General features: G+C 38.9%; 4 protein-coding genes and 1 pseudogene across 8 annotated transcripts; 2 read left to right on the top strand and 3 right to left on the bottom strand.

The window, feature by feature from the left end:
- Positions 1-2247: 2247 nt before the first annotated feature.
- LOC126602911 (feruloyl CoA ortho-hydroxylase F6H1-3-like) lies at positions 2248-3788 on the top strand. Its single transcript, XM_050269731.1, has 2 exons — positions 2248-2765; positions 3186-3788. Exons 1-2 carry the CDS (start codon positions 2248-2250, stop codon positions 3757-3759), a joined length of 1092 nt encoding a protein of 363 aa, XP_050125688.1. The 3' UTR covers positions 3760-3788.
- A 2362-nt stretch (positions 3789-6150) lies between these two features.
- On the top strand, positions 6151-46331 carry LOC126603056 (uncharacterized). 2 transcript variants are annotated; one of them, XM_050269818.1, is made up of 3 exons: positions 6151-7680; positions 7899-8915; positions 45823-46331. In XM_050269818.1, exons 2-3 carry the CDS (start codon positions 8657-8659, stop codon positions 46236-46238), a joined length of 675 nt encoding a protein of 224 aa, XP_050125775.1. In that variant the 5' UTR covers positions 6151-7680; positions 7899-8656; the 3' UTR covers positions 46239-46331. The 2 variants fall into 2 exon arrangements, with proteins under 2 accessions (XP_050125775.1, XP_050125774.1); XM_050269817.1 differs by having other exon boundaries at positions 6151-8915.
- Positions 9883-12819, bottom strand: LOC126603054 (uncharacterized). 2 transcript variants are annotated; one of them, XR_007616178.1, is made up of 2 exons: positions 11468-12819; positions 9883-10119 (listed from the first exon to the last, which is right to left on the bottom strand). XR_007616178.1 is itself a non-coding variant. In XM_050269816.1 (1 exon), the coding sequence occupies exon 1, from the start codon at positions 12721-12723 to the stop codon at positions 11581-11583; it is 1143 nt and encodes a 380-aa protein (XP_050125773.1). In that variant the 5' UTR covers positions 12724-12819; the 3' UTR covers positions 11194-11580. The 2 variants fall into 2 exon arrangements, 1 of the variants encoding a protein (XP_050125773.1); XM_050269816.1 differs by lacking the exon at positions 9883-10119 and having other exon boundaries at positions 11194-12819.
- On the bottom strand, positions 13698-23432 carry LOC126603053 (GPI ethanolamine phosphate transferase 2). 3 transcript variants are annotated; one of them, XM_050269813.1, is made up of 18 exons: positions 22592-23432; positions 21729-21908; positions 21318-21411; positions 20993-21037; positions 20699-20866; positions 20527-20611; positions 20316-20422; positions 19904-19984; positions 19278-19330; positions 19090-19192; positions 18397-18540; positions 17883-17979; positions 16567-16792; positions 16382-16475; positions 15227-16243; positions 14961-15053; positions 14563-14846; positions 13698-14088 (listed from the first exon to the last, which is right to left on the bottom strand). In XM_050269813.1, exons 2-18 carry the CDS (start codon positions 21851-21853, stop codon positions 13950-13952), a joined length of 2955 nt encoding a protein of 984 aa, XP_050125770.1. In that variant the 5' UTR covers positions 21854-21908; positions 22592-23432; the 3' UTR covers positions 13698-13949. The 3 variants fall into 3 exon arrangements, with proteins under 3 accessions (XP_050125770.1, XP_050125771.1, XP_050125772.1); XM_050269814.1 differs by lacking the exons at positions 21729-21908; positions 22592-23432 and having other exon boundaries at positions 20699-20871; positions 21318-21410; XM_050269815.1 differs by lacking the exons at positions 20993-21037; positions 21318-21411; positions 21729-21908; positions 22592-23432 and having other exon boundaries at positions 20527-20619; positions 20699-20847.
- Positions 24558-49367, bottom strand: LOC126603052 (kinesin-like protein KIN-14A; annotated as a pseudogene).
- Positions 49368-60948: the final 11581 nt, after the last annotated feature.

Below are 60948 nucleotides of genomic sequence, written 5' to 3'. Positions count from 1 at the left end.
ATTGAAATATTTTTAAAATGTCATATAAGATTGTATTTGGGAGGGATCAAATGTAATTTAGCCCCATAAATATTACTAGATTTTTAAGAACCTTTTCTTTTTCTTTGGTCACATCATAGTGACGGAAAAGATTTTGACAGTTATATTGCATAAAATACTAGTCAAAACTAGCATTTCTTTCTAATATATTGCATATGACATGAGATAAAAATAATAAAGGGTTTTTATCACAAATGGTCCCTGAAATTGACCTACCCAATCAAGATGGTCCCTGAAATTGAAAATCGATCAATGTAGTCCCTGAAAATGGTTATTGCAAATCAATGTGGTCATTCCGTCACAATTCCATTAAAATTTCTGTTAAATGCTGATGTGGCACATAAATGGGTCCCACAAATTTAATTAAATATTATTATGTGAATAAAAAATATTTAAATAATAAAAAATAATTGTTATTTTTTATAATTAAAATCTTAAAAAATAAAAAATAAAAAAGAAGAAGGAGATGATTGAACATTGTTCATCATCTTCTTCCCCTCCTATTAATAGAAATATTCACATAAATGATGACATTGGAAGGAGAAATCCCAAGCTTGAAATTGGCAAGCCAAGCGAGGAAGAAAGAGGACGGGCCGCCGAGAAAAATGGTGGTCAGATTGAGAGGGAGGTAGAAGAAGAAAGCGATGGGCAGGATGGCAAGGAGAGTGGTGGTGCCCGGAGAAATGAGCTTGCAAACGGTGTGAAAGTAGGATAGTGATGCCACAACCAAAATCCACACCATGAAAAGTTTTGGGATTTCTCCTTCCAATTTCATCATTTCTGTGAATAGGAAGGGAAGAAGATGATGAACAGTGTTCAATCATCTCCTTCTTCTTTTTTCTTCTTTTTTAAAAATTTTAATTATAAAAAAATAACAATTGTTTTTTATTATTTAAATATTTTTTATTCACATAATAATATTTAATTAAATTTGTGGGACCCATTTATGTGCCACATCAACACTTAACAAAAATTTTAAAGGAATTATAATGAAATGACCACATTGATTTGTAACAGCCATTTTCAGGGACTTTGATCGATTTTCAATTTCATGGGCCATCTTGATTGGGTAGGTCAATTTCAGAGACTATTTGTGATAAAAATAAAAAAATAAAAAAAAACCCCAATAATAAATAACTAGCATTTTTTCTATTATACTGCATACAACATGAAGCACCCACGATCACCTACCCCTATACTATCCTTTAGTCTGTTAATTTTCATAATTCATGCACTTTACCTAAGAAAAGTCCTCTTAAGTGTTTGTTTTGATATAAAAGTATATTTATACTAAGAAGTGAGGAAGGAAATAATTGGTTTGAAGATAAACGCTTTTATATCACCCAAAGTGCTTTGACTAAAATTTTTGACATAAAAGATTAAAAATGTTTCTGAGTTACAAAAAACTCTTCAAGTTCTTCTTCCATGAAGCACTTGCTATAAGCTTCTTTCAAGAAGCACCTGCTATAATTTTTTTTCAAGAAGCACTTCAAGTGATTTTTCAGAAAATTACTTGTATTTTTATTAAAAGTATAATATTATTATAAGCGCTTCTAAACAAAAATATTTTTCATAAAAGCATTTCTAAAACAAATAGAAAAAGAAGTTGTAGAATTAGATTTAACCTATATATTTGGCATGGCGACTAGCTGAATGATTCATATAATGTTATTAACCAATAAGGATAAACAATTAATTGGTATTTTATTAGGCCGAAAATTTAATATTAATAAATAAATATTATGGAAGAATTGTCATTTAGTACTACGATCTAATGGTATTTTTTTTCTTCACTTATAAGTAAAATGTCTTAGGTTTGATTCTCGCTAAATGCGAATTTGAACCACATTATTGTTAACCCATTGTGAGGCTAAGCTCACCTCCCTTTCTCCTTAATATATATTATCGTTTTTTCAAAAAATATATATATATATATATATATATATATTACTGAAGAATTGGTAACACCAATTGTTTGTGTGATAGTCACCCGAACACAATTAAACTAGTGCCACACCTAAACCCAAAGCTTGAAGAAATTAAGCATGCTAATTGCTAGCTCATTTGGTGAGACATTGTTAATTAATAAAACTCAAATATAAATATACCTCTGCTGCCACTTTATAGTCAAACCAATTCTTCAAGCCAGAGACCTCTTTGAAGATTTAATTTTTGCAACCCTCATTGGACCGTTCCCAACCTACAGAAATGGATCCACCTGTGGCACAAACCATCACCGACCCTTCAAGCGTCACTGATTTTGTTATAAGCAAAAGTCATGGAGTAAAGGGTCTTTCAGAAATGGGACTAAAAGCCCTCCCCAAGCAATATATCCAACCCCTTGAAGAAAGAATTACTACTATGAATGTTGTGGCCACAACAAACCCTGGAGAGTACATTCCCATCATCGACATGTCGAACTCCGATGACCCAAAAGTTGCAGAAGCAATTTGCAATGCAGCGGAGAAGTGGGGGTTCTTTCAACTAGTGAATCATGGGGTGCCAATTGAAGAGCTTGAGAATGTGATGGAAGCAACTCATCGCTTCTTCGAGTTGCCAGCCGAGAAGAAGACTAAGTATTCGGTTGAGCATTCGGCCTCAAAAAATGTGCGGTTTGGAACGAGCTTTAGTCCTCATGCAGAGAAGGCTTTGGAGTGGAAAGATTGGCTTAGTCTATTCTATGTGTCCGAGGATGAGGCCTCTGCATTCTGGCCTCCTGCATGCAAGTAAGCACTACTAGTATCTTCTCTTTACACCACAACATTAAATCAGAACTATTTGTGTGTGTGTGTGTGTGTGTGTGTGTGTATGTTAACCATACTTTCTCTAGTATGATCAATGAATTAATGTAATACATATAATTATATTAGTTCAGTCAAGAATCATTAGTGTACGTACAATAGTCGTATCGTATCATCATGACGGTGGATCGATCTGCTCATATCAAGTCATTTGTTAAATCTTTTTCATTTCCAAATACCCGTCACGAAATGGTTATACCTGACATGCTAGCATGCATGATAAGGCGAAAGGACGATTTCACTTAAATCTCTCCTATGTATTATTCTCTTTTAACACCTTAATTATGTACTTGTACTTACAGATGTAATTATCGTATGATCTAATATATGCATGCATGCTTGTAGGGCTGAAGTGCTGGAATACATGAAGAAGACCGACATTCTTACAAAACAAATCCTAGAAATGCTAATGAAAAGACTAAACGTGGAAGAACTTGACCAAGAAAAGGAACATCTTCTAATGGGATCCAAGCGGATTAACCTTAACTACTACCCGGTGTGTCCAAACCCTGAGCTCACGGTTGGAGTCGGCCGTCACTCCGATGTCTCAACACTCACAATTCTCCTCCAAGACCACATCGGTGGACTTTACGTCCGCGGAACCGATAAGGAGAGCTGGGTTCATGTTCCGCCAGTGAAGGGGTCGTTGGTGATCAACATCGGCGATGCACTGCAAATAATGAGCAACGGACGATACAAGAGCATCGAGCATCGAGTCGCAGCCAATGGATGTAAGAACAGGATTTCGGTTCCCATTTTTGTCAACCCAAGGCCGTCGGATTTGATCGCTCCGCTGCCGGAAGTTCTTGCAAGTGGGGAGAAAGCAGTGTATAAACAAGTTCTCTACTCTGACTATGTCAGACATTTCTTCCGCAAGGCTCATGATGGGAAGGGTACAATTGACTTTGCCAAAGCATGAAGTTGTTACCATGCATTGTGGAATGCTCTGTTGGGTGGATAAGTTTAGCGATCAAGGTCTTGCTAAAGAATAAAACAATTTGTTGACTACGCGTGACATTCGTGAAACTTTATTATCTTCGTAAAAGATGTTGGGTGAATAAGTTTAGCGATCAAGGTCTTATTAAAGAATAAAACTATTTGTTAAGTATGTGTGACATTCGTGGAACTTATCTTTGTAGGAGATGTGATCGATGATGTAACATCTTTATTAAATTTGTTATTTAAGTAAATGTGATAAATTTGTAAGTCTCATTTTCTGATCATGTCAAGCACTTCCAAACGTGATATAAATAGGTTGCATACGTTTTAATTCCCTGAACAAACTCATATTATATGTATATAACCTGAGCTCAGTATACAGAACGAAAAAGAAACACCACACATGCTATAATTACACCTCAAGACCACTCCGCAACGTCATGTGGAGAAGTTAAAACGCATGGCAACATGTGATAAGTTCGAAATGCCAGTAACATCTCGGCGTGTATAGGTATAGTCATATTTCTCCTCTTCGTTCGCATCACATCTTTTAGTCGAGTTGGAATCGTAAATTCCCAACCACCAAAGCACCAACAACAAACAACAAAGTAAAAAGGTAACAAGAAAGAAGAAGATAAACATATCACAACTTCCAAGTTGTCTACTATCTTTCAAGCAGTGTCCAGTACATGGAAATCACTCATTTAGCAGAAAATCCAGAACCCAATTCCCAACAACAACAACAACAAAGCCTTTTCCCACTAAGTGGGGTCGGCTATATGAATCCTAGAACGCCATTGCGCTCGGTTTTGTGTCATGTCCTCCGTTAGATCCAAGTACTCTAAGTCTTTTCTTAGAGTCTCTTCCAAAGTTGTCCTAGGTCTTCCTCTACCCCTTCGGCCCTGAACCTCTGTCCCGTAGTCACATCTTCGAACCGGAGCGTCAGTCGGCCTTCTTTGCACATGTTCAAAATCACCGGAGCCGATTTTCTCTCATATTTCCTACAATTTCGGCTACTCCTACTTTACCTCGGATATCCTCATTCCCAATCTTATCCTTTCTCGTGTGCCCACACATCCCACGAAGCATCCTCATCTCCGCTACACCCATTTTGTGTACGTGTTGATGCTTCACCACCCAACATTCTGTGCCATACAACATCGCTAGCCTTATTGCCGTCCTATAAAATTTTCCCTTGAGCTTCAGTGGCCTACGACGGTCACACAACACGCCGGATGCACTCTTTCCATCCAGCTCGTATTCTATGGTTGAGATCTCCATCTAATTCTCCGTTCTCTTGCAAGATAGATCCTAGGTAGCGAAAACGATCGCTTTTTGTGATCTTCGCTAGATTGCTCCGGTCATTAGTGTGGATAAGTATATAAATGGATAGAGATAGGAAAGCAAACACAAGATGTACGTGGTTCACCCAGATTGGCTACGTCCACGGAATAGAAGAGTTCTCATTAATTGTGAAGGGTTTACACAAGTACATAGGTTCAAGCTCTCATTTAGTGAGTACAAGTGAATGATTTAGTACAAATGACATTAGGAAATATTGTGGGAGAATGATCTCGTAATCACGAAACTTCTAAGTATCGGAGTGTGGTGTCGTCTTGACTTGCCTTATCTGTCTCATAGGTAGATGTGGCATCTTCTCTGGAAGTACTCTTCCTCCATCCAGGGGTGGTATCTTTAACTGGTGGAGATGCACAAGGTAATGTATCAATTTCACTTGAAGCTTACTTGTAGTTTCAGGCTTGGTCAAGCGCGATACAAACCATGTAGTAGGAGTCCCCCAAGTCGCCGAGCTAGGGGGTCTGCTGAAAGAGGTGACAGACAAGGTAAGCAATCAGAGCTCCGACTGATTGTTCACCTTCTCCCCATCTTGCAGCAGCATGAAGGATAAAGAGAAGAAAAATGAGAAGAGATGATATGAGATACTTTTGCTTTTGAAGAAGTAACTTTCCACAGGCTTATTCTTGAACTGAGCTGGAGGGTTTTCTGGTTTCCTCCAGAGTATAAGGCCGACTGAAGAATTTGAGGGTCAAAACAAGTCCATCAAATCTAGAGTACGTTCCACCCTGCTGATATGGGATACTTTTGCTTTTGACAGAGTAATGAATGTATCGGCACGTGTGCTGTTACGCTTGTCTCCACATGCTTCCTTGTATCCTTCGCACTTGCCCTATCTGTTCCTCAAGCAGATGCGGAATCTTCCCTGGAAACATAAGATGTTGAAGATGAGTACTCGAGAGCAATGCCAGGTAAGTAATCAGGTAAGGGGTTCCAGGCAGTCAGTTCCTGGCTGGAAGCTTGATTCCAAGTGCTGACTGATTGCTCTCTTTCTCCTTGTCTTGCAGGTAAAAACAAGGCCAAAAGAAAAGACAGGGAAAAAGCATGATATGGGATACTCTTGCTTTTAACCCTGATGATATGAGATATTCTTGCTCTAGTATAGCTTGTTTGCAGAGGTATTATCGGGGGGAAAGAAAGCTGAATATTTCGAAAGGCTTCGTTGGGAGTGCCCTCTCAGATATGATGAAGGGTTGAGCATTTTTGCAGGTCTGCCTGTCCGTTGGGGATGGAGGTCGACATATATAGGAGTCTCCCTAACAACAAGTAGTAATGCTATTCCTTTACCCTGCTTGGTCATAGCACGGTAGTGGGAGCTGCCTGTTTCACATGTTTTAACTCTGTCAGAGCACTTTGAAAAAGTGGTCTGTGGTATCTGGCTCTCGAGATTCGGAGAACGATGCCTCTTCGATTTTTGAGAAAGCAATCATGATGGGGGTATGACTCTCGAGATTCGGAGAGCAGTGTCTCTTCGATTTTTGAGGAAGTAATCATGTTGGGAGTCTGGCTCTCGAGATTCGGAGGACGGTGCCTCTTCGATTTTGGAGCAAGCAATCTTGTTGGGAGTGTTGTCTCGAATGTGAGTAAAGGTTGGGCATGTTTGCTAGTCTACCTTGCCACGAAGCACAAAGGTTGACACACAGGGACTTTCCAATTATCCAGCAATGGTACTGTTCCTTTACCCTCTCTTCGATTTTGAGAAAGTAGTCATGTTGGGAGTCTGGCTCTCGAGATTCGGAGGACGGTGCCTCTTCGATTTTGGAGCAAGCAATCTTATTGGGAGTGTTTTCTCGAATGTGAGTAAAGGTTGGGCATGTTTGCTAGTCTACCTTGCCACGAAGCACAGAGGTTGACACACAGGGACTTTCCAATTATCCAGCAGTGGTACTGTTCCTTTACAGTTGTGGGTAATAATATGGTAGCTAGACCTTCAAAATTTATGTGTCTAAACTTTTGTTAGTGCTGTTTCTTTGCTATTCTTTTACCTTTCTTGGTCAGAGCGATGTAGTGGGAGCTGCAAGCTTCACGTGCTCAACTTTGGCAGAGAACTTTGGCAAAGTTATTTGTGGTACCCATGAGCTATTGTTGCGTGTGGGAAGTGGGTGATTGAACAGTAAGATTCATGTGCTTTCTACTTCACCAGAAGTCTTCGACAGAATGCCCATAATTTCTGCAAAGCTGAGTGTGCGTGTGACAGGTGCTGACAAGGCTAGAAAAGTAGGTGCCTCTTCGATTTCTGAGATCGGCCCTCGTGGTCTCTGAGCAGCCCAGCTTTTGAGAAAGCGAGCGCCTCTTCGATTGATTCGGAGAACGATGCCTCATCGATTTTTGAGAAAGCAATCATGCTGGGGGTCTGGCTCTCGAGATTCGGGGAGCAGTGTCTCTTCGATTTTTGAGAAAGTAATCATGTTGGGAGTCTGGCTCTCGAGATTCGGAAGGCGGTGCCTCTTCGATTTTGGAGCAAGCAATCTTGTTGGGAGTGTTTTCTCGAATGTGAGTAAAGGTTGGGCATGTTTGCTAGTCTACCTTGCCACGAAGCACAGAGGTTGACACACAGGGACTTTCCAATTATCCAGCAATGGTACTGTTCCTTTACCCTCTCTTCCATTTTTAAGAAAGTAGTCATGTTGGGAGTCTGGCTCTCGAGATTCGGAGGACGGTGCCTCTTCGATTTTGGAGCAAGCAATCTTATTGGGAGTGTTTTCTCGAATGTGAGTAAAGGTTGGGCATGTTTGCTAGTCTACCTTGCCACGAAGCACAGAGGTTGACACACAGGGACTTTCCAATTATCCAGCAGTGGTACTGTTCCTTTACCCTTGTGGGTAATAATATGGTAGCTAGACCGTCAAAATTTATGGGTCTAAACTTTGTTAGTGCTGTTTCTTTGCTATTCTTTTACCCTTCTTGGTCAGAGCGATGTAGTGGGAGCTGCAAGCTTCACGTGCTCAACTTTGGCAGAGAACTTTGGCAAAGTTATTTGTGGTACCCATGAGCTATTGTTGCGTATGGGAAGTGGGTGATTGAACAGTAAGATTCATGTGTTTTCTACTTCCCCAGAAGTCTTTGACAGAATGCCCATAATTTCCGCAAAACTGAGTGTGCGTGTGACAGGTGCTGACAAGGCTGGAAAAGGCTGGAAAAGTAGGTGCCTCTTCGATTTCTAAGATCGGCCCTCGTGGTCTCTGGGGAGCCCAGCTTTTGAGAAAGCGAGCGCCTCTTCGATTTTTGAGATCGGCCTTCGTGGTATTTGAGCAGCCCAACTTTTGAGAAAGCAAACGCCTCTTCGATTTCTGAGATCAACCCTCGTGATCTCTAAGCAGCCCAGCTTTTGAGAAAGCAAACGCCTCTTCGATTTCTGAGCAGGCGCCTCTTCGATTTCTGAAGCTTCGTCGAGTGCAGATTTTTATAGGGGCTGGCATTAAGTTCCAAAGCACACTTGAATCTCCACCAGTAGAAGCTTCATTCTTGCACTTCTAAGATCTTGATTTGTCCGACCTCTTCTCTCTTCAACACCTTTGAAAATGTCTGGCCCCTCCGACCGTCGTTTTGACTTGAACCTTGTTGAAGAGGCAGCCCCGCCTTCTCCAGACAACATATGGCGCCCATCCTTCGTCTCCCCTACTGGTCCTTTTACCGTTGGGGATTCCGTGATGAAGAATGATATGACCGCTGCGGTGGTGGCCAGGAACCTTCTCACTCCCAAAGATAACAGACTACTTTCCAAACGGTCTGATGAGTTAGCTGTTAAGGATTCGCTGGCTCTCAGTGTTCAGTGTGCAGGTTCTGTGTCTAATATGGCACAACGCCTATTTGCTCGAACCCGCCAAGTTGAATCATTGGCGGCTGAAGTGATGAGTCTCAAACAGGAGATTAGAGGGCTCAAGCATGAGAATAAACAGTTGCACCGGCTCGCACATGACTATGCTACAAACATGAAGAGGAAGCTTGACCAGATGAAGGAAACTGATGGTCAGGTTTTACTTGATCATCAGAGATTTGTGGGTTTGTTCCAAAGGCATTTATTGCCTTCGTCTTCTGGGGCTGTACCGCGTAATGAAGCTCCAAATGATCAACCTCTGATGCCTCCTCCTTCTAGGGTTCTGTCCAGTACTGAGGCTCCAAATGATCCCCCTCCGGTGCCTTCTCTTTCTGGGGCTCTACCGACTGCTGAGACTTCTCCTAAGCAACCTTTGTGAAGGCTCCCTCTTGTGTGCTTATTTTGACTCATGTATATGTACATATTTGTAGCTTATTGGGGATATCAATAAATAAGCTTTCCTTCATTTCAACGTATTGTGTTAAATACACCAAAGCCTTCTTCGCTAAGTTCTTTGAATTTTCTTTTGTTAAAGCTTGTATGTTGAAGCTTTCTGAGTGGAGCATGTAGGTTGGGGTAGTGTTCCCTTAATTTCCCGAGTGAGGAAAACTTCTCGGTTGGAGACTTGGAAAATCCAAGTCACTGAGTGGGATCGGCTATATGAATCTTAGAACGCCATTGTGCTCGATCCTGTGTCATGTCCTTCGTTAGATCCAAGTACTCTAAGTCTTTTCTTAGAGTCTCTTCCAAAGTTTTCCTAGGTCTTCCTCTACCCCTTCGGCCCTGAACCTCTGTCCCATAGTCGCATCTTCTAATCGGAACGTCAGTAGGCCTTCTTTGCACATGTCCAAACCACCGTAACCGATTTTCTCTCATCTTTCCTTCAATTTCGGCTACTCCTACTTTACCCCGGATATCCTCATTCCTAATTCCCAACCTAGAAAAACCCAAATCGAATTCTAATTCAAAGAACTTATACTCTTCAAATTTTGTCAATGCGATATACAGATTTCTGTCTAATTCATCTTGGAGATATCTTAAACTTCTTAACAGGCTAACTACATTAGTCACATCCAACAAGAATAAACACTTATCAAACTGACTTTCCAAGTCCAGTCCAGGATCGGCCGCCATTATAATTGTATTGAAACATACGATTATAGAAAGCTGCAATCATTTAAATATGCATGTCATATCAGTGACTAATATAACAGTTTGCATACACAAATCATGGGCAGTAGCAGTAGGAATGAAGACACAATGCAGTAGCCATACAGTACATTAACATTGTTAACACCATTGCTATTGTTTTTCTTGAACAACACCATCTCATACTCAATTATGTATATACGAATATAAAATAATTAACATGTACAAGAGTGCTTTATAACTTTTGAATACAATACAAAAGCTTCAAAATATGTTTCATACTGGGAGGTTAATATTAGTGGTCATGTAAGTTGCTTAACTTGCTTTCATCTAAATCAGATAGAAAAGCATTTTCCAATGTAAATAAAAACATTGATGTGGGATAAGTTACAATGTAACAACAACAAAAGTTGAACCTGCAACTAGTCATCTTTTCTCACTGACATTAAAATCTAGGTGCTTCATCACGATCGCTAAAGTCCTGAAGATTATACTTAGAAATGATGTGTCCTACAACCAAGTTGGTTCGTATGAAGCATACGCTAAAGTGAGGAAAAATAAGAGACACTCATAAGGATATACATAATATAGCTTAAACAACACAATAAGCTCAGAAGGATGATTGTAGCCTGGACACTTCTTAGACAGACCTGCCATAAAAGGATGTATGAACTGATAAGACAGACCAGCTCAATTGTGAAATAAGAAGGGATATGAAGCAAGGAAAACCTCCATCCATTTTTTTTCATTTCATCTGTTACCACAATATTAACCGTAATAGCTATACCACATTTTCTTCTAGAATGCGGAAAATAACAAGTGAAGACTTGTGAAAGTTCGATATCCTCCAATCCAGAAGGGAAAAGGAACATTGAACAGGGAGAACTTCCGTATTACTACTAAGCTGTCAACTTGTAATAACATTGGTACAATATAGATGATATCGAGCCCCTGAAAAACGGAGCGATAACCAACATTCTAAGAATCTAAGTTCAATAACTCACTGAAACATTTTGAAGTCTCAAGCAGAGCAGCATATAACTGTTCATTAACATTCACAGAAAGCATTTTTCAAAGTTTAAACAAAGCATGAACCGATAAAAGAGAGTCAATCTAGGATTTATAATAAGGTTAATTTCGGTCCACAAATTCATTAAGCCCCATCTGTTCTTCCACAAAACTAACCACAGTCAGAAAGAAGTAGAACAGGCATGCACTCTGTCAGTCACTAGCACAGATGCACTATACCGAAAGCAAAGAGATGTAGCAGAACCTCTGCTTTACTTTTCATTTTTACAAGATAAAAGTCGGTTAAATTTACCAAAATAAACTACTCATCTAATTTTCAGATTTGATATGAAATCACCTGGTTCATTGAGTCATCATCCAGTCTCCTTTCAACTGTGAAAACCCTTCCACTAGCTACCTCAACCATTCAGAAAGCTTCCTTCAACGACCCCGAAAAGCCGTGCATTCCTTTCATATGGGACTATCCCCAATTCCAACAAAGATATCATCTTCTCCTTCAAAAAACTCTATCCCTCCCGTTCCACCACTCCCACTACCCCCCTCTCCCTCACCAACTCCATTTCCCTCTTCAACCTCCATGTCCTCACATTTCAGTCTCTCAACATCCTCCAACTCAATCCTCCTACTCCTCATCCCATTCCCCATTATCTTCTTCGTATTCCTCGCCACGGACTTTGATTTCGTGCTCTTTATCCGCCCAGCCGGAATCTTCACCCTCTTCACCGGCGTCTTCCCTTCAGCTCCATGACTCCCACTCCTCACCACTTCCTCATGCATTCCCTCAAAACCCACATTACCATCACCGAAATCGTCCTCATCGGAATCATCATCGGATATCACCACCACATTCTCGTCTTTCTTGTCAACTACCTCCGATTCCATCTTCGAATTCGGGTCCATATACCCCATTTGAAAGTAGCCAAAACAGAAACTGTACTGCTCCTGTCCCTCCACTATCACATCCCCTGACGGCGGCTTTATCGCCACTCCATGGAAACCTTTCCTGCAATTCTGGCACCTCAAGCAACAATCTGCATACACCTTCTCGTACTCAAACATATAATAGCAGTACGGACACACAGTCCAGAATGTCTTTCCCCCATTATACCCTCCGCCATTTTTCCCATTACCCACAATTCCTCCCCTCTCCTCTCTCTGTTTTCCGCTTTCTTTCCCTTCCTCAGACCCGTTTTCGAAATGGGTTTTCTTCTCCGGGTCCGATAGTACGGACCAGGCTTTCTTGATGAGCCACATGGCCTCCTGAGAGAAAGCGAACCGGTTCTTGCCGGGTTCCAAGAGGGTGCTGAGTTTCTCGAACTGGGTCCGGATGAGAGTCGGGTTTGCGGGTCCGGGTCGGGGTATTTGAAGAACGGAGTACCAGTCAGGTGGGTTTTGGCGGTTGGCGGCGAGCAGAACGTCGGCAACGGCAAGGATTTGGTCGGGGGCGGAGTTGTAGGGGTCGGATTCTCGAGCTTGAAGAGCGAGCTTGCGGCAAGTAGAGAAATCTCGGCGGCTGAGGCAATGGGCAGAGCGGTTGAGAAGTGTTTGGGCCTTGGACGACCCGCTGCCGCTGCTGCATTTTGCATGTTCCATTTTTTGTTGTGTTTGGTTCTCTGATTTTTCAGGGATTTTGTGCTTTTTTTGTGGGAGAGAAGCGGAGTGGAGTGAGGAGGATATTCAGAGGGGGAGAGAGGGAATCACGTTTTAAAGAGGACGATTTTGATGGACATAAAAGGGCATGACGTTTTGAGGAAATTTGCCGGTTTTGGGCAGGAATTTGTGAGGGTATTTTGGTCATTTAGAGGAGTAATGCGTAGCATTACAGGTGGCAGGCAGGGAGAGAGACGTGGCTGTTGCTTGGGGCACAAACTTCTCGTGCTTTTTGGTGCAGTTGGTGCGGTCTGGGCTTAATCAGAAGATCAGATGGTACGGAGGCGCAGAGGGTTTCAAAATTTTCAATGGTATTGACTGTATCATCTGACCCCAGTAAGTCAGTCCAAAGTAATTGGCTAAAATTTTGACGAGTGGTTGTTGAAATGATCGAAATTAAATATGAACAACAACATATCAATTATATGCCTTTACGAATGTATTAATACATATCAATGACAAAACGATGGCATAATGATATGTTAAAAACGGATCATGTAACAGTTGTATGCTGCTCTAAAATGATAGGACAAAGCCTAAATCCATATCTTGAACATTTTAACTGTTAAATCTTAATTTTTGTGTGCTTATACAAAATATATAACGTCTAAAACGTCAGAAATATCGGATGCATTGGAGCACCTTCTCCAATAAAAGTTGGATTGGAAGCAGCATGAGAGTGGAGGGAAGCTGCCACTGATTGTATTTACTATTTGTATGGCAGAAACCTGGTGCCCTTTAAATTTAATTTATTAAGTACAACAGGTAGACAGGGCAGACAGATAACGTGTTGAAGGGGTTTCCAAGGTAGTAGAAATTGTTTGTTTCTTCCTGCTAAAAATAAAGTAAAACAAAAATAAATAAATAAAAATAAAAAAGTGAGAACCTGCGGAAGACCTAAAGAAAAAAAAGAAAAATTAAGAAACAGTTTGCTTTGTATTGGAAATGATTTTATAAAAGGTCTTACCCCTCTAAGTTTAACTTGTATCAAAATTGTTATTGCAACACAAAATTAACCCAAAAAGCAACACTTTAATCAGCCCGTATTTCTGCTGTTTCGGTAACTCTACAAAAAACTTCTGGCGGAAGATAACAAAATATAAAAGAATGATCTGTCTATGTTGTTGGTTTACCGCCAACAAAACTAGCATTACTCTCGCAGTCGAGCTCTATCTTAAATGGTGATGGCCAAGCTTAGATAGCATCTTTTTCCTCAACCCCAGCACCCAGTAAGTATATGTCACTGTTGTAGCTACTACAGATACACCCATGTAGACGCATATAGTTGTGGTACAAACATAAATGTACCTGGAAAATGGATGTGTACACAATTTAGCTATCGAAATGTCTTCGGCAGCGGATGCAAGGAAAACTAATATGTACTTTACAAGTAAACATAAGCTTAGATAGCGGTTTTATCTTAAATTAGTACGTCACATACAAATAGAATTTAGGGATTGATTTTTATTTATCTTTGGTCACCGAATATTTTTTTTTTCCGGTTACAACTCTCATTGTATGTTATCATGTGGATTGCATGGATAAGGTCTTATTGTAAGAGTTTCACACTTCTTGACAGATGACTCTTGTTTTAAGTTCTTTATTTTTCTCCAGTCATTCTTCTCTTACAGATGTTCACCGTTGCCCTATATAAATTGGTGTCATATATATTTTCCAACATCTTACCAAGGAGTTCACTAGTAGAATATATAGATGATCACAGAAATTTTTTTATAACAATCAGTTGAAACTAATACAAGCTCTTATTTCAGTGAGACTTACTTTGGGGAAAAGACGCTCCAAACAAAAAGATGGTTCCTCATTATCAGCAATACGATGGTGTATGCTGTTAGCAAAATGGAGTTCAACCCCAGCGGAACCAGACAAGGGAAGCCAAGCATCAGTTTGAGGAGTTGTGTGGAATCTGCATTCACGAGAGATGGGAGACAGCTTGTGTCCTTCACAGAGACATACATCACCATGCTAAGGATAAATAACATTGGGGATGCATAGGTGATAATGAACATTAAAATTCCAGAAAGTACTGTCGAGTGATTTGAGATTCCCTAGCAACGAGTAAACGATCAAAATTAGACCTCAAAAATACTGCAACTGTACCCCAAAAATACTTTTTTTTTTTTTCTGCATATAATATAAACCATGTCAGGGTAAAGATGTACCATAAAAGCTCCGGCAACATCAATAGTAGCTAGTGAATTGCTGTTACCCAGAGCAAAATGGCCGGCCATTCCCAAAAAGTACAATGCAGCAATCTACAAGAACAAATGTAAAATGAAGTATTAGTGCGTGAAATAAATCAAGCTTAGGGAATAAATAACTGTACAACATAATTGCATTTAGTGACTGGACCGGTCTATAATTACATTGACTTCAACACAAGACTGAAATCAGTTTTAACTCAAAACAAGAGGTTATTGAAACTGACCTCAACCCATTGCTTCTGATGCAGGCCACTATAAGAAAAATACAACATGCTGGCCAAAATTTGCACAAGTAGCAACACTATAGTCATTGAGTTAATTGTTTGTTGAAGCAGCAGCTGCAGAAGACACCAGAAAGAGATGTATTCCCACCCAACTAGATACAGAGATTCTCTTAATTTCACCAGCAGCATGATATTTTGAACTTCATTGGGAACAGAAGTTGACATGTACAAATCATGACTCAAGCCCATCTCAGATGTTGAGAAACGTACGAACCATGGTAAGGCTACAACAGTCCCAAATGTGGAAATACCCATAATTGCATAAATTATTTGTACCAATGTTGTTGTACTGCAACTCGATGACGCAAACATACCATCTTGATGTTTAACAAAATGTTGCAAAACCAGCAATCCAGACATAAGAAAGCTGAATCCAATCACCAGAACAAATTTCATGTTGAATCCAAATAGAAAAAGAACACATAAGCTTAAGCTCATTACTAGAAGGCATGAGACTAGCTGAATTGATTTTACATTATCAGTCCCAGCCTGCTCAAGCCACTTTGAAATGTCAGGAAGATTAGTCCAATTCACACCTCCTTGGTGCCAGCCTCTCAATATCCTTCCAGAAATAAGAACCACAGAGATGGAACTCAATCGACAAAAACTTATTTTGTTTTTTCCCTTGGATGAACTATGGAGATCTTGTGCTCCTGCCCCTGTAGGACATTTTATTGTTTTACGCAATAATAGCAAATTCAATGTGGAAGCCACAAAATGCCAAATATATTGCTCTTCTTCTACCATAGAACTTGATGCCATACTTACAATGAGAATCATTACTACGCCTAATACAAAAGTCTCGTCTAAATACCAGGTCTGCTTGATGCTCTCTAAGTCAAAAAGGGACTGCTCTCTAAGGTAGACTTCTTTGCATGTATGAAATAGAAGGCTTAATAATATCAGACAAGATAGGAGCATTGCAGCAATTCCGACAGTAAGTAGTCTGACAGGTTTCTAGAATTTAAAAAAAATTGTCAGTAAAAAAAAGTTGTGTGAAAGAAACTAAGACTTACAGAATGAAACAGTTAAAACTCTGTCCATAAAAAACAATCAGAATATCTATTCAGATTTACAAGGGAGACAGATACATACATCAGTCGCTCTGTGTGACAACCACTCACTTGCAGTTCTGAGAAACTCATAGTATGCTACAACCATGCTAGTGTAGTCTTCCCTACTGTTAGACCTATTTACATTTACCCAGCAAGACTGGAATTAGAGGCGTTACTTGATGGATTTTTCTGATGATTACAAAAACAGATGGTATTATGTATCACCTGGAGATTTCCTTAGACATCCAGGACTTTTGGAGAAGTGCAGCATTTGTATATAGGCAGCAAAACATCGCTTCCATGCTCCCAGAGCACTTAGCTATTCTGAAGTCTTGATCATCCCTTAAGCCATCACGTGGGTAATTTCGACATGATAAACCAGGTATTTGTGCTTGCAATAATCTAAGTAATTGCCAGGAATTCAACTCCAGTGCCTTCATCTGTTGGTCTTCTTTACTCACCAAAGACGAGGAAACAACATCAGAAAATCACACAATTTTGTAGTAGTTTGCTGCAACTCAGTGTGAGAGTCAATAATTTATCTACTAAAATAGGGATCCATAGATTATAAAATTCATATGTTCAAAGCAACAATTATAATCATCCACATATATTTGTCAAAAAACAAATTAAATTATTTTTGTTGCAAGGCAATAAGAGAATTCATATTTACATACATAAATAAACTGAGAGAAAAGGAAAATTTTGTTGCCCAAACTTCCACTTGTTTCAAGTTTACTCAAATTTACCTTTATTGTCTTTCCAGTTAAAAGGTTCTTATGGATGTCTTACAAAAAGGGCTGTAACCAAAATCTAACACTAACTGCCTCCATATAATCAAATGGAGTATCATTACAAGTCAATTGGCTGATTTGTTGTGCATAATCAGCCAAGAAGGCATCCAAATGTCATTGAGCATAAAGAGACAACAGCAAATCAATTTAAATAGCATCCCTGAAACCGTAACAGATATTTTAAGTGAACACTAAAACATTAATTCATACCAAGGGAAAATGGGATGCTGTAACAGTATCATAGTGTTTGATCCTCTGAATACTTAAAGAAATATTTTAATTTTATTGTTTAAATTATCCAAATATCATTCTTTCAACACCTCTTACAACCAACCCAAGAATAATGATTAACAAGTGCAGACACATAGTCAAACTATAACACAGATTGTATAAATTACTCAGACATGGTGACATACAAAAATTATAAAGAGGGATCCAATGATCCAAACAGTCCATTTGTTAGGTTAACATTTGAGGATCGTTCCCACAACAAAAACCACTTAATCATCTAACATACAGTGTCTCCTATACATAATAAAATGTTCATGACGATAATCAACTAGTCAAACAACTTCTGATTTTATTGATCTTAATCATGAAAGATTCTTAAACAGGGTTAAAGAAATTAGACAGTTTGGATCATTGGACCACAACAATGCCTCTTTTAGTTCTTATCAAAAGGGATCCTATTAGAATTGGACTTCATCAATCTTAAGATGTGTGTGGAGAGAGAGACAGAGAGCTAACCAGACAAATACCCAAAAATTTCAGCAATCAGAACACCAACGTTGTTTTTTGGAATTGGAACACCAAATAGAAGAGCTAATGTTGGTGCAATGTCAACCTGAACCACAAGAATTGCAGGTCATAGATGAATTAAGTTTCATAAAAGAGATGAAGACATAAGAAATCACCTACCAGAAGAGGATACAATAACCATCTCTAGGCTCTATGTGGTGAAGGGGGCTGTTAAAGGCACTCCAAAAAAGTTATCCTGCAGTCCTCCCAAGTGTTATTTCACTCTTATATTTCTATATGTTTGGAGTGCAGGGTAAATTTTTTGGAGTGTCTTTAACAGCTCCCATTGGTTAATTATAAATTTGAGTTACAAGAATTACATTGGTCTTATACTCTGGGCCAAATTCTCTAGGGCAGCGAATTAAAGTTTAATCATCTTGCACTTTAATGGAATCTGAGGAAGCCCATTTCGATTCAAATAATCATAGAACACTGTAAACAGACAATTCAATATATAAATTACCTGGTGAATAATGTTATGGGTGGACAAGAAGTCATCAGAGATGTTATTTTTCACGCCAATAAAAAGAGCTAAGGAGTCAGTTTCTTCATAGGAGGACCCTCCGTGATTACCACTCTCAGTCATGCCATGGTCACTTACCACAACCTAGATAAGAAATCACGATATAGAAAGATGTGATTATTAGTTCCAGCTCTTTAAAAGGCTTCTGACAATATAGAATCTACAACACCTTAAAACCTCACATTGCCAAAAGAGACAATAATTATAAGATATAGCTTTCTCTATCCCCGCCAAAATAAAGAAAGTAGAGAAAACTGGCATGGAATGTAAACAAAACATTGTACCAATCAATGGTAGTGAGCATGTCATGTATTTATGTACAACAGTTTTACACATTAACAGCTGTTTTACATGATACAACCGGTGCCTCAAAATTAAATCCAAAAAATAAAAAAAACAGCTTAAGAACCCCTACAGCTAGGAATGCATGTTACATTTACTCTTCTGTGTTAAGCTTCGTTTTCTTTTCTTAATTTATGCCAGTTCTGGGGATTTTTCAAAACAAGGTAGGTAAAATGCTGATCAGTTATTGCTCCCTACATGAAAAACCCATGATCAACAACTGTAGATTCATGAGATATGATTAAGAATCTATGGTCAACAAGAAGAATTAGAAAAAGAGAAATGACAAACCAAGAGTGTCTGTCCTTCATCATTCTTTTGATTTAGTATACTATTCATATGAATCATCTTCACCACCTCATCCATCTCTCGAAGTTTTGGGGCCATCAAGGCACTGAAATGATCAAACAAATGTACAAAAAATAAGATCGTTGAATCAAACAAATGAAAATTCAACAGAAATTAGGAAAGTGGAACACCTGTTGCGCCCACCAATATGTCCAACATGATCTAAGCCCAAATAGTGGAGAATCTGAAATGCAGGTTCAGTTAAAAGTGAAAAATGAAGCAATGCCTCCAAGCAGAAACCAAATTTATCATTCAATATTATTTTAAATCAACACAATGCATGTACGTGGATACTTTGACTTTTCCAAAGAGTAATAGTGATGATCAATCTAAATCGTATACATTCACAGTAGGATTTTTTCATCATAATGGAAGTACTACTTCAAATATTTCTATAAAACAAACTTGGAACTACCCTGTAAAATCAGTTTGTGAGTGAAACCCACAAAAATGCTGGGATAGTTATCAAATTGGCAAAGTAAGAGTACAAATATTCTTTAAAAAGGTCGTACCCAGTGCACAAGGCTCCCGCTTTACACAGGGTCTGGGAGAGGTGAATGTCGGCTAGCCTTACCCCCATTTATGGAGAGGCTGCTCCCAAGTCTCGAACCCGAGACCTACCGCTCATGGGCGAAGGCACTTGCCATCGCACCAAGTGCGACCTCTACAAATATTCTTTACAACAATAATTATCATACTGTTGCTCATAAGGTATGCTAGGAGTGCAGGACAACATTGTCTAGTAACTGAGACTAACCAGAAAATCCCAGTCATCTCTGCTAAGTTCATAACCCAGATGTCGAGAAACATTTTGATCCACGTGTACAGTATCTTTAACCTATAGAACAATGGGCATGTTGCAAGTAAGCAAATATTACAATCTTCATTACAAACCCAGATACAAAATAACCAATTTGACTTCTCCAAGAATGCAGTAAGATCAAGCACAAGATTAATTAACACTCTGAAAGTGAAAATTTGGATGAAAACTGGCGAACCAAAAATGGCAATGGCCTAATAGATCATGTAAAAGAGCCAAGCTTTCACAAATAGGATACCTTACGCAAACATTCACTCCATTAGCATTCAAAAACTGAATATGCAAGTTTAATCAATGATCACCATATGCCTTTGCATGTAACAAGTTGGTGATGTAAATTCACACTTACAAAGAAACTGCTGACTCCATCATGCCTCAAAAATAATCCGGGAAACAACTTAAGCCATGTTTCATCACCAAGCATCACCATTTTCCAACCAATCTTGAAAAACTGGCCTGCGAGGCAAACAAGTGAACATGTAAATTGAAAATCAAGACAGTCTTCATAACAAGACACTTACTGAACTATGACAGCATTAAAGATCAATCTATTAACCAACCGAGAAGATTGTCATCTAACATAGCTTGTGTGTTAAAATTCATAGCCACATCCAGGAATCCCCCTATTGCTCCAGAAACCATAGCCTGCAATCCTATACCAAAGGGTGATGAGAAAGAAGACGTATACAAGAATGTTTGTCTGCATATTCAAAATATTGTGATGGAGATAACCTTCAAACGAGGCATTGTAACAGTTGGAGGTGCAGCCTTTGCATGGAACCCAATTGCCATTCCATTTGCAAGCAGTGACCGAGTATATGGCATAGCTTCCATTAACGCCTTGCTTGGAGGCTTACCATCCTTGCCGAGCACGAGTTCTGCTGGAAGACCATCAATAACCTAAACTGGCATGATTGTAAAGGACAAACCAAATCTTATCCTCAAGATAACATCTTTTACAACCAACACATCAAACCACCACAAAAACCTTGACAGGTATGGTTTACAGAGACAAATTAGACATACCATTAGTATTAGTCGGTCAAATGCAGGCGGCATTCCTGATAGTTCCTACATTTCCAAAAGAACACAGGATTGTGCACGTTATGTCAAAATCCCAAAATCTCAACAAAATTGAAAACATATTATCCGGAAACGGATGGCCCTGGACCCCATTGAATTCCTCACTACCTCGTTGGCACCTAAACTAACAATTCAGAAGCTAACTAAACATACTAAATACCGACCAATGCAAGTGCACACTAAGAGCAAGACTGACGAATTTCTCGAAACTAGACGTGAGTGAAATTAAAAGCTGCCAACCCAAAAATAGCATGAAAGAAACATGTACCTTATATAGTGACCTGAGCTGATGGGGATGCAGATCAGTCTCACTCTCATTTCGTACCAAATCGCACTGCGGTGCTCGAAAACTCTCCGAACCACTGGCAGTATCAGTGAAATGAACCCCAATTCAACATAAACTCAGACAATTTATAACAAACTCGGAGCATATAAGACTAAAAAATTCTGCAATTTGTTTTCTTTGATTTGTTTCTGTTTCAAGCTATCAATGTATACATTCGTTGGTAGGAGATGGCGCTTTACCGCGGCAAAAAGCAATCATGCTTATGCACCTTGGTGCGTGTTCGATCCCCACCAATTCCCTCCCCTAGCAACTAATTGTCTAACCCACTAACACTAACGCTCTATAAAAGAATATATAAATTCGTTGGTATTATTCTAAGAAAATGCAGAGTACCTGTGTCCGGGAAGGGTTGGTTTGACGGGGAAGAAGCCGAAGACGAAGATGGAGAGGCCAACCATTTGAATCGCAACTCCAGCTATGGTGAAAAGCGTCAGCTTCGTGCACGTTAGCCATGGCATTTTCACGAACCCTAAACCCTGGATTCAAACTTTGGAACGATACTATCGAACAAACCTACAATTTTGGATCCAATAAAACACACTTTAATATTATAATAGAAAGTAATTTGAGAAATGTCCTCTCAACTTCAGCTTCATAGAATTTTTATGGGAAATTATACTCACATAATCATACATCCCAAATTACTTATCCCACATCTTTTTAATTTTTAAATATTTTTCTATCAAGTGTTAGAGGTGTGTAAAAAATATTAAAAAATTAAAAAAAATGTGGAAGAAGTAATTTAAAGTGTGTGAATATAATATCTCAATTTTTATTACCTAAACTAAAAAAATCGTGAGTATTGGTACTTGTTTTAACGTGAAGCAATCGCCTTTTGACTAATTTAGAATTTTTATTCATTTTTTGCTTCTTTAAACTCTTTATTTTAGATTATAATAAAAAAATAATAATAAAATAAACGATAAATTATATAAAATTACCTTAACTATTAGACCAATCACAATTTCATGCCCCATCTTTAAAACATTTCAATGTCATACCATATCTTACAAATTTGTTACAATATCAAACACCTGTTAGGTTTTCTGTCAATCTCCCTGTTAAATGATGTTAAATGATGAGGTAGTTTGAGATGGGGGCTCAATTTCAATTCCAACTAGATTATAAAATTAACTAAATATTAAAAATAAAAAACCAAACCAAACCCACACCCAGATGCCCTTCCTTCCCCTCACCTCTTTGCAACTCCTGTCCACCCACATCTTCTTTCTCGCATCCCACCCTTCCTCCACCCCTCCTCTCCCAAGCCTTCAACCGAACCATCAAAACCTCATGAATATCTTCCCTTCCGTTCCCACCACCATCACTTTCCGTCAGCTCACCGCCGCAGAAAGTCACCATGGTCATCAATATCGGTAGATCGGTAGCGGGCTCTCATAGATCCGCTGTAAAAAAAGCCCCAACTTCAACTTTGTTTTCAACCCACTCATATCCAACTCATACTCACATACCCCAAACCCAATCGTCCCCGCCTCCTCTCTTAAACCCCAAACCAAAACCCTGAAAACCCGATCGAACTCGCTCTCTTTTGACCCCAGAACCTAAGCACAGCTGCCTCCCGTCATCTGACCCAAAACCCACAAACCATTGAGCAAAGGTCGAAGCTTTCTCCGAAATAGGAGAATTCGAAATTTAGGACTGGGGACGAGGAGGAGACTGAGACCGTGGGCAAAGGCGGTGGTGGTGGAGACTGAAGCCGTGGGAGACAGCGGTGGTGGTGTTGTGGACATTGTTGTGGGGATGATTAGTGCTAAGAATTTGAAATTTAGGGTTAAGGCTTGGATGGAATTGGGGTATTTTGTTTGAAATTGGTTACACGGATTAATTTGGTGAGGGTGATGGGTGTGTAGGAGGAGGGGGAGGGGGAGGAGTGCCATGGGAGGGAGGTGGAGATGGAGGATGAGAGGGCGGTGGTGGGGTTCTGGTTTTGGTGGTGAGGGAAGGTTGGGGGGACACAGGTGGATGGGAAGAAGGGGTGATGGGTTTGTAGGTGTGGGTTTCCCATTTAAAAAAATTACTAAATGATTTTATTTCTTAGTTTTTAATATTTAATTAATTTTTTTAATAGGAAGTGGGCCTCGCCTCAAGCTACGTCAGCATTTAACAGATGAATTGATAGACAAACTGACAGAAGGTATGACATTGCAATAAATTCAAAGATAAGGTATGACGTTGAAATGTTTTAAAGATGGGGTATGAAACTGTGATTGACCCAATAGTTGAGGTAGTTTTGTATAATTTACCCTAAAATAAAATAAAATAAAATCTTTATTTTAGATGGAATTTTTAATAGGTTACCCAAAAAGATAATTGCTCCACATTATGGCAAGTTGATGGATCAAGACTCATAAATTTTTAGTTTGTGGACCATAGCTCCAATTGGTCCAAAATTTAAGGACCATTGCTCCAATTTTCTCTTATAATAAATCCAAAATTTTGGAAACGTTTTGTAAAAAGAACATATTCCAAAAGAATAGAAAAATTAGGGCTCGTCGGTAACATTTTGCAAAATGACTTGTGAAGAACGGTTTTGTAAAACAAAAATGTTGGCATTTTTTATGATTTGAGAATGCATTTGGTAGTTTAATCCGAGAATGATTTTTTAGAATGAAAACACGTCTTACCAATATCAAAAATGTCAGAAAAAAAAAATTGTACTTCATAGTAATGGTGGTGATAGAGATGGTGGTTGAGACGAGAGTAGTGTTGGTAGCAATGGTGGTTGGAGTGGTGGTAGCAGTGGTGGTAGTAGTGAGGGTAATGGTGTGGAGAATGTGATGGTGGTGGTGGCAAAGGTGGTAGAAGTTGGTGGCAGTGGTGGTGGTCGTAGCGGTGACACAACGAAGGTGGTGATGACAATGGTGGCGGTGGTTAATATGGTGGTGTTAATGTTAGTTGTGGTAGCAGTCATGGCACCGGAGGTGCATGTGGTAATGGTGAAAAAGTGGCAGTAGTGTCAGTTGTGATGAATGTGAGATGGTAGATGTGGTGGTGGCCATGGCGACAAGGGTGATGGCGGTGGCGGTAATTGTGGTGGTGTCAAAGATGGTCGTGATAGTGGTGAGACGGTGAAGAATGTTGTGGTGGTGGTGGTGGTGGTGGTGGCGGCGGCGGCATACATGATTTTATTAAATCTCTAACTTTGTTTTACAATGTATATTTTATTTTCTATTTTTTTGGAAACTGTTCTTGAAAACAAAGAAAACATATTGTTTTCTAAGTTTATTTTTACCAAAACAATCAGCTGAACGCAATTTTCACCCGTTTTTGTATTTGCAATACATAAAACTGTTTCAAAAAACATTTGCAATACATAAAACTCTCAAAGAAAACATTTGCAGTTGAAAGGAGCTCCAACTGACTAGTTGTCCCTCCTGATGCATCCTCTCCTGTACTAGAGAGAAAATCGAAATTTTCTGCAAGCCAGGATCCAAGTTGGCGCTGGAGCTCACCAGCTGGTGTATGAACAAACAGAGCAGCAAGCGCTTTGTTTTGAATTGCAAAACTTTTTGCTTCCTCATTTATTTCCTTGAGCTTTCCAGCGGTTACCTGCTGCCTTGGAGTCTCCTGCACATTTGAATGCTTAGTGCCACACCATACAAACCATTTGCAACAAAAGAGAAGATTAGCAGAAAAAGGTCAAAACTATTAAATTGGTGTACATATGGGTAGGGAAGAAGCACAAAAAAAAAAAAGCAGGGAATGAGAAAGAGGTTCACGAGAAAAGTGAAAGAAACTTCCACTCTTGTGGCAGAGAAGTATAGCCAGATTTTTTTCTTCTTCATTCTTTTGTCTGCCTTGTGCTTGCGTGTTGGGATTCTCTTCTCTCTCATTTATCCCTTGTTTGTATATATACAGTATACACACACACTACCCTCTTTCCACACGCATACGTGTGTGGCAATTGGCACTTTTTATTTTATTATTTATTTTTCTATTTGAAAAAAAAAATAAAAAATAAAAACAATAAATAATATACTAAAAAAATAATAAACTTACTAACCACTCACAGTCCCACTACGTGGGTGGTTTTTTTTTTTTTTTTTTTTTTTACTTTTTGTGAATTTGTTTTTTCTGTTGAAATCCTAATGGGAGGAGCAAATTTGGGATTATGAAAGCTTCACTCTTTTTGCCTTCTCCCTCTATATATAGATAGAGAGAGAGAGGGAGGGAGAGAGAGGGAGAGAGAGAGAGAGAGGGTGGGGGAGGGGGAGGGAGAGAGAGAGATGGGGGTGGGGGGGGAGGGAGAGAGAGATGGGGGTGGGGGGGGGGGAGGGAGAGAGAGATGGGAGTTACCTGATCAAGTCCGCGTATCTTTGATACAACTGATGAAAACTTGGACTTCTTTTCTGGCTTTAGATTCACTTTGAAGCCTTGGATATGCTCATCAACAGAGCACAGGAGATCTTCCTGGGCTGTTTCCCCGGCTGGAACTCCTACTACGTCCAGTACTAACCTTCTCTGGAAAACTCTCGACCGGAGAAACCTAATAATGGTAAGAAAGAAGAAATGATAAGCACTGACAGCACCAACCCTGGCCTTGAGAAAAGACAAAGAAAAAGTAAAAGGAGCATACAAATAAAAAGATAAGTCTCGATTCTTTAACGTTCATTACCTTGATGGACTGCAGCTCTGGTGATCTAGCAAGCAAGGATCTAATATACAAAATTCTAACACGGGATACAAGCATGGTGTCCATTGCCCTCTGTGGTTCCATTTTACGAATAAAAGAGAAAACAGCATCTCCTATTTCAGCAAGTATTTCATGCTCCCTAGAAGCCCCTGCTTTAATGACTGCAGCCAGAACCTGTAATTTGTAAAGAGACAATTAGCATAACATGTTAAAGTTGCACACAATAAGTATCATAGACCATCAATATGTGCCGATCACAAGAAACATCATTTGTGTTCAAACTTGAAAGAATGAACAAGCTAGGTGAAGCCAAGTATTAGGTTGTTTAAATGTTATGATTGGAGGCATCATGCTGTAATGTTATTATTTTAGTTCAAGAAAGATAAGAACATGGAGATAACATTGAGATAAGAGATGGTTGAGGTGAAGGAGAGATGAGAGATCAGATAATATATAGAATGCTTTACCAGAATCAAAACTAAAAACCAAGTTTAGAATGTCTTAAATTTTCAATTTTAGTTTAATGTTCTCCCTCATTTTTTGGGCATTTCTATCACTTGTCAATTTTTCCTTCCATTATTCCATATCTCTCCCTCTTAGTCCAGTTTTTTTAAATTTTATCAAACAATCCCCTAGTTTTCCCAAAGTTTGTCATGTAGGAGGATTACAAGAATAGTTTGTCAAGTTGAAATATATACAAGTAGTCGCCTGAGAAGCTGATTAAAGGAAAAACAGCAGTTTAATGTTAAATATAAGCATTTGAACTGATTTCTTCGCCCTCAAGCTTGTTAGAATTGTTCTGTGTTTGTTTTTTAAAGTGTTTAGAATGAAAGGTTCAGAATAGAGAGCATGTTGTTTGCGTGACTGCTTTTGTAATGGTCACTTGTACTCTCTCACTCTTAATTCACATTCTCTGAATCGAATCCAAGAGGAACAATGTACTTACTTTTGCTGCCTTCATCATCTTCTTGTCAAAACTAATCCACAATTCATCAAGTCAAACCCTAATTGAAACTACAAAACACTAACATGGCCTCAGAGCTTGGTATGATTTGAATTAGGGGGTGTGACTCGTGAATTCTTCTGGGTATTCCAACGAAGAAACCCAGCTGAATAGAAGCATCAAATGGCTGGATCTGGAGCTGAACTTCAAGCTCCGGTGTTCACTGGAGTGAACTACGACTTCTGCTGTATGAGGATGAAGACGATTTTCAAGTGTCACTAAGCAATGGAAATTTGTAGATCAAGGATCTGAGATTCCAGATGAGCCTGAGAAGGAGAAGATTGTGGTTCAGGATCTCATAGCTCAAGATGCAAAGGCTTTGGGGTTGTTTTGAGTGCAGTTTCAAACGAGATCTTCCCTCAGATTGCAAACCAAGAGACTGCAAAGGCAGCTTGGAATGTTCTGAAGCAAGGGTATAGAGGTGATTTACAAGTCAGAGCTGTGATGGTGATTTATAAGTCAGAGCTGTGAAATAGCAAGGTGTTTGTCAAGATTTTGAGTATGCTTGTATGAGAAATGATGAATCATTACCTGCGTATTTGACTAGATTGTTTGGCTTAATTAATAATGAAGATGTATGGTGAAGAATTGTCTGAGAAGTTGTTGATTAGTCTCACTAGGAACCTATGATAATATAGTGTCTGTGATTGAGAGAACTAAGAAACTTAATGAAATTGATCCCATTGAGGTCATCTAGTAGCAATCTTTGAAGACATGCAGTTACAATACCATGTAACAACTGCAAATGACAGGGAATAGATGTTTCCCTCTCATTATGGAGGATATGAATCCAGTAGCTAGAAAAGCAATTATAGAAGAATGCTTGGGAATGGCATAGAAGACAGAGACATTTGAAGGAATGGTGTATGGGACACCAAAATTGAAATGAGATGATGGAATTTGTCAGGATGTGCTGCAGGAAAGCAACATAAAGAGGCTTTCAGTAAAGGACAAGCATGACGAGCTTCCCAATGAGACCTTGCACATGTTCCAAGGTTGTACAAAATAAGAACTTCAATAGCTCTTGCTGCACAGAAAGGTGGGAAATTAGATCAACTTGATCTAAAATTAGCTTTTCTGAATGTAGTGCTGAATGAGGAAGTATATATTGATCAACCTGAGGGATTCATAGTTCCAGGATCTGAAGACAAATTGTACAAGCTCAGAAAAGCTCTTTATGGTCTGAAACAAGCTCCAAGAGCTTGGTATGAGGAAATTAACTCCTATCTACTTGAGTGTGGTTTTCAGAGAAGTCCAAGTGAAGCTATGGATATGAGAAACCAGACCTTGGATTATTGTACCATTTTCTTGGGTCTCCATTTATGTGATTGATATAGTGTACAAAGGCAGTAGCATTGATTTGATCATTGAGTTCAAAGCTCATGAGAGAAAATATGAGAAACCAGAACTTGGATGATTGTACCGCTTTCTTGGAATGAGAATTATTCAGTCTGAAAATGAGATCTTCATAAACCAAGAAAAGTATGCTTCGACTTTGCTAGAAAAATTTGGTTTGAAGGATTGTAAACCAGTGAGTATTCCTCTTGCTGTGAATGACAAGATGAAGAAAGATGATCAAAGTGAAATGCAGATGAGGCTGTTTACAGAGAAATTGTAGGGAGTTTGCTTTATTTAACAGCAAAAGGACCAAATATTATGTTTGCTGCCAGTCTTTTATCCAGGTTTAAGCACAATCCAACAAAGAAGCACTTTGGAACTGCAAAAATAGTGCTCAGGTATGTGCAAGGAACTCTTGACTTTGGAATTGAGTATGCAAAAGGAAAGTCTTTAATTCTAGTTGATTATTGTGATAGTGACTGGGGTGGTAATGAAATTGATATGCAATACACATCAGGGTATGCAGAAGAAAGAGGAGGGATCGGTGTTCAAGATTGATTTTGAACAGGCTTATTTTCATGTGGAGTGGAGATTTTTGGATGTAGTCTTACAAAGAAAGGGCTTTGGCAATAGATGGAGGAAATGGATGCAGGGTTGTCTAAGTTCCGCAAATTTCTCAATTTTGATCAATGGGAGGCCTAGAGGAAAATTTAAAGCTTCAAGAGGTTTGAGACAAGGTGACCCACTATCACCTCTTCTTTTCACCTTATTAGTTGATGTCTTGAGTAGATTGTTGGAGAAGGCCCAAGAGAATAATCTGATCAAAGGTTTGTGCATTGGGCAAGAAAAGGTGGATAAAATTTGCTGATGACATCATTTTTTTCTTGGCGGGGGCTGAGGAAGTTTGGAACAATTTATTAGAGTTGCTCAATTTATTTTGTAGTGTTTCAGGTTTGAAAATTAACAAAGCAAGGTGTTCTTTGGCTGGAATAAACTCAGATTGTGAGAAAATTAAAAGGAAGGCAGATTCTTGGGGTTGTGAGGTGGGTAGCTGGCCAGTAAAGTATTTGGGTCTTCCTCTTGGGGGAAGGCCAAGAGCACTTACGTTTTGGGATCCAGTTGTAGAAAAGATGGAAAAAAGACTTCAAAGTTGGAAGAAGGCATTCTTATCCAAAGGTGGTAGATTAACTTTGATTCAATCTGTTGGAAGAAGGCATTCTTATCCAAAGGTGGTAGATTAACTTTGATTCAATCTGTTTTGGGAAGTTTGCCAATTTACTACATGTCTTTGTTCAAAATTCCTTGCGGGGGTGATTGGACGGCTGGAAAAACTAATGAAAGGGTTTCTTTGGGAAGGGGTAGAGGAAGGAAAGAAAAACCATTTGGTGAAATGGGAGGTAGTTATTAAAAGTAAGGAGGAAGGGGGTTTAGGTGTGGGGAATTTGAGGAAACGGAATGAAGCGTTACTGGCTAAGTGGTTGTGGAGATTCCCAATGGAATCAAATTCTCTCTGGCACAAGGTGATAAGAAGCAAGTACGGGTTGCAGGATAATGGGTGGGATGCAAATCCTTCGCTGTGTGTTTCATGTCGTAGCCCTCGGAAAGATATTTTGTTTGGTCTTCAATCGTTCCTAGAGTGCTGCAAGTTTGAGGTGGGCAGCGGGGAGAGGGTGAGGTTTTGGGAGGATGGTTGGTTCGAAGGAGGACCATTGAAAGAGCAATATCCTAGATTATTCTTGTTATCAAGAATGCACAACCAGAGCATTTCAAGTTTTATGGATTTTTCTCTTCATTCTTTGAGCTGGAATTTTGACTTCAGAAGAAATTTGAATGAGTTGGAGATAGCAGAGGCGGCTAGGTTATTACAGAAGGTGGAAAATGTTCGTTTGATTCAATCAAGAGCAAATAACTGAAGATGGAAACTAGACTTATCAGGATTGTTCACTTGCAAATCCTATAGCTCTTTCTTGAGCAACAATGGAACAGTGCAACATTTTCCACCCTTCTCTCAGATTTGGAAATCAATAGCTCCTCCGAAGGTCAAAGTTCTTGTGTGGTTAGTGGCTACTGGGAAGGTCAACACTTGTGATCAAGTTCAAAGGCGAAAGCCTTTTATTTGTATTTCTCCCCATTGGTGCAGTTTGTGTAAATCTGAGGAGGAGAGTGTTAATCATATTTTTCTCCATTGTTCTTCCTCAATACAGTTGTGGTGGAAATTGGTTCAGGAAGTTAGAGTTAGTTGGGTCATTCCAAAAGGGTTGTTTCGAGCTTCAAAGCACCAATTTTGAGGTTTTAGGAAAGGGGAGGAAAGCTAAAGCTTTGCGGGGCTGTTTGGTTTTAACAGTTTTTTGGAACATTTGGTTGGAGCGTAACAGAAGAGTTTTTGAGGATTATAATGGAGTGGGGGTAGCAGAACTATTGGCTAGAGTAAGATACTGGGTAGCCCTCTGGGCATCAGTTTCGAATGAGTTCAGGGATTATTCTCTTTCTCATATAGTGTGGGATACGTCAGCAGCCATAAAATGATTTTGGTTGAGGTTATGTTGTAATTAGATCTATTTGAGAGGTCTTAGCTAGCTTTGCTACATGGTGGATTTCTTATCCACTATTTCGTAGTTCTTGTTTTTATTTTATTAATGTGTTATCGTTTCTTCTCAAAAAAAAAAAAAAAAAAAATGGCAGTGACATTTTCTCATGGACTTCTGTTAACCAGAATGGTGTGGCTCTTTCCACAGCTGAAGCTGAGTATGTAAGTGCATCAGAAGCTACTACACAAGTAGTTCGGCTTAGATTTGTTCTGGAGGATTTGGAGAAGTGCAAACAGATGCAACTCCACTTTAATATGAACAATACTTTTTGCGATTGTAAAGACAAGAAATCCAGTTTTCCACCAGAGATCAAAGCATATTACTCACAAATATCACTACATCATAAATGCATTGCAGGAAAACATTATCAACTTGGTTTACCGGAAGTCAGGGGACCAATTGGCAGAAATCTTCACCAAAGCTCTGCCAAATGATCGATTTTATTATCTCAGAGGTTTACTTGGAGTGAAGTCAGCTAAACTTAAAAGCTTAGAAGTGAGTCTTGAAATATAAGCACTTGAGCTGATTTCTTCACCCTCAAGCTTGTCAGAATTGTTAGTATTTGTTTTTAAAGTGTTTAGAATAAATGGTTGAGATTAGACTAGCTCATAGGCTAGATTTCCGCCAGCTGTCATACCAGTTGTGCTCGTTAAATTGTACAAAGCGCACATGAGTGTTAGAGAGCAAGTTGTTCGTGTGAGTGCTTTTGTAACGGCCACTTGTACTCTCTCTCTTATTCTCATTCTTTGAACTGAATCCAAGAGGAGCAATGTACTCCCTTTGCTGCCTTCATCATCTTCTTCAATTTCTTGTCAAATTAATCCAAATTTCATCAAGTCAAGCCCTAATTGAAACTACAAAACACTAACAAAGGTCACTTATTAACAATTATTTAAGAAGCTTTTTGTGTAGTGCTCACCACAACCATAAAAAAATTAAACAAAAAACAAGAACCTTTGTTAGCAAGACTTTCTCCACATCAAGAAAGGTGAAATGTTGAACATCAACGCTTAATACTCACTTTAAAATAAGTAATCAGTGATGACACCGTATTCAATTAAGCATAATATCAAGATATGCCAGTATGGTGTCAAACACAAATGAAAAGATAAATTAAATAACCAAGCATACCAGCATTAAAAGCTTATTTGCTCCATCCGAAATCGCAGCAAGGCTGTCATGCTGCTCAGGATCAAAGTCATTCAAGGCAGACGTAAGATATTCTCCAGCCGGGGTTGTCTTGACTTGCTCCACACTAGATTTCACCAAAGCAACAGTACCCTCAGTCTCATCTGCAGCAAGTGCGATTGATGAAGAAACAATATCCATCGAGTGTCCTCTACTATCATTCCTGTTTTAAATTATTGAAAGCGAAAGTTTGATAAACAAGCTTTTTCTTTTAGGAATTGAGGGATGAAGAAAAATAATATACAAAACACATTAAACATAAAGTTTTGCAAAAGTCTTACCTCACAAGGTCCCGAGACTGAACATTTAGCCACCCTTTGGATAATGGACTTGACAACTGAAAATACACACCCACACATATTAGAAATCTGTTATGATACACTTAACAAACCATAGAAGTAGAATTGCTTAAATACCACAAATGAGATAAGGAAGCAGCTTATTAACTGACAATGCATTGTGATAGGACACCACACTTATCCAAACTCAAACTTTTCATCGAAATTTGCTCTCTTAAACTTTTCCACTCACAAATGGCATCGCAATAAAGAACAATCAATACCATATGACCATATGAAACTGCTACAATAGTCGGGAATGCTAACTGAAAAAAAAACAAAAAAAATAAAAAAATCATCCCAAAATCTTCAAGTGTTTTTATAACAATAAACACCCAGAATTACATCTAACCACCTGCACTCCTTTGGGTTTCCATGAATTACTGAATCAAGGAGAACACTGAATGCACCAATGAGCACCCAAGAATGTAGCAGATACTTAAAATATCATGTAAAACAATCAGACGAACAAATATACAATTATATTGTGAAAGCACACAACCACATCAAAAGTGGGACTAACAGAAATTACCTTTGGTGAGCCAGCCAAAGATGTTTTCTCTGTCAATCTATCAAATAACTTTTCATTTTCTTCATGCAACCTCTGGTGTGAGAGAGAGGGAGAGACAGAGGGAGGGAGGGGAAGACAGAGAGACAGAGAGCATTAACCATATAAAAATGGGCATATCAATTGAGAATGGGAAAATAGATTCAGAAGAGATGATATTTTATGCTGGTATGCATAAACAATGACTTGGTACGAGACTAACTCATTGTGGAAGAACCTCGTCATAACATAACTTTTTGCTCCCAATGAATGTACCTTTGGTTTTTTAAAATGACAAATTAAGTCAACATTATTTGAAAAAGACCAAGATAAAATCATGACATTGGTACTTAACCAGTCTAGTTTATACTAGTTTTTGCAGTCTAATGGTCTTCATCTTAACAGCATTGTTCACATTTCACAATAATGTAGCATGAATACTGTTCATGTGGCACTTGCCACTAGCAGTTTCTTAGTGAGGTCATTTTGGGTCTATAAATATCAAAATTTTCCTTTGATGGAGTGTCATTATAAGTTAAATTCAAAATGTTAAAATCTAATCTATTGTCTATGCATAGGTTTGTGAACTCCTCGTTTGTATGAGAAATGAAAATTGGACTACAGATAGGATAGATAACAGACGTTCATGCATATGTACAAATCATTAAGTTGCAACCATTATTCTAGAAACAGAAAACATGGAATTATGGTAGAATAGCACACCTCAATTAATGCATCACGCTTTTTAAGCTCCTCTTCCAAATTCGTAGTTACTGGAGAATCCATGCCATCTCCCATTGCCTTGGAATTTGATAGAATTGCAGACCCTGGATCCAAGACTAATGGTGACTGATCTTCACTGGAATGGAGGGCTTCACTGAGTTTGGACTCGATGCTTTTAATTTTGGCCTGTATCGAACAGTTAATGTTGGGCAACATCATGTGGTGCAAAATGCAAGGAAAAGTTCCTTGGTTAGGAAGTATAAATGGGAAACCTTCATACTATAACATACGTCCTCCAGACTTCAACCATTTAATAATGCGACATAATGAAACCTCAAAACCTGATCAATTCACTTGACAATGTAAAGGTATGATAGTCACTTTAATGAAGAACCACAGCACAGAATAATTAATTGCTCATATGAAGAGTGCTACGAAATGTCATTATTTCTTCTTCTTTTTTCACGTACTTCGGTACTTGTCACATAAAAAATGAGTCTTGGAAATCTTCAGTCCACACATAACTAAATTTCAAGCCTGCACTATGTGCAGATAGATTTTTTAAACTTAACTTATCGATTCTGTTCTGTTCTGTGACACAATTCATACGCTTGCATGCTAAACAAAGAAGATTACAATGTCTATTCAGCATGGACTCCTTGTTACATCTTTCCTGTTATCACGCTGATATGACATAATAGATGGGTATGCTTATCGCTGTGGCCCTGTGGGCCATTCTTTTGAAAAATCATCTGAAAACATGTAACTCTATTCTTGAGAGCACACTGGCATCAGAAAAGTATGCAGCACGGATTACTCTAAAAATATGAATGTGTACAGTAGTTCCTGAAAATATGGTCTACAGTAAATTCCTGAAATATTTTAACAGAACCAACTCCGCCTGTGTAAGTTTATCTTACGTTGCCGGTCCCAAGCCCAGATAAAGGAGGAGGGGAAGGGGGTCAGGTAGTCAATAGCCGGCACTCCTAGGTTACGTCGAATCCTTATGAAAATGAATCCAGAGCGAAATCGCGCTAAAGCTAGGGCGTCACCCGTAAGTGGCACGCTGTGTGACCCGAGCACAGTGATAAGTGAGCAAGGGTCACTGTATCTCCAACGGCACCCAGATGCAGTGTTAAATGAGCAAGGGGGTCATAAAAACTTCTTTTTGAACGACTCCACTCAAAGTTGTTTGGAAGCATATGCTCCTATCAACTTTACACAGGACACACAGAAAAAGTACTTTGATCCTATTAGACAGGAGAGGGTGAAGAAGCGAGGACAAAAGGGTAGAGTTCAAGAGAGTAGGATGCGTTTAGGAACGTGGAATATAGGAGCCTTAACGGGAAAATCTATGGAAGTAGTGGAAGTTATGGTGAGGAGAATGATAAGTATTATCTACCTACAAAAAACTAAGTGCGCTGGTCTTAAGGCAAAGGATTTAAAAAACTCAGGTTTTAAACTTTGCTATTCGGGCACAAATAGAACAAGAAACGGTGTTGGCATCATCGTGGACAAGACCTTGACACAAGATGTTATAGATATCAAGAGGGTAGGAGATAAAATTATGGCAATCAAGATTGTAATAGGACAAGAACTCATCAATGTGATTAGTGCGTACGCACCTCAAGTAGGGTTGGATACGAGTTTGAAGGAGAAATTTTGGGAAGATCTTGGAGACTTGGTGCAAGGAATTGCTCAGACGGAGAAGGTATTTATAGGAGGAGATTTAAATGGACACGTGGGCAAGGAGACAGGCAACTATGGAGGTTTTCATGGTGGCATGGTGGCCATGGTTTTGGGGAGAGAAACGAGGATGGGGAAGCCATCTTGGATTTTGCAATGGCATATGATCTCTTCTAAGCGAACACCTTCTTTAAGAAGAGAGAAGAATATGTGATCACCTACAAGAATGGGTCGTCAAAAACACAAATAGATTTTCTTCTAAAGAGGAAAGGGGATCGTATAACTTGTAAGGATTGCAAAGTTTTACCGGGAGAGAGCTTGGCTAATCAACATCGCTTGTTGGTGATGGATGTACATATCAAAAGAGAGAGAAAAAACAAGACCTGGAAGTGCCAAGGACTAGATGGTGGAATCTAAAAGGAGAAAAACAAGCCTTTTTCAAAGAGAAAGTAATCACCCAATGCATGTGGGATAGAGAGGGGGAAGCTAGCCAAATGTGAGATTCCATGGCTAGTTGTATTCGAAAAGTAGCAAAAGAGGTATTAGGAGAGTCCAAGCGCTTTGCTCCACACCAAAAGGAATCTTGGTGGTTGAATGAGGAGGTACAAACAAAGGTGAAGGCTAAGAAGGAATGTTGTAAAGTCTTATACAAGGATAGGACCAATGAAAATGGTGAAAGGTATAGAATAGCGAAGCAGGAGACAAAGAAAGCTGTGTGATAAGCTAAGCTAGTAGCTTATGACGATATGTATACGCGATTAGATATCAAAGAAGGAGAGTTGGATATCTATAAACTAGCTAGAGCAAGAGAAAAGAAGACAAGGGACCTAAACGAAGTGAGGTGCATCAAGAATGAGGATGGGAAAGTTCTTGCTACAGAGAACGCGATCAAAGACAGATGAAGAGGTTATTTTCATAATCTTTTCAATGAAAGACATGAAAGGAGTAATTCTTTGGGGGAGTTGAGTAACTCAGAAGAGTGTAGAAACTACTCCTTTTACTGCCAAATCAGAAAGAAAGAAGTGGTTGTAACTTTGAAAATGATGAAGCATAGAAAAAATGTGAGCCCAGATGATATACCGATCGAAGTATGGAAAGTCTTGGGAGAGACAAGTATAATATGGCTCATAGACCTTTTCAATAGGATTTTGAAAACAAAGAAGATGCCAAATGAGTGGCGAAAGAGCACTTTGGTGCCTATCTACAAGAATAAGGGTGACGTACAAAACTGCATGAACTATAGGGGTATTAAGCTAATGAGTCATACAATGAAGCTCTGGGAGAGAGTCATTGAGCATAGATTGAGGCAAGAGACACGGGTTTCGAACAACCAATTCGGGTTCATGTCAGAGCGCTCAACCATGGAGGCAATCTATCTCTTACGAAGATTGATGGAAAGATATAGAGATAGGAAAAAGGATTTACACATGATCTTTATAGATTTGGAAAAAGCGTATGATAGGATCTCAAGAGACATTCTTTGGAAGATTTTATAGAAGAAAGGAGTACGAGTAGCATATATCCAAGCTATAAAGGATATGTATGATGTAGCAAAGACTGTCGTAAAAACTCATGAAGGACAAACCGAAAACTTCCCCATAATTGTAGGGTTACATCAAGGCTCATCCTTAAGTCCTTACCTTTTTGCATTGGTAATGGATGAGTTAACGGGACATATTCAAGATGATATTCCTTGGTGTATGCTTTTCGCAGATGATATAGTGGTGATAGATGAAACTCAAGAAGGGATAAATGCGAAGCTTAACCCTTGGAGAGAAGTGTTGGAATCTAAAGGTCTTCGCCTAAGCCGATCAAAGACAAAATATATGGAGTGCAAGTTCAGTGCAAATGGAGGCCTAAATGAGTTGGGTGACGATTGGAGATCAGGAAGTACCAAAGAGTGACCGCTTTCGCTACCTAGGATCTATCTTGCAAAAGAACGGAGAATTAGATGGAGACCTTATCCATAGAATACAAGCTGGATAGATGAAGTGAAAGAGTGCATACAAGCTGGATGGATGAAGTGAAAGAGTGCATCCCGCATGTTGTGTGACTGTCGTATGCCACTGAAGCTCAAGGGAAAATTTTATAGGATGGCAATAAGGCTGGCGATGCTGTATGGCACAGAATGTTGGGCGATGAAGCATCAACACGTACATAAAATGGGTGTAGCGGAGATGAGGATGCTTTGTTGGATGTGTGGGCACACAAGAAAGGATAAGATTAGGAATGAGGATATCCGAGGTGAAGTAGGAGTAGCTGAAATTGAGGGAAAGATGAGAGAAAATTGGTTACGGTGGTTTGGACATGTGCAAAGAAGGCCTACTAACACTCCGGATAGAAGATGCGACTACAGGACAAAGGTCTAGGGCCGAAGGGGTAGAGGAAGACCTAGGAAAACTTTGGAAGAGACTCTAAGAAAAGATTTAGAGTACGTGGATCTAACAAAGGACATGACACAAAACCGAGCGCAATAGCGTTCTAGAATTCATATAGCCGACCCCACTTAGTGGGAAAAGGCTTTGTTGTTGTTGTTGTATTTTAACAGAACCATTGAACCCTAAAACATATAAATGAGAAGATTAATCAGACACATGACCAACCTGCAAGGCCTGGATTGTAGAATCTCGTTGTTCTATCTGCACTTTCTGATCTTGTTCTAATTGTAACAGTTGAGCTACTTGATTTCTAAGCTGTGCATTTTGCTCCTTTTCTATCTTTTGCTTATCTGCAAGCATTATATTCTCTGACTGCATCAAATGGGAATATTAAACCAGTTTAGAACCATGCTTACCAGACAAAACCACATTATCATTGTTGACAAGGAAAATTTATGAAAGAAAAGACAGAAAACCACTAAATTAGACTACTAGCAACTCTGGAGAATTCATTAATTGTAGTATAAATAGAAGCCGTATATCCAACAGCTTCAGCAAGGTAGACACTTTAAATTGTCTTACATTTCGAACATATTCAAAGTACACAGGAAGAAATTTTACCGACTTCCAATAACATGCAAGTAAACATGAACGCTGTATCAAACTCAGGAAGTTATAAAACCTTTAAATCTAACTGTAACATATAAGAAACTTTCCATGCCTTCTGCACTTCATTGAAGAGCAAGACACACTGATCATTTGCATCCTTGAGTATATTTTTAAGTCCCAAAATCTCTTGTTTCAGGTCTTGACTTTCTTTTTCCTTTTCATACAACTCCTTACGTGCATCATTTGCCTACAAGAATCATCACAATTAAAATTCAGCAGAAAATAGTTCATAATCTTGCTCATCACAATGCCTTAACCGGCACAAACTCGCAAGTAGATTTCCTTTAAGTGCCGAAGTGATTGTTAACTCAGCAAGTTTCTATTAGAGGCTCCGTGCTTCAATTATTAGAAAGATTTTTTTGTTATTGTTTTACTATTAGTATTTCTATTCTATTTCCTTGCTTTGCTGTGTAATCATGACAAAGAAAGAAAAAGAAAAAGAAAACTCATAAACTGAGAGAGAGAGAGAGAGAGAGAGAACTTACGATATCTCTCCATTTCTTTATCGTATCTCGATTCCCAAGGCTTAGAACAGCATTTCGAGCTCTAGAAGAGAAATTGAGAGATGATAATGTCTTCGACAAATTCAAGGAATTTGGAACGACATTAACAATCATCAGAGTTTTTGAACTTCCACCTATAGAATTTTTTGTTTGTTTGTTTCAGTAAGCAATCAAAGCCATATTTTCAACAAGACCAATGAAAGAAAGTCAATAAAAATCAACTGTACATGTTACGAAATGGTAATTCAATCATACAGGAGAAAATGCGGTAATGGATACAACTCAATCACAAGTACCCATGACCATGAGGCAGTTATAACAAATTGTTCATTATTACTTTTCCTTTCATCTTAGAATTGCATGTCCAAAATCAGGACTAACATAAACAATGAAAAGGATTGAATACCTAGTGAGTCTGCAAGTACTTTGGTAAGCATTGAAATTTCATAAGGTATACAAGACATCTCCCAACCTACATGCACAGCGTCAAAAGGCAGAATTATTTAAGTACAGGACGGCACGAGTAAACATAGATGGCACAAGATAACAGATTGGCATAAGCAGGACAACAGGAAGTTGATATATTGTTACGATTGACATAAAGTATGACCACATATGTATTCGTATCCCGAATTTGTATAAATGAAACACAGGTGATCACATGCTAAGAATGATGCACAATTGCACAATGAAAATTATATACTGCTCATAAGTACAAAACCAATGTGAACCATCCTTTAAATTATAGGCAACCTGAAAGAAGCCGAAACTTATTAAGTTAAAAAATAAAAAAAAATAAAAAAATAAAAACAGATAAGCCATCGTTACATACGCTGAAAGTGATTTCATAACATGCAGCAAGTCCGTCACACACTCACTACTCTCATCTTCGACAATTAATCCTTCACTTCCAGCCAAGTCAACTAGAGAGAGCTTGCTGTATGTATTTTCTCCAGTGATCAAATTGTTATAATATATATGTATCCTGATGATCCTGGCAATAGTGAAACAAGAATCTACTTTAAGATAAATTAAGTGCTGAGCAGTTGTGACACATACACAAGCATACATGCAAAAGCAATTGACAACGTATACTGAACTTCTTTATCTAGCTTCGCAACTTATTTCAAAATGGTCTACTTATTTTTGTTATTCCTTTCAACTTTTATGACCCCTAAAAATGGGCAGTTCAGTGGCTTTTGTGAAGTTTTGAGTACATGCATAACTTCTATCTCATAGACTACAATCAGTCAGTAAAAGGAAACTACCTAGTCAGGGTTAGACAACTTGATTTTAGCTTCTAGCCATGTCAACAATTAATTTATATAACTTTGTTCAAAGGATGAAATATTTTTACATAATAAAACCTGTACAGCAAAGTGGTGGGAAGTAATTCACCAAGAGCAGAAGAGAAAAGAACAAAAATCTAGGGTAAATTACATAAAACTACCTCAACTATTGGGTAATTAATAGTTTCATACCTCGTCTTTAAAATGTTTCAATGTCATACCTTATCTTTGAATTTGTTGCAATGTCATACGTACCTTCCGTCAGTTGTCTCTCAATTCCTCTATTAAATGCTGACGTGACTTGAGACGGGGCCCACTTTCTATTAAAAATTATTAAAATTATAATTTATCCTTAAAAAAATTAAAAAAAAAAACAGATCCCGTCTTCCCCGACCCCCCCTTCCCTGCAACCCCTTTCTTCCCCCTCTCGTCGTCCCCAAACCCACCGCGCACCCATCCTCCACCTCCTCTGCACCCACCGTGCACCCATCCTCCACCTCCACCTCCTCCTCCGCATCAACACTCTCACCAAATACACAGAGTGTTGATTTCTTCAACAAAGGAGGCCCTGCAAATTTATAAACCATAATTTCTGATTTTTAAGCTGCAAAAACCTGGTTCCACTTTGACATTTTTGATCTCTCTCTCTCTCTCTCTCTCTCTCTCTCTCTCTCTCTCTCTCTCTCTCTCTCGTCTGTGACGAGACCTAGGCGCGGTTACATGGCGCTGGAGTTTCAGGATGGGTGCGGAGGAGGAGGTGGAGGATGGGTGCAAGGGTGGGTGTGAGGGTGGGTGCGGAGGAGGAGGTGGAGGATGGGTGCGTGGTGGGTTTGGGGAAGACAGGAGGGTGAAGAAAGGGGTGGGTTTGGGGAAGACGGGATCTGGGTTGCAGGGAAAGGGGGTTGGGGAAGACAGGATCTGGTTTTTTTTATTTTTTTTTTTTTAAGGTTAAATTATAATTTTAATAATTTTTTAATAGAAAGTGGGCCCCGCCTCAAGCCACGTCAACATTTAACAAAGGAATTGACAAACAACTGACGGAAGGTATGACATTGCAACAAATTCGAAGATAAGGTATGATATTGAAACTTTTTAAAGACGAGGTATGAAACTATTAATGACCCAATAGTTGAGGTAGTTTTATGTAATTTACCCTAAAATGAACAATCTACATATAGCCATCACTAGACAACCCCATATCAATTTATCACTTTTTCCACCCCGAAAACCTTTAACCTAATTTGAATTAACTATATAGCCATTAAAAGAATTTAAGTAGATTTGAAGTAACCCAAAAAGTTATGTAGCCATTACATGTATTTTATGACATGAAATTGAACAAACAAGTTCAAGTTGTTATTAAATCAAGATTGTCCTTTCAATCATAAGAAACAAAAATCACTTTGATGAATTGAGTGATCGCTAAAAAGTGATTAGATCAAACTGTTAAGCAAAAATTCAGGAATTCTCATACAACAACAACAACAAAGCCTTTTCCCACTAAGTGGGGTCGGCTATATGAATCCTAGAACGCCATTGCGCTCGGTTTTGTGTCATGTCCTCCGTTAGATCCAAGTACTCAAGTCTTTTCTTAGGGTCTTTTCCAAAGTTTTCCTAGGTCTTCCTCTACCCCTTCGGCCCTGCACTTCTGTCCCGTAGTCACATTTTCGAACCGGAGCGTCAGTAAGCCTTCTTTGCACATGTCCAAACCACCGGAACCGATTTTCTCTCATATTTCCTTCAATTTTGGCTACTCCTACTTTACCTCGGATAGCCTCATTCCCAATCTTATCCTTTCTCGTGTGCCCATACATCCCACGAAGCATCCTCATCTCCGCTACACCCATTTTGTGTACGTGTTGATGCTTCACCGCCCAACATTCTGTGCCATACAACATCGCTGGCCTTATTGCCGTCCTATAAAATTTTCCCTTGAGCTTCAGTGGCCTACGACGGTCACACAACACGCCGGATACACTCTTACACTTCATCCATCCAGCTTGTATTCTATGGTTGAGATCTCCATCTAATTCTCCGTTCTCTTGCAAGATAGATCCTAGGTAGCGAAAACGGTCACTTTTTGTGATCTTCGCTAGATTGCTCCAGTCATTAGTGTGGATAAGTATATAAATGGATAGAGATAGGAAAGCAAACACAAGATGTACGTGGTTCACCCAGATTGGCTACGTCCACGGAATAGAGGAGTTCTCATTAATTGTGAAGGGTTTACACAAGTACATAGGTTCAAGCTCTCCTTTAGGGAGTACAAGTGAATGATTTAGTACAAATGACATTAGGAAATATTGTGGGAGAATGATCTCGTAACCACGAAACTTCTAAGTACCGGAGTGTGGTATCGTCTTGACTTTCCTTATCTGTCTCATAGGTAGATGTGGAATCTTCTCTGGAAGTACTCTTCCTCCATCCAGGGGTGGTATCTGTAACTGGTGGAGATGCACAAGGTAATGTATCAATGTCACTTGAAGCTTACTTGTAGTTTCAGGCTTGGTCAAGCGCGATACAAACCATGTAGTAGGAGTCCCCCAAGTCGCCGAGCTAGGGGATCTGCTGAAAGAGGTAACAGACAAGGTAAGCAATCAGAGCTCCGGCTGATTGTTCACATTCTCCTTATCTTGCAGGCAGCATGAAGGATAAAGAGAAGAAAAATGAGAAGAGATGATATGGGATACTTTTGCTTTTGAAGAAGTAACTTTCCACAGGCTTATTCTTGAACTGGGCTGGAGGGTTTTCTGGTTTCCTCCAGAGTATAAGGCCGACTGAAGAATTTGAGGGTCAAAACAAGTCAATCAAATCTAGAGTACGTTCGACCCTGCTGATATGGGATACTTTTGCTTTTGACAGAGTAGTGGATGTATCGGCACGTGTGCTGTTACGCTTGTCTCCACATGCTTCCTTGTATCCTTCTCACTTGCCCTATCTGTTCCTCAAGCAGATGCGGTATCTTCCCTGGAAGCATAAGATGTTGAAGATGAGTACTCGAGAGCAATGCCAGGTAAGTAATCAGGTAAGGGGTTCCAGGCAGTCAGTTCCTGGCTGGAAGCTTGATTCCAAGTGCTAACTGATTGCTCTCTTTCTCCTTGTCTTGCAGGTAAGAACAAGGCCAAAGGAAAAGACAGGGAAAAAACATGATATGGGATACTCTTGCTTTTAACCCTGATGATATGAGATATTCTTGCTCTAGTATAGCTTGTTTACAGAGGTATTATCGGGGGGAAAGAAAGCTGAATATTTCGAAAGGCTTCGTTGGGAGTGCCCTCTCAGATAAGAGGAAGGGTTGAGCATTTTTGCAGGTCTGCCTGTCCGTTGGGGATGGAGGTCGACATATATAGGAGTCTCCCTAACATCAAGTAATAATGCTATTCCTTTACCCTGCTTGGTCATAGCACGGTAGTGGGAGCTGCCAGCTTCACAAGTTTTAACTCTGTCAGAGCACTTTGAAAAAGTGGTATGTGGTATCTGGAAAGCTGATGTTGCGTGTGAAGATTACAGACAAGCTTTATCCAAGGAGATCCGGCTCTTGAAGTTGGGAAAGTGGTGCCTCTTCGGTTTTCGAACAAGCAATCCTGTCGGGGATCTGGCTCTCGAGATTCGGGGAACGATGCCTCTTCGATTTTTGAGAAAGCAATCCTGCTGGGGGTCTGGCTCTCGAGATTCGGAGAGCGGTGTCTTCGATTTTTGAGAAAGTAATCATGTTGGGAGTCTGGCTCTCGAGATTCGGAGGGCGGTGCCTCTTCGATTTTGGAGCAAGCAATCTTGTTGGGAGTGTTTTCTCGAATATGAGTAAAGGTTGGGCATGTTTGCTAGTCTACCTTGCCACGAAGCACAGAGGTTGACACACAGGGATTTTCCAATTATCCAGCAGTGGTACTGTTCCTTTACCCTCTCTTCGATTTTTGAGAAAGTAATCATGTTAGGAGTCTGGCTCTCGAGATTCGGAGGGCGGTGCCTCTTCGATTTTGGAGCAAGCAATCTTGTTGGGGGTGTTTTCTCGAATGTGAGTAAAGGTTGAGCATGTTTGCTAGTCTACCTTGCCACGAAGCACAGAGGTTGACACACAGGGACTTTCAAATTATCCAGCAGTGGTACTGTTCCTTTACCCTCTCTTCGATTTTTGAGAAAGTAATCATGTTGGGAGTCTAGCTCTCGAGATTCGAAGGGCGATGCCTCTTCGATTTTGGGGCAAGCAATCTTGTTGGGAGTGTTTTCTCGAATGTGAGTGAAGGTTGGGCATGTTTGCTAGTCTACCTTGCCACGAAGCACAGAGGTTGACACACCGGGACTTTCCAATTATCCAGCAGTGGTACTGTTCCTTTACCCTTGTGGGTAATAATATGGTAGCTAGGCCTTCAAAATTTATGTGTCTAAACTTTGTTAGTGTTGTTTCTTTGCTATTCTTTTACCCTTCTTGGTCAGAGCGATGTAGTGAGAGTTGCAAGCTTCACGTGTCTCAACGTTGTCAGAGAACTTTGGCAAAGTTATATGTGGTACCCATGAGCTACTGTTGCGTGTGGGAAGTGGGTGATTGAACAGTACGATTCATGTGCTTTCTACTTCGCCAGAAATCTTCGACAGAATGCCCATAATTTCCGCAAAGCTGAGTGTGCGTGTGACAGGTGCTGACAAGGCTGGAAAAGTAGTCTCAACTTTGTCAGAGAACTTTGGCAAAGTTATATGTGGTACCCATGAGCTACTGTTGCGTGTGGGAAGTGGGTGATTGAACAGTACGATTCATGTGCTTTCTACTTCGCCAGAAATCTTCGACAGAATGCCCATAATTTCCGCAAAGCTGAGTGTGCGTGTGACAGGTGCTGACAAGGCTGGAAAAGTAGGTGTCTCTTCGATTTCTGAGATCGGCCCTCGTGGTCTCTGAGCAGCCCAGCTTTTGAGAAAGCAAACCTCTTCGATTTCTGAGATCGGCCCTTGTGGTCTCTGAGCAGCCCAGCTTTTGAGAAAGCAAACTTCTTCGATTTCTGAGATCGGCCTTCGTGGTCTTTGAGCAGCCCAGCTTTTGAGAAAGCAAACGTCTCTTCGATTTCTGAGATCGACCCTCGTGGTCTCTGAGCAGCCCAACTTTTGAGAAAGCAAACGCCTCTTCGATTTCTGAAGCTTCGTCGAGTACAGATTTTTATAGAGGCTGACATTAAGTTCCAAAGCACACTTGAATATCCACCAGTAGAAGCTCCATTCTTGCACTTCTAAGATCTTGATTTGTCCGACCTCTTCTCTCTTCTACACCTTTGAAAATGTCTGGCCCCTCCGACCGTCGTTTTGACTTGAACCTTGTTGAAGAGGCAGCCCCGCCTTCTCCAGACAACATATGGCGCCCATCTTTCGTCTCCCCTACTGGTCCTCTTACCGTTGGGGATTCCGTGATGAAGAATGATATGACCGCTGCGGTAGTGGCCAGGAACCTTCTCACTCCCAAAGATAACAAACTACTTTCCAAACGGTCTGATGAGTTGGCTGTTAAGGATTCTCTGGCTCTTAGTGTTCAGTGTGCAGGTTCTGTGTCTAATATGGCCCAACGCCTATTTGCTCGAACCCGCCAAGTTGAATCATTGGCGGCGGAAGTGATGAGTCTCAAACAGGAGATTAGAGGGCTCAAGCATGAGAATAAACAGTTGCACCGGCTCGCACATGACTATGCTACAAACATGAAGAGGAAGCTTGATCAGATGAAGGAATCTGATGGTCAGGTTTTACTTGATCATCAGAGATTTGTGGGTTTGTTCCAAAGGCATTTATTGCCTTCGTCTTCTGGGGCTGTACCGCGTAATGAAGCTCCAAATGATCAACCTCTGATGCCTCCTCCTTCTAGGGTTCTGTCCAGTACTGAGGCTCCGAATGATCCCCCTCCGGTGCCTTCTCTTTCTGGGGCTCTACCGACTGCCGAGACTTCTCCTAAGCAACCTTTGTGAAGGCTCCCTCTTGTTTGTTTATTTTGACTCAAGTATATGTACATATTTGTAATTTATCGGGGATATCAATAAATAAGCTTTCCTTCATTTCAACGTATTGTGTTAAATCACCAAAGCCTTCTTCGCTAAGTTCTTTGAATTTTCTTTTGTTGAAGCTTGTATGTTGGAGCTTTGTGAGTGGAGCATGTAGGTTGAGGTAGTGTTCCCTTAATTTCCCGAGTGAGGACAACTTCTTGGTTGGAGACTTGGAAAATCCAAAAAAAAAAAATCATTTACAGTTTTAGCATGGTGTTCTTATTCAGTAATGTGAAGGGACTCCTTTTAAGAGAAAGGTACAGCTTACTTTTTAACTACCAAAAGTATGACCTTACAGTAAATACTAGCAATATAAAAAATGTATGGAAGTTTGAGACTTTGAGGTAAAATTTTGGAACATACAAATGAGAATCATTGAACTTTGATGGCTTATTTCCTCGGCTCTGAAATGCAGCTTTTAATACTTTAGAGAAGTCCAGTGGGTTATCAACTTTTTCCTGCACAAGTTCTACAAAGGATTCTGGTGATCCCATGCGAATCTTTGGTAGAGCATCTCCTGATTCTGAAAGTAAATCCCTTATCTAAAAGAAAATGGAAGGAATCCACATCAAACCAACATAAGGTTTCCATCTCAAAAGCCATTCAAACAAAACAAGAACCAGAAAGCATAAAATACTTACAGTAACAATATTACCTGTTCGTTGTAGAGCTCAAAAACTGTAACAGAGAATTTAAATCTTGAAGTAGAAGTGGAATCAGAGTTGGATAAATCAAATAGTTCCTCGAAAGATCGAGCAAATAAACCGCGATCATGGCTAGATCCTTCCTGAGAGAAAGTTAACGAAGTACAAATATCATAAAACTGGTGCACAGACTGAAACAATGATCATAAATTTTAAATGAAAAAAATGAAAGGCATGAAACACCCAGAGTGAAAGGCACATCCCTCATTGCACCTATTTAAATTCTTGCTTTAGTACTTTAAATTTAATTTTTATTATGGGGTAACCATTTGAAAGAATTCTCCAACTCACCATCCTAAAAGGTTCAATTCTAATAGTGTAAAAATCACTTCAAATCTCTTTTCAAAAGTCTAATACATCAACTTACAATTTTTATTCTTTTCAATGTACAAATTTGTAATGGGACAGAGTTAAAAGGCATTGACCATTTGGCCAGAGAAAACAGCAGTCCACCATGCAAGTATAAACCTATACGCATCAGAAATGCATATAGATATAGACACAGACAAACAAACATGGAGAGAGAAAAAGAGGAAAAGAGACCAACCATAGTGTGTGTCTTTCCAGAGTTGGTTTGTCCATATGCAAATATGGAAACGTTATATCCACCCAATGCTGATTGCACCAATGGTTGAACATCATGGAAAAGTTCAGCTGACAGACAAAAAATGTCAAAAATAGTTTAGCAGCAGACATACTTTAAGCGTATTTTTTTCTTTTCAGAAATTAAAGTTATATGATTAATATTCACGTGGTAGAACCACAGATATGGCGAAAACAATGAAAGACGAACAGTTAGTCTCACCCTGTCCAACATGAGGTCCATAAACTCTGTCAAGTTCAAAATCCTTCTTGGGGTTGGACAGGGCATCATCACCAGTATTGACACGGATATTGTACTCATCAGGTTATTCGGCAATTGAGGAACCTTCATCCTCAAATAACGGTCTTGTACGACAAAATACCTTTATGTTTCCTGGAATTAAAAGGCTAGTTAGAAAATACTGCCATACTAAACTTTTGTAAGATCACCCAAACACCTCAACAACCTTGAAAAGTAAAATATAAATGCTTTTGAGAGAGTTACAAAAGGAGAACACTCACAGAAGATGAGTACCTTTGGCTGTCAATAAGTCATTGAACAACCTTCTCTTCTCATTGATCAGCGGAGAAATTCTAGCCTCGGTTTCAAGGGCAAACTGGTCTGACATATTATCAAAGAAAAACTTTCAAATCTATCGAGATGACCCAAGAACAGTAAATAAACCTTACAAAGAAGGATCAAGTGAAGGAATATCAAATTCGTGATTAATCTCAAAGGGAAATGTATAACACAAGAAATTACATTCATATAGTTTTCATTTGGTTGCATGTAATATCAAACCCTGTACCCATGCCAAAATACTACTCATCCTGAACTTAGAAAATAGTCCTCCCACAACACGCTCTTGGGCCACTCCAAAAAAATCCATTAAACATTCAAAGCAGACCGCACAGTCAAACAACATAACCAAATCCCTTACCTAGTTTTCGGCTTTTATTCGCAAGAACACCAAGATAACGTGTAGCTCGTTCAAGTTTCGCATTCGAGTACTCGTGAAGCTCACTTGCTTCTTGTCTCAACTCCAAGTAATCTTCTCTAGCAAGCTGTCCCATAAAAATTTAAAAACAAAAAATCTTTACATAAATACAGAAGCAGAAATTCAAAAGCACCCATGAAGATATCGAACAACTTAAAAGTCTCTCACATTGTCCCCAAAGCTTCAATTTTCAAAACGCATTGGCGCTAAACACACTCTTAAAACACACTAACCACTGAGATTACCACAGTAATTCAGCTCAAAACTCAGTAACTCAAACTCTCAAATTCTGAGCCCCTAAATTACAAAACCCATTACCTTAACTTTATCCTTGAGCTTCTGGAGCTTGGAAGCCACAGCCTGGTTGTTGGAGTTGGAGTTGGCGAGCTCAGACTGAGCCAAAGCCGACGCAGCCGAGATCGAGTACCGCCGAACTAACGGCGCACCGGGCTTGTAATTGTCGTGGTGGTGGTCGAAGCTGGACGCCGCAACCGCAGCCGACGTCGACGAAGAAGGCAACTTACTTGGCTCGAAGCCACTGACCTCCCAGTTCCACCTGTTGTTGTTGTTCCTCTGCTCCGCCATTGCCGTCGTTGTCCCCCGCAGAAAAACCTTACCCCAAATTTGGAAACTCAAATTTTAAAACCCAAAAGAAGCAAAAATTGCTTGCCTCTCTAGTTATGGCTTTGGGCTCTGCCTCTGTGGACCTAGAAAATAGAGATCATCTAATTTCTGCCATTTTTTGGTATTTCTTTTTTTATTTTCTTAGAATCGGGGATGCTTATTTTCTTTTTGATTTTCTTTGGCATACTCATTCTGAATTGTTTATATTTTAATTTAGGGTAATTTTGTATAAAATCAATACAAACTTACCATATTGCCAATAGATCAATAATATTTATATTAATTATAAATATGTCAATCATATATTGGGACACTTAAATGAATTTAAAGTAAACAAAAATTATAGAATCTGCCAGAGTAAATTGTAGAAATGGTCCCTCAACTTTAATCAAATTGGAGCAATGGTCCCTCAACTAAAAATCCATTACCTTTGGTCCCTCAACTTATCAAAACGTGCAGCTATGGTCCCTCAACTAAAAATTCATTACCATTGGTCCCTGAACTTTAATTCAAGTGGAGAAATGATCCTTTAACTTTAACCCAATTGTAGCAATGGTCCTTCCAATATAACTCGTTTTAACAAATTTTTTGACATAGTTGACGAAAAGAACCATAATTATACACTTTGATGAGTTAAGGGACCCTAATTATATAAATAGTTATTCCAACATAGCTTATTTTGACAAAATTTTGACAAAATTGATGAAATGGACTATAGCTACATATTTTGATAAGTTGAGGGACCAATGGTAATGGATTTTTAGTTGAGGGACCATTGCTCCAATTTGATTAAAGTTGAGGGACCATTTGTACAATTTACTCAATCTGCCACTACAGTTAGCACCCACTTCAACTAACACCCCTTTTCTCATATTTTTTGTATTTTGGAATAGGTCAATACGGATCAAACACTGCTTTGCAGTGTCTGATCCTGTTTTTTACACTTGGATTCAGATGTTGCATTTCAGGGTCCGTTTCCTAGTTCCCTTTTTTCATCACTCACATGCCTTCTTGCTTCATTCTTCACGCAACTCTTTATTTTTATGTTTGGATTCAATCACTGCAATGTAGTGTTTGTTTCTCTGTTCTGTTTTTTCTTTTCTTATATTTTGATATAGAAACTATAATGCAGTGTTTGTTTCCTGATTCTGTTCTTTTTTTTGCTTTTCTTTTTGTACATTTTGATTTAGACATTGCATTGCAATGTCTGTTTCCTAGTTCTGTTTTTACATTTCTATTCAGATGCTGCATTGCAATGTTCGTTTCCTGGTTCTCTGCTTCTTCCTATCAACATTTCCACATTTCATAAAGTCTCTCTCAAACCATAAAATTACTTCTTAAACAAAAAAAAAATTACAAATTTCATATCATAGAACAGAAGGAGATAGAACCTATCAAATTAATCAAAACGCAAAAAGATTTCAAACCCAAAGAAAGAAAACATCAAAACCCATAAGATTCAACCCCAAATCCATCCCTTGTAGAACCTCGTCACCGCTTTACTAGTTTTGAGCTCAACAAGAAGGCCTTGCCGGTGAAAGATGGCGGCAACGAGGTGTATGTATTGAAATCAGAGCTTTTTGGGTCTGATTTCGAGTCTTATTTCTCCTACACGTGGTGGCGATTGTGTGGCATTGTCGAAGATTCCCATTAAGAACAATTTGTTGGATTGGGAGTGGGAGAAGGCTGAGAGAGATCAATGTGGTGTCTTGGTGGGGGAAGACGGAGTGCACATGGACGGCTTGACTGTATATTTCGCAATCTGGTTAGCGGTCGGTTGTGGGGTGGAGGAGAAAGGTCGGGTAGCATGTAATTACAATTTTTTATTTATTTTTAAATGGGAAAGAAGGTTGATAATGCCTTAAAGCCCATGTAACATTTATCATTGACCAATACTTAATTAATAAAAGGCTAAATTACACTTTACCACCTCAGGTTTAAGGTCTATTGCAACCTCGTACAATATCTTCAAAAAAATTCACTTTCATACCTCAAATACTATTTTATTTCAATATAATACATATGTTACATTTTTCATCCATTGGTCCATTAAGAGCTGATGTGGCTGCTACATTTGTGCCACGTGGCAAAAAAATAAATTTGTATGCATTTAAAATATTATAATTTACCATTAAAAAAAAACACAACTCCCAGAATTCCTTCCCCGACCCCTTCCCCTTTCGCGCAACCCAAACCCCTCATCCCACCCCACCCACCTCCCCCGCAACCCCCTACCCCACCCAAATCCCTAAAACCTCCCCAGTTCCACGCCCTCTGTTATCCTCGCCTAGGACACATCCACTGTCGTCCTCCCCAGTTCCCCACCGTTGTTCTCATCGATCTTCTCCACTACTTCGTCTCCCTCCCCATTGACATCCTTTCCATCGGCCACCACCTCGCACGACACATTTGCCATCCCGTTTGCAAGCCCAAACCTCAAGCCTTCTTTTGTCATAGCTCGATTTGTGAGCGGATCTGAGCTCTGCACCGCTTAAATACCATATCAGGTGCTCTCTCCCATGGTGAATTAGATTGCCCATCTTGGTCTTCTCCATCTCCCTTAAAACCTCTAATTCCAACTCATCCTAGTCCTACATGGGTCAAATTCATGGAGAATCAGGAAAGGTCTATGATTTGGGTAGGGTGGGGTTGTTGAGATAGGAAATTTGGGTGCGATTCCAAGGGGGTTGCGATTTAGGTATTTAAGCGAAAGGAGAGCAATGATCCCACAAGGGGTTGCAATTCGAATGGGGTTTCAAAGGCACTGTCGTCGTCGGAGTGGACTGGCAATGTTGTAAGAGCAAGTCCACCTATGGACATTGCTCGGGGGATAGGGGAGAGGAAAGGGCCCGAGGCCCTGTGAACTTGCTCCAGCGTTGAAGGAGCCCGAGCGGAGGTGAGGCCTGAGCTTTGAGCCTGTGAAGAGTTGATAGCCTGAGAGCCCGAGTGGGTGTGACGCCAGCCCTGGCATCTGACCTTTTTTTTTTATCTTTTTCTATCAAGCGCGTGCACCCCACTCGTGCGTGGGGGCACGTCGCCCAACCATTTTTCAGAAAAGTCAGACGACTTTTCAGACAAAAAAGTTATCGTTGGGAAGCCACGTGGCTTTCCACGGTCCGTTCCATCTCAACGGCTCTTTAATTTGGCGTTGGATCTCAACGATAAAAAAAATAAATAAAATCTTATTTAATATCAACCGTTCGATCTGATATCAACGGTCGATATTAATATGCTTTATAAATAAAAAAATAGTTTTAAAATTAAGAAAAGTTACCGTTGTGACACGTGGCACAATTTGGAGTGTTGGAATTCAATTTTTTTTAAATCCAACGGCAGAGATAAATTATTTGAATAAAAAAAATTTTAAAATTGTAAAAACTCCGAAAAAATATCTGAAAATTAAAAAAAAAATGTTTCTACTTTTCTAGCAATACCTTCTCATTATCATCTACTTTACACCACAATTTCATATTTTCTCAACTACTTTCAATCACATTCTTATCTTTCTCTCAAAGTTTCAATCCAATTTTTTTCAACAAAATGACTACTGATGCAAGTACGAATTGGACGCTTCTTGAAAATGTTGCATTGTGTACTAGTTGGGTTGAAGTTACTCATAATTAGTGTACAGGTAATGAGATGCAGTTGCGAGAAATGTGGAGTCTTATTCATACCAATTATCTTGAAAAAATGGGTGGGAGTAGAACCAAAGAATCGATGTCTAGTCGTTGGAAATTACTTAGCCAATCGTTTAGTATTTGGAGAGACGCCTTGACACAAGCTAGTAGTAATCTTCGAAGTGGGGAAAATTACACGGATCAAGTAACAATATATTATTTATTTGTTTGTAGTATACCCAAATTTACATTGTAATTATTTGTTTGTATTATTTATTTGTTACATACTTTAATTATAATTATTTGTTTGTATTATTTATTTGTTACATACTTTGATTATAATTTGTTGTTTGTATTATTTATTTGTTTCCCACTTTAATTATAATTATTTGTTTGTATTATTTATTTGTTACCTACTTTAATTATAATTATTTGTTTGTATTATTTATTTGTTACATACTTTGATTATAACTTTTTGTTTGTATTATTTATTTGTTACCTACTTTAATTATATTTATTTGTTTGTATTATTTATTTGTTACCAACTTTGATTATAATTATTTCTTCTCCCCCATTGTGTAGCTAATTCAAGCACAAGCTTGGTATGGTGCCAAAACCAAAAGCAAAAATAAATCATTCAACCGGTGGGAATGTTGGAATATTGTCAAAGATTGTCCTAAATTTAGAGTTGTGCCTGTCGGTCCAGAAGTTGTCATGAACAACACCCCGCTATACTCTACACCTGATAATGGCTTGCATGAAGATGATGCAGAAGAAGTGCCTGAAACGCTCATCCCTGAACAAGCGTCGGGTTCGACCCGTTATCCAATTAGGCCTCAAGGTAAGAAGGCTTCAAAGAGAAAATGAAGTGCTTCCAAGCATGATTATGCAAAGTACATGGAAGAACTTACTGGCTATAGTGAATTGACTTTGGCGCGGGAGATGGCGAAATTTGAGGCTGATAAGGCTAGAGAGGAGGCAAAAACTGCAGTTGTGGAGAGAGAATTTCAAGCTAATCAGAGAGAAAGAGAGCTACTTAGGCAAGAAAGGGAACTGGTTAGAGAAGAAAGAATGGCTCAACGAGATCGTGAGATTATGAACACACCTTTAGAAGGGAAGTCTCCAAATTCTAAATATTTTTGGAAGTCGGAAAAAAGAGGATGTGGTGCGTAGGAGGCGTGCAAGAGAAACAAGAGCAAAAGGAGATGGTCCTAGTAGCACAAATTGGTTAAGTGATGATGGATAGAGTACTTTTTGTAATCGGAGCCCATAGTTTTCCAATCACCTTGGGTTGTAATTTATTATTTATTTAATTGATTATTTTATGTTGTTTCCAATTTATTGAATTTAGTACTTTATTTAAAGTGAGAGTAAATTTATTTAATATGGTAATATATTTATACTATAAGAGAATCTTTATTCAAATGACATAAACACACCAAATAAAAAACTCACGAAATGAACACCAAATAAAATTACATAAACACACCAAATAATAAAAACCTCACTAAAATAAAACACACCAAATAAAATTACATAAACATACCAAATAATAATAACCTCACTAAATGAACTAAAATAAAACACACCAAATAAAATTACATAAACATACCAAATAATAAAAACACACCAAATGAAGTTAATTATCTTCAGCTTATTTCAATGCCTACTGGTGCTCTATCAAGTCATTTTGCCTGGCATTTTGCATGTCTGGCCTTTGAAATGCAGTATATCGTTGAATGACCCTTTCATTGTAACGTCCATCCCTTTTTAATGGTTCATGTTGCATGGGCTCATCGGTGACGTCATGAGCACAATATATACCGTGTTCTTGAATTGTTCATCGTGTCTGGCTCATATTCATCAACGGCTTCATAATCGTACTCATCTTCCACAATCATGTTGTGAAGAATAATGCACGTCATCATGATGGATCGAAGCGACTCTACATCAAACAATCTGGCAGCACCCCTGACGATCGCCCAACGAGCTTGGAGGATACCGAAACAACGCTCCACATCCTTCCTGCACCCCTCCTGACATCTTGAAAAGTGTTTTTCCTTTGCACTTCGCGGATGTGGCACTGTTTTGACAAATGTTGACCACCTTGGGTAAATGCCGTTAGCTAGGTAGTATGGCCCGTCGTACATACGTCCGTTGACCTTATACATGATTTTTGGTGCCTTTCCTTGCAAGACATCATTGAACACTGGGGATTGGACAAGGATGTTGAGGTCATTTCGAGCTCCCAGAACCCCGAAAAATGCGTGCCAAATCCATGTATCAAAAGATGCCACTGCCTCCAAAATGATACTTTTTGCTCATTTTCTGTTTCCATAAGCGCATTGCCATGACTTGGACAGTTTTTCCACATCCAATGCATACAATCAATGCTCCCAATCATCCCAGGAAAATCTCGCATCTCGGCCTTCTTCAGAAGCCTTTCCAAGTCCATGTGAGTAAGTTTCCGGAGGTACTCTGCGGTGTAGATAGATTCGATTGCTCTGCAAAACATCATCAGGGACTCAAGAATGGTTGATTTCCCCATCCTCGCTATCTCATCCACTTGGTCTGCAACTGCTCCATACGTAAACATCCACAGCGCAACAATAATTTTTTACTCGGGAATGAGACCCATAGCACCACAAGCATCATTATTTTGCACAAAGTAAGAATCATGGTTGCAAACAACAATCATGATTTTGTTGAACAAATGTCGTTCCATTCTAAAACGATGTCTGAAGTACGTATCAGGAAATGCACTATTATGGACAAACTATCGTCCAACAGCTCATCACCTTGTTGTTGCCTACTTCTATCAAGGTTTTTGGAACGGGTGGGCCTACATATATGAGCCACAGCTTGGATGACTCGACAAGAATGTGAGTCTCTGGCCATTCTTGCTTCGTCATCTCTCCTTCTCCGTTCCTCATCCTCTTCCTTCTCATTTTGGGCTATATGGAGATTGAACATTCCTTCAGATTGGTTAAATAATTCTTCCTCTTCTTGATCGATTTCCCACATCATGCTTGAAGAAGAAAACATTGTAAGTAGAAACTATGAATAATGATATAGATTTTGATTTGGTGAAGAAGGAAGTAGAAACTATGAATAATGATAGAGATATTGAGAAAATTGGTGTGAGATTTAAAAAGATGGATGATGGATTATATGGAGGATTCTGAAATGATTAGGTTGTAGATAGTGCCACGTGGCATGCCGTCATTTGTTAAAAATCTGATCGAAATCTATCCTAAAAGATTCTAAAAAGATAACGACACATGGCACGACGGCATTGGATAAAAATCTTATCGAAATCCATCACTAATAATTATCTTCTCGAATAATGACACGTGGCGCAATGAGAACGATTTAAAATCTGATCGAAATCTATGCTCAAATATTCTGAAAAGATAACGACACGTGGCACGATGGCATTGGATAAAAATCTTATCGAAATCTATGACTAATAATAGTCATTTTGGGTAAATGACACGTGGCACAACGAGAACGATTTAAAATATCTTATCCGAAATTACAAAAAATTTTATTTAGTATTATTTTGTAAAAAAAAAAAATTAATAAATATTTTATTGCCTATTGCCATGGCTATTCAAGTGCAAGGGTGGAGATGCAAAAGGCAGTTACTGTTCATTATGGCAGTTACTGTTCACAAGGTGGATTGAATAGTGGATTGCCTAGGATGAGGGCTCCAAGGGTGGAGTTGCTCTAATGATCCCACAAGCTGTGCCTTTATGGAAGCCTCTTTAATTGGTTTTTTAATTTTTATAAATAAGATAAATATTTTAATATTTTAAATGCATAAAAAATATATATTTGCCACGTGGTACAAATTTGGCAGTCACATCAGCACAAATGTGGATCTCATATTTGCCACGTCATCACTTAACGGTTTACTTAACAGATTTTCTAACGGATGTATGAAATTGAAATAAAATGATCCCACAAGTTGTGCCCTTGTGGTAGCCTCTTTAATTGGTTTTTTAATTTTTATAAATAGGATAAATATTTTAATATTTTAAATGCATAAAAAAAAAATTATCACGTGGCACAAATTTGGCAGTCATGTCATCACTTAACGGTTTACTTAACAGATGTATGAAATTGAAATAAAATGATCAGTAAATGTATGAAATTGAAATGTTTTAAAGATGTTATAAGAAATTGAAATCAATCCTAAACCTGAGGGGGTAAAATATAATTTACCCTTAATAAAAATATACCATTGATTGTGTCCAGAATAAAAATGTCACTGATATATGACTAAATAGTAAAGTTTTTATTGATCTTTGGGTAAATTACCTTTTAATTTATTATTCATTAAATATTTTTTATAAAAAATAGATAAACTTAATCATTTTTTAAGAGACTACTTTTTTTTTTTGAGAAAAATGAATGAATATTAAAAAACTTATTCATTTTTAAGAGACTACTCATTGTTTTGAGAAAATGAACGAATATCATTTTGCAAAAGAAAACACTATATAATACTATTTAACGGTCATATGCTTTCGAACTTAAATATTTTTGGTAGACATAATCTTTAAAAGAATACTTGAAAAATTAGACAGTTAAAACATTCACATACATTATGAAGTTGGTCCTATAAATGTATGTCTAAATATATGTTGAAAAATACGTCCTATGAACGTGTGTCAAAATACATGTCCAAAAATACGTGCCACATGATCTCGATCCCATTACATAAGTACGTGCAGAATACATTTTTTGAATCACAACATGATACGCATGACTTATACATTTTAAATGTATTTATATACATTTTAAATGTATTTATATGCGTGAATTGCTTCAGTATTCTTTTTATGACAAAAAGAAATTCAGATATTTGGACTAAATAATATTAGACCATGCTAGAAGAAACCCCTCATAAACCAATCAAAACAGCTGAATCCATATAATAAAATTGGTCTTTCAATTTTCATCTACATTATATTGAATTTACATTAAAAATAGAGAAAATAATATTTAATAAACAACTGATTGAATCACATTAGCCTATTGTGAGGCTAAGTCTACCCCTTCCTCTTTAGTGTATATAACATTGATTGTTAAAAAAAAAAAATTAACGATCATTTGACAACTAATTGAATCACATTATTATGCGCGCGCAAAATGCCTTTTTAATACACGCCTCTTAACTGTTTAAAAATAGAGAAAAGAATATTTAATGAACAACTGATTGAATTACATTATTGTGCGCGTGCGAAAGGCCTTTTTTATCACTCAGACTACGCGTCTCTTAAAATGTTTTAAACGTGTTTAAAAATAGAGAAAATTAATATTTAATAAACAAATGATTGAATAACATTATTGCTAGCCTATTGTGAGGTTAAACCCATCTCTCTTCCTTAGCGTGGATAATAGAGTTTGGTTAAAAAAAAACAATCATTTAACAACTAATTGAACCACATTATTATGCATGTGCGAAAGACATTTTTTATAGCTGGTAAATGAATAATATTAGATATAACAACCCTGTAGACATCGAAATTTCGGTAAATAAATGTTGACCGATAAATCAAAGTTTCAACGCTCATGTATTACATAAATTTTACACGTAGCGTGTGTCTAAACAAAAAATCGAAATAATTTGGAAAAGTCATCAAACAGGACACGTGTCAACCCCTGACAGAAACGACTTATTTCATCTGAAATATTATATTCAAAATTAGGCCTTGGAAATTTCTATAAATAGAAGGCTAATTCATTCATTTAGGGGAACCAATTCATATTACACCTTGAAGCTCTAAAGCTCTGAAACTCCGAAGCTCTCAAACATCCAGGTTCCCGAAAAATCAAGAAAGCCTTCTTCGTTCTTCGTTCATCGTTCTTCCAAGATCAAGCCCCAACGGCCCTTTGGATCAACAATCATCCACCAATTCAAGATCAAGCCCCGACAGCCCTTGAAGAAAGTGTTCTTCGTTCTTCGTTCATCGTTCATCCTAAGATCAAGCCCAAACGGCCCTTTGGATCAACAAACATCCACCAATTCAAGATCAAGCCCCGACGACCCTTGAAGAAAGTGTTATTCGTTCTTCGTTCATCGTTCATCCTAAGATCAAGCCCAAAACGGCCATTTGGATCAACAATCATCCACCAATTCAAGATCAAGCCCCGACGGCCCTTGAAGAAAGTGTTATTCATTCTTCGTTCATCGTTCATCTTTCATCCTAAGATCAAGCCCAAACGGCCCTTTGGATCAACAAACATCCACCAATTCAAGATCAAGCCCGACGGCCCTTGAAGAAAGTGTTCTTCGTTCTTCGTTCATCGTTCTTCCAAGATCAAGCCCCAACGGCCCTTTGGATCAACAATCATCCACCAATTCAAGATCAAGCCCCGACGGCCCTTAAAGAAAGTGTTCTTCGTTCTTCGTTCATCGTTCTTCCAAGATCAAGCCCCAACGGCCCTTGGATCAACAACATCAACAAATCCACACATCCAACCGTTCTTCAAGATCAAGCCCAAAAGCCCTTGAAGATCCGTTCATCACTGTTCTTCAAGATCAAGCCCAAAAGCCCTTGAAGATCCGTTCATCACCATTATTCAAGATCAAGCCTCAACGGTCCTTGCAGAAACACTCATCCTCAAGATCAAGCCTCAACGGCTCCTTGAAGATTCACTCAAATCCACCTTCAAAGATCAAGCCCACGGCCCTTGAAGAAACTTCCAACAGTTCATCCAAAATCAAGCCTCGACGGCCCTTGGATCAACGAAATATCCACAAACCAACACCTTACGGAGATCGAATCAGATGATCAAGATAAAGAGATTGTAACCCTACAAATCCATTAACACCAAAATCTTTCTTTGTACACGTTGTTCTTGTCTCTTTCGTTTTAGGAAATTTTCCGTGTTCATAAACCCGTCCCTAAAAATTATAGTTTTTTTTATAAATTTAAAAGTGAATTTACGAAAATGCCCTTCTTGGCGTTGACTTTGTTTAACCGCCTTGTCGTGTCATGTAAGATTTGACGTATCTTCGTAGTACTCGTCGCTACGGACGCATGGGCGCAAGCGGAATCTAATTTGGAGTTATAACGAAGATTCTACGAACCTTTAAACGTCGAGGGTATTTTGGTAATTTGCCATTTGAAACACATGTGGTATTTTGTCTAACCATTGGATGAGTGCCATGTGAGGCCACCCCCACTTTCTGGAACACTCTCTCTCTCCTTCTTTTTCTTCTTCTTATGTAGCCCAACTCTCTAACTCTCTAAATCTCTCTTGGCTCTCCCTTTCTCCCATGAAACAAACCATTATCATCACAAAAAATTTCGGCTTGTTGAACATCAAAAGCACCATTATCTGCATGTCTTCACCACCACAAACCCAGTTTTGAGTTTTGTTTCATTGAAAACCAATCCTAACCTCGAGTTTAAAGAACAAGGTTTTGGGCCGAGATTTCTAGGCGTGATTTAGACAATTCCCAGTCATCTTTTGAACTCAAAATAGGTATAAATCGATTCCTCATGTTGTGTAGATGAATTTTCATGTTTGGATTGTGTGATTTGGTGGAGAAATGAGAAAGTTATAACGATTTAATGTTTGCCCAGTTTCCGACTACCTCCGCCACTTTCGAGGCATTTTCCGCCCAAATCACGATGAGATAAGTCATTGTGTAAGGCACCAATATCTGAGTCTCGTAGAGAACTATGATTTTCGTTTTTGAATCACTTGATTTTGTTGAGTATTGACAAAGTTATGGACGTTGAAAGGTTGCACAGAAATTCTAGCAAATTTCCCTGTGTTCCTACGGACAGCTGTCTTTCAGGCCATTTTCTGGCCATCTCCCGCAACCATTTGAACTCCAAGCAAGTATAATCTTGTTCTACACTTCTCTAGTTTCGTTTTTGTATAATATGGGTTGAATTTGGTTGACAAACAAGTGAGATATGGAGTTCCAAAGATTACCCATAAAATCTGCAAAATCTGTAGAATCTGGCGAAAGTCCACCATTGGAACATTATATCAATCGACGATCTGACCATTGGATTGTCACTAAACTTTAATACATTATAGTTCGTAATATTTGAGGAATATAGGAGCTTACGGATTGGCAATC

This window comes from Malus sylvestris, chromosome 15 (genome assembly GCF_916048215.2).
Source record: "Malus sylvestris chromosome 15, drMalSylv7.2, whole genome shotgun sequence".
NCBI lineage: Eukaryota > Viridiplantae > Streptophyta > Magnoliopsida > Rosales > Rosaceae > Malus > Malus sylvestris.
This window is presented reverse-complemented; position numbering and strand designations above follow the sequence as displayed.

Coding starts and splice junctions, on each gene's coding strand:
- LOC126603054 (XM_050269816.1), bottom strand. CDS start 12,723: ATGGAACATGCAAAATGCAGCAGCGGCAGCGGGTCGTCCAAGGCCCAA.
- LOC126603053 (XM_050269813.1), bottom strand. CDS start 21,853: ATGCCATGGCTAACGTGCACGAAGCTGACGCTTTTCACCATAGCTGGA. Junction 21,038..21,317: donor AGCTCAGGTCACTATATAAG/GTACATGTTTCT, acceptor TTGGAAATGTAG/GAACTATCAGGAATGCCGCC. Junction 20,867..20,992: donor TTGACCGACTAATACTAATG/GTATGTCTAATT, acceptor ATGCCAGTTTAG/GTTATTGATGGTCTTCCAGC.
- LOC126603056 (XM_050269818.1), top strand. CDS start 8,657: ATGTCTGGCCCCTCCGACCGTCGTTTTGACTTGAACCTTGTTGAAGAG. Junction 8,916..45,822: donor TCTCAGTGTTCAGTGTGCAG/GTTCTGTGTCTA, acceptor TTCAGTGTGCAG/GTTCTGTGTCTAATATGGCC.
- LOC126602911 (XM_050269731.1), top strand. CDS start 2,248: ATGGATCCACCTGTGGCACAAACCATCACCGACCCTTCAAGCGTCACT. Junction 2,766..3,185: donor TTCTGGCCTCCTGCATGCAA/GTAAGCACTACT, acceptor GCATGCTTGTAG/GGCTGAAGTGCTGGAATACA.